Consider the following 70,411-nt stretch of genomic DNA (forward strand, 5'->3'; position numbering starts at 1 on the left):
AATTCCAACTGCCAAGGGTGATCCTCCGGTTTCCTCCCACTGCTAAAGACCCCTACGCGCAAGCGAATTATTGAAATAAAATTAAACCATGTTAGTCTCTCTCTCTCTCTCTCTCTCTCTCTTTTACGTGCACGCCAATGTATTTTCGCCCACCCGATTGAATAGTATGACATGAAATCCCATTTCATTCATTTATAAAAAATATAAACTCAGTTTTGCTTTTGTTTGCTTTTTATAATGAATCAACTTCGCACAAATCTATTTATAACCAGCGCCCTAGGACTTTACCTCTCTGTAACCATGGTTACTAAAACATGCCGGAGCTTACATTTATTGATATGGCTATAATCGTTCAGTTTATGCCCGTCTTTATCACATGCAGTCAGGTAGGACGTATATAACTTCATTTCATATCAATTTATTTGAATGTATGAAAGATAACGGGACGGGCCGGAACGCTGGGTGGGGGCGAGGGGTATATGTTTTAATATTTTAACTTGACACACTGGTAATAGGCTTGAGGGTAGGATAGAACAGTTTATTTTTCCTGATACATTGATCAAGGGGATGACTTAACACCAATTAACAGTCCAATGTACATTGATTATCGAAAATGCTGTGTCATTGTTGGCTTCTGCATAACCACGAGTAGGTTATAGTTATAGCACATGTACGCTATAATGACACGTGGTTGTTAGTTAGTTATTCCGCTTCTCACCAAGCTTGTTATACAACATGTCATTGTAAATACTGATTGAAGGCCTAACCAGAGAGGAAGCCATTGTGTTATATATGTCATTTTTTGATCACAACGATGTAAGTACTAAGGGTAATATATAATATGATTTATTGGGAATACGATTGAATAGAGAGAGAGAGAGAGATGAGGGAGGGAGAGCGAGAGAGAGAGAGAGAGGGGTAACGTCCACTCGACACAAACCAGGTCATTTCGGCACTAACATATGCTTCAACCCTATTTCAATAATTCGCTTGCTCGCAGGGGTCTTTAGCAGTGGGAGGAAACCGGAGGACCCGCAGAAAACCCACAAGATTGGACAGGCGACCCTATTTCTTATCACGTACAACCGGGGAATCGAAACCCCGCCAGTTATCTCAATGACAAACCGTATGATACAGCACGCGCACATGCTATAACCATTCGCCCCCCCCCACCCCCGCGTAATATATAGATATATCCCCCGTGCTAAAAGCACTCTGACACTATCAATATATTACTTATATAATGTCTCGCACTCGACCATTAAACATGCATTATGCAAGAGCAAAATCTGCTTATTACAAGTCTTTCTTTAGGCCTGAAATGTTATCTAAATTATCAATTAGACATTAATTAACTTATCCAGACCATAATAAACTCTCGATGTCAAGGCTAGCCTTCGATGTTGGCTGGATTAGATTCCTATATGCCGCTAACGGCCGTTGATAATTAAATCAGAAAAAGGGGATAATCGAGACTATGCTGTTTATATAAATGATTTTAGTAATGACGACCGAGACTATGCACAAATTTCACCCGCTTCTTTCTCGGCTCATAGTGGATCAATTTGACTGAAATTTTCAGCAAATTACCTTTACACTATATAGTTTTTAACTATTATAGCGAGAATTGCCATCTCTTTCTTATCCCCCATAATGTATCTTTAAACTACACATAAATTCAGCACAATCGAACTTAACCATTGTGCAGAATTTAAAGTCCAGTGGGTGAAAGTGAAAAACTCGATTAAGTTTGTGGGTATATTTATCTTATGATAATACACTAGACCTATTTCGATGATTTTATTGGCGACCGCTGGTGACAATATCATTTCCGCTGATATCTCTGCTGTTGTGTATTCATCTTATCGATCATTCTCAACTCTCTCGATCTCTCTCTCTCTCTCTCCTCTCTCTCAACGGTAAATAATCTCCCGGATTGGGTTCAATCGGATTAAAAAGAGATTGGCATTCCATTTCCTCTTCTCAAAATGGCTAACTATCCGAAACTATACAATGAATATTATTGGCATGTGTAATATAGCTTATACTCTCTACATTGGGAACTAACTGTCTCCAATATTTTAAAACAATTTGATCAAAATCCAGATCCTATTTCGTTCCAATAAGACGTTAAACCCCATTTCATTTTACAAGTGAGTTGGGTGGCTGAATGGTTAGCGCGTGCGCGTTTGATCACAGGGTCTGTCGCAGAGTTAAGTGGCGAGGTTTCGAATCCCCACGTGTACGTGGCAAGGAGTGGGGTCACCTGTCCAACCTTGTGGGTTTTCTCCGGATCCCCGGGTTTCCTCCCACTGCTCAAAACCGTTACACGCTATAGCGAATTAATATTGAAATGACATGGTTTCTGTCGAGTGGACCTTAAACCCAATCTCTTTCTCTCTCTCTCTCTCTCTCTCTCTCTCTCTCTTTCTCTCGTTCTCTCTCTCTATTTTATTTTGTTTCAGTCCATACATATTTGTCTGCCATCCGTCTTCATTAGTCTTGTTGGTGTTTGAAAGTTTTACCCCATTTCATCACATTAAATCCCGCCTTTTAAACACTGACAGAGAGCAGATTATTTCTGAGGAATGTAACCCGTGATCACCAGGATGTACCGTTGATAGTCTGCTATTTTCACACCGAATGCATTCCAGCTGCATGTTTTGACAGACTATTTTTAGTTATGATAAAATTTTCAAAATGTGTGACTTTCCTTCACGTGACTGGGTTTTTTTACATGTTGTTAATATTCCTAGTAAATCTTTCGTATTGCATTTCTACCAAGTATCTCTTAGCTTCTGACATCCATTTAAACCACGGCCTGTGAGTTTTCTGCGTGTCCCCCGGTTTCCTAGCTCCCACCGCTAAAGATCCTTACGCGCAAGCAAATGATTGAAATAAAATTGAACCATATGTTAGTCCCGAAATGTCTTAGTTTGTGTCGAGTGGCCGTTTTTTAAATCCCATTTCTCTCTCTCATTTAAACCACGAGAGTATGTTTACCCTTTCTTAAAAAAAAAACAGCTCATACGAATTCTTTTTTATACGCCCACATTTTCATGTGGACGTATATTGTCGTCGCCCCCTGTCCGTCCGTCCGTCCACAATTGTTTGTGAACAGTCTACAGGTCACAATTTTTTATCCGATTTCAATGAAACTTGAAATATAGGTTTATCACCCTAAGATCTCGGTTCCTTTCGATATTGGCATGTATCGGACTGTAACTTCATGGATTATGGCCCCTGAATGTACGAAAAAATCACGTTTTTAGCTTGTGAACACTGTAGAGGTCACAATTTTTATCCGATTTGGTTTAAACTTGAAATGTATGCTTATAACCCAAAGATCTCGTTTCCTGTCGATATTCGCGCATATCGGAACGTAACTTCCTGAATTATGGCCCCTGATTTACAAAAAATCGTGTTTTTAGCTTGTGGACCTTATAGAGGTCATAATTTTTATCCGATTTCAAAAAAACGTATTATTATATCACCGTTACACCCTAAGGACGGCTGAGTTCGAATTTTGTGAAAATCGGCTCAAAACTGACAGACAAAATGGCCGCCGTTCGTTCTCAAATATGGTATATCAAGGTTGTGGACCCTGTAGAGGTCACAATTTTTATCCGATTTTGTTGAAACTTGAAATGTAAGTTTATAACCCAGAGATCTCGGTTCCTTTCGATATTCGCGCATATCGGACTGTAACTTCATGAATTATGGCCCCTGATTGTACGAAACATCGCGTTTTTAGCTTGTGGACCCTATAGAGGTCATAATTTTTATCCGATTTTAAAAACCGTGTTATTATATCACCGTTACACCCTAAGGACGGCTGAGTTCGAATTTCGTGAAAATCGGCCAAAACTGACAGACAAAATGGCCGCCGTTCGTCATCAAATAGCGTAAAAATGTGGTATGTCAAGGTGGTGGACCCTATAGAGGTTCTAATTTTTATCCGATTTAGTTTAAACTTGAAATGTATGATTATAACCCAAAGATCTCGGTTGCTTTCGATATTCGCGCATATCGGAATGTAACTTCCTGAATTATGGCCCCTGATTCTGCGAAAAATCGCGTTTTTAGCTTGTGGACCCTATAGAGGTTATAATTTTTATACGCCCACATTTTCATGTGGACGTATTATGCCGTCGCCACTGTCCGTCCGGACGTCCGTCCGTCCGTCCAAAATTTGTTTGTGGACACTCTAGAGGTCACCATTCTTATCCGATTTTGACGAAACTTGAAATATAGGTTTATCTCCAAAAGATCTCGGCTGCTTTTGATATTGGCATGTATCGGATTGAAACTTCATGGATTATGGCCCCTGTTTGTACGAATTGTAATTTCCTGAATTATGGCCCTTGATAGTAGGAAAAAACACTTTCTTGTTAGCTTGATCTCTATCCATCTCTCGAAAATGTGGGCGTATCCTACCTGGCAGCCGCTGGTTTTATTATTTGTGGAAGGAGGGTGTGGTCACAAACGAGAATTGACATTTGGGTGTTCCTGGTATAATGGCACCCGTTGGTACCTATTTACCACTCCACGGAAAGTTGGAACAAAAGTTACAGACCCAGAACCGCACTTCACACGAATTATTCATTTCATTCCAATAGGAAACTAAAAAGTAGTGAATATTTTTGTTTTAGTATGTGCTAGGGTCAAGGTTTCACATGGACACCAGATAAGCACAGCTTAATCATCATGTTATCTTAAACTTTAAACTTATCAACCCTGGTAAATAAACACATACGGGATTTGTACTAATAGTCGAGGATAAGGAACATAAAGAATGCCACCTTAATGAGGGAAAATAGACTCATGGGACTAATGCTAGATTCTCACTATCACGATTCGCACTACGATAGAAATCGTGGTTTATAATCGTAGGGAGAGAGAGAGAGAGGGAGAGAGAGAGAGAGATGTAGTTTAACGTCCACTCGGCACAAACTATGTCATTTCGGGACCAACATACGGTTTAATTTTATTTCAACAATTCGCTTGCGCGTAGTGGTCTTTAGCAGTGGTAGGAAACTGAAGGACCCGGAGAAAACCCACGAGGTTGGACAGGTGACCCTACTCCTTGTCACATACAACCGGGGATTCGAAACCACGCCAGTTGACTCAATGACAGGCCTCATGATACAGCGCGCATGTGCTAACCATTCGGTTATCCAACACCCCTTTAATCGAGGAGTAATTGTGGTGACCCTATCAGGTCTTATCATATACATTGAGGTCAGTCTTGGCCATTTGTGGTGATCGTATTGAAACGTTCCCGAGCGTATCTTCACGTACCAGCCAGGTAGGGACAAGCCTATCGTAACGCATCGCACGACAGTGTGGGACTAGCATTACTTAAGGAACTCGTTGGATTTGGCTTGTTTTCATGGAAAAATTCATCGATTAGGAAAATGGAGAAACGGAGAAAGTCATAAAAAGGGCTAGGACAGGGGCCAGACCTTTCGAACTTTTAGTTGCCAGCTTAAAATCTTGCATAGAATTTAATGTGTAAAAGTGTATAAACATACCAAATATTGACTGGATAGTGATCTAGTATCGTATTGTGTTGGTACTGGATGACCTGGCGCCTGGTACGTTCGGGCATTTTACTGGCATGCGCACAGGTACTATTTCTTTTTCTTTTAACAAGTACCCAAATCGGGGATTTCGTGCGGAGGTAGTTCGGAGGTAAACAGTCTGTGAAGTACAACACTTGCCACTGTACCTGTGTATCGCTAATTATAAACCGAATGTGTGAAGACAGTTCATACACATCACTCAAAAATTTTTCAGTACAAACTCAGTTGATTCACGCTCGATTTGCTACTAAACAAACCCATCGGTTTATTTTCTCAACTCCCTCATAGCACACTGTATGGCGTATGCCCGTCTTCATTAGCCCAGTTCGGAGCAAAACAGTAGGACGTTAAACCCCATTTCATTTCATTTCATTTATTTTCTCAACAGTGTGACCCGAAGTGACCGCGGATTTATTGACCTTGTATGAACTTATCCATAGCTATATCCTTACACCGAGAGAAATTATCTAGTCTCGGTGAAAAGAACCATGGTTATCTGGTAGAAAATTACTTTTGTATTTTTTGGAACGGAAAACAGTGTTTTTAGAAGCAAACTAACCTGCCGCACATGAGGAAGTCATTATACTAATAATAAAAGGCGAGACCTCTTTTTGCGGCGCAGGCTTATCACTGAGTAGTAAACCGTCCACAAACAATAATATAGGAAGCCTAGTGACCAGTGTAGTAAGTAGGCTATAGACTATAGGTTTGAGTCGAGATTACTCGCTTTCAGTTTACTCTGTTTTTGCGATAACCAATTATGTGAGAAATACCATACTGACATTCGGTTTTTAAAAGTTGTACGCGAACTAAATGCGTTTGTTAGATACTGACAGAGCAGCCCCGAGTCCAACAATCGCCGCCCGAGCTGTCTTCGTCAGCTAGTTTCACAATATCGTGCAATAGGTGTATTAATGTGATTTTTAGGTTTAACCCCGCAAACAATGCCAAAATAGTGTTTTCACTGCTTACAGAAAACTGAAATTTAAAAAAAAAAATTTTTATGAGGGTGACCCTCCCACACACTCCCTATCGAGCTGCCGCTCGGTCTGCGCAGCCTCATGCCTGGCACATACTGTCAACATTGTATATTTTTCCGTTTCCGCCCTTCCCCCTCACAATATATATTTCACGGCTACGTTGCGACGGTACCAGCATACCCAGTTGTTGACACCCATTACATCACTCCTGTCTAACAAATCATAAAGCTGTGGTGTTACGGTGGCGGCATAGTATTTCACCGTAACACCACAGCCACTCTAACCATTCATAATACATCTAACTATCCCTTTACAGCACTTCACTCCCTACACATTTCCCCTCGTCCTACTTTCCCAAACGTCAACAACACATCTCATACATCCAGTTCGCTGATTAACCCTTGTACCACGTCTACTGGATAATGTTTACATATCTTATCTTATCGTATTTTAGTGGTGTTTGTTTGTCCAGATACATGACACTGAAGATAAGCCTGAATATAAAACATTATGGGATTAATGCACATTAATAGGTCTCCATGTATATTCACATAGGTACATTTTGTGACACGTTCCCACTGATCGCAGGACGCATTCACCCTGGTTTCCTGTTGTAAGCTCCGTATATATCAGGTTGGTTCCGCTCCCGTTTTTGTTTCTCTATTCAGTGTTTGTGACATGTTACCACTGATCGCCGGATACGTTCACCAGGAACAGTATCAAACAGTGTTGATCCTTTTGCATGCTCCGTATATATCCGGTTGGTTCCACTGCCGTTTTTTTTTTCAGTTGGACTTTGGACTTTGGAGTCGAGCATAGTTTTAATATACAGTCATAATCGGAATCAGCTAGAGTGGTCTGGTCTCAAACTTGCGTGCAGAAAAGTAGAACGTTAAGCCCCATTTGATTCATTCATTCTCAAACTTGTCTCGGAATAATTCAAGTATGGTCATGGATTCAATTCCATAAACAAGTGCTTTATTAAAGATACATTATGGGAGATTAGATAAAGAGCTGGAAGTTCGCACTATAATAGTTAAAAACTAGATAATGTAAAGGAATTTGCTGAAATTTTCAGTCAGATTGATCCACTCTAATTCAAGAATTCCGTAAACAAGTGCTTTATTAAAGATACATTATGGGAGATTAGATAAAGAGCTGGCAGTTCGCACTTTTATAGTTAAAAACTAGATAATGTAAAAGGAATTTGCTGAAATTTTCAGTCAAATTGATCCACTTTGAATCGAGAATGTAGCGGTTGAATTTTAGGCCTAGCCTCGATCATTATTACTAAAGTCGGTACGATAAAACTTATCCTTTTTTTTTTATTTAATCATCAATGAGCGTTGAGCAGCAGATCGGATCCCATTCCAGTAAATATTGCAGGCTAGCGATGACACCGAGAGTTGATTATGGTCTGGATAACTTAATTAATGTCTAATTAATAACTTAGATAACATTACAGGCCTAAAGAAAGACCTACAATAGGCAGATTTAACTCTTGCATAATGTATGTTTTATCAAATTTATCAAATGTCTTCAACAACGAGCTATTTCCTTATTCAAAACAAATAAAATCTCGAATATTTTGATAGCGAGGGAGTCATGAACGCCAGAGAGAGAGAGAGAGAGAGGGAGAGAGAGAGAGAGAGATAGAGAGAGAGAGGGTGTTAACGTCCACTCGACACAAACTAGGTCATTTCGGAACTAACATATGGTTCAATTTTATTTCAATTATTCGCTTGCGCGTCGGGGTCTTTAGCAGTGGGACGAATCCGGAGGTCCCGGAGAAAACCCACGAGGACTCGGAGATTATCTACCGTTGATATTTTGATTTGTTTTCTTAATTAGTCAACTTAGGACAGTTTAGCGGGGTTCAATCCTTGAAAAAAATGCAAATGACGACATGCGACTCTAATATTTTTTCTCTTCTTTCTTTTCAGTACAAGAAAGATAAAGTTCCAGTCAAAACATGGTGGCCACGGAAAATACATCAATAACAGTGAAAATGAGTGACGAGGAGAACCCCCTTCCTAAACATCCTTTAAGGGATACATTAGTGATTTCGTTTTCCTTTATGGCTATTTACACGTCGTATTTAGCCATACAGAACTTACAGAGCAGTTTGAATCAAGAAGCAGGATTGGGAGTTACGTCCCTTGCCTGTCTCTACGGGACTATTCTCATATCCGGCACAATGGCGCCATCTTTTATTAGGATCGTTGGCGCAAAACGATCGTTGGTGATAGCCTGGATAATTCACACCATCTACACTGCGAGTAATTTTTATCCAACATGGGCGACATTGATTCCATCGTCCATATTATTAGGAGGCATTGCAGGACCCCAATGGACGTCACAAGGGTTATATCTGTCCAGGAATGGAGATGCCTATTCCCGCATAATAAATGAAAACATCCATTCGGCTTTAAGTAAGCTTAATGGAATATTCTTCACGTGTTATGAAGCTACGCAAATCACTGGAAATTTGATTTCATCCCTTGTACTACAACAAGGCTCCTATGACGAAAGTGAGGACAACGTCACAAAAACGTGTGGTGCTGATAGTTGCCCTATTGCTGCCAACGGCACGCTCATCGAAGAGCCAGACACCCACGTTGTCTATATTTTATTGGGAATATTTCTGGTTTGTGACATTATTGGAATTTGTTTAACGGCTTTTCTCCTGCCGAAATTAATAGCCCCGAAATCTCAGAAACAATCTCTATCAAAATCCGTGGTATCATGTTGTACTACTTTAGTCGATAAAAAGATGACACTTCTAATCCCCCTGTTCATGTCCCAGGCCATGAACCAAGGATTACTTCTATCAGAATATACAAAGGTAAATATATTATTGATGATTTAAGTAGACCCAGTATATATGTCACTTTAGTATCCAATCTTGATCTATATATGAATACGCTACAACCCAGGGGCTCGTTTCACGAAATTTTAGTGATTTGATTGGATAATATTAGATTGATTTTAGTGCTTAGCCAATCAAATTTGAAGTATCTACAAAAATTTGGATTTATCTTTAGTTAAAATTTTGAGAAACAGGGCCCTGGGCATTAAGTAGAACACAACACATAAGGTGAAACATTTCTTGTGAATAACAATACATTCAGTTACTGGAAAAAAGAATAAACCTGATAGTAGTCCCAACTATCCAGTCCACTGTCGTCTGATTATTTGAATAAGAAAACTGAATCAGATATGAACTAATTGTGTTATAACAGTGCATTAACAACTTAGTAGCCCACTGACCTACTGAACACAAATATGAAATGTGTTTAGGGTACCTTGACCACTTGGTTGCTGCAGAAAAAAACCCAACAAAGTCCTAACAGCTCAGTCCACTCACATCTGATATTGAGTAGAAATAATGAATGAAATATGATTGAATTGTGTTTCGAGTGCGTTTGTGAGGGCATCTTACAATGCGGACAATATCGTCAGCTGTCAGCGAATCAAGTCTTCGAGATTTTTATGAATCTGCTAATCATGGTGATTCCCCCGGAATATCAAAAGAGATAGCGGTGATTAACCATGTGTTCCTAATCGCATGAGATTACAATTTCGTTTCGTTAAATTTGTCTGATTTTACATTGTTATATTTATATCAGCTAACCATACTACAAATACGTATGTGTTGTTTAATGGTAGAGAGCGACACATTAAGTGATATATTGAAACAACACGAGTGGCGTTTCAATATATTACACATATCGAGACCATTAAACAACTTAAAATGCAGACACTCGCACATGCACCTGTTACCACTGTTTGTCGTGTATTTTGTACACGAGGAGCAGTCCATTTGCTGATTACACTATTTTGCTTGAATACACTATTTTGCCTATAACGTTTTTTAGGACTTCGAATTCTGTCTTATGGTTTGGATTGTTCGTACTTGGTTTTATTTTATTTGCAATGAAATACGTCACACGGGTCCAAAATTTTAATTGGTATAAATAATGTACGCTTGGCACATTGCCCGTACCATTATTTGAAATAATGATACACCAACATCAAAGGATAACGTCACACCTGTATTTTAAAACCGCATAATATACACCAATTAGAATCTGACAATATTTAACCATACCATATACACACTATTATAACCACACCATATACACAAATCTGAATCATAATGCCCATAATTTACCACAAATTAATGCCCCCGTCAGACCGGAGTCGCGTCTTACTGCGCTGTTCGGACCGTACGGCGACAAGAAACGTGAACACAACGCGAGAAAATGTCCCCAAAAATTACAAATTTGAAAAAAAAGCCGTGTTCTCACAACTTTCCAGGTAGGTTCGCAGAACCTTAGTGTTTGTCTTGAACATGCTCAAAACAAACGGAGTGACTCGGCGATCATTTGCGACCAGGAAGACCACAGCATGATATCTGGCGTTTCCACCAAGCTTTTACCGCACTTATGACGATTTTGACGCGCTCTGAGACCAATTTCCGTCGCCATAGCAGCACAGTAAGGGCTCCACCCCGGTCTGTCTGGGGTATAAGACCAGTACAACTATTAAAATTGCATTGCCCATACGTTCCTGTGACTTGAACTGCGGCTCACTGAATCAAACGGAACTTAATTGGGATTGGTGTAATTTGAGGTTTAATAAATACATGTATATTGTCACCATGTGTAAGTACGCATACCATGTCTCGTACACGACACCTGTCCCTACCTCGTCAGGGGTAACAAAGGGATATAATAAGCTACGAAGTAATAACGTAAGTACAAATAATTTCATTTAGAAAATACTAAACTATGTGATTGTTTTTAATTTCAGGCCTTTATCAGCTGTTCATTGGGTATTTCAATGGTAGGATTTATAATGGCGTGCTTCGGCGGAAGTACAGCCATTTTGGCATTACTAATTGGGCGTCTAGCTAAATATACTGGACGATATGTATTATTTACTATAGCCAGCGCCATAGATATGGGAATGCTACTAACATTATATTTTTGGGAACCGCAGAAAGATCAATTGTATCTGTTTTTCATAATTCCTACTGTCTGGGGCATTTCGGAGGCCATTTTTCAAGCACAGTTTAATTGTAAGTATTAATAAACTTGTATATCTACAAGTACTTTTAGAAATCATAAAATAGTTCGGTGTCAAAAAGAATGAAACTTCTTATGCTGATTTATAAATTTATAATATTAATTATACAAGAAAGAATGTAGAAGATTGGGTCTGTTTGATGTAAATCGTTTTTGTGGTACAGTGCTCTTAATTTCATACGTTTATGATACCATTAAATTTGTTTTTACCTTGATTTTTTTTTTAAAAAAGCAAGCAGAAAGTCCTCTGTATTATTGCAAGCTACAACAATTTTATACTTCATTTACAATAACTAGAGGTGTGAAGTAAAAGACACCGTCAATTTTATTGATTAACTGTAGCTAATCTTGCTAAACTGCGTTTAAACTCAATCTGGGGAAACTTATAATCACAACGATGCTCTATAACGTGTGTATCTCTTAATTTGAAAGATACCACCTAGTTTTTTCATATTATAATGAGATGTTTTTAGTGAAAATCTTATCATTATAAACTTAATTCATTCTATGGAAATGTATAACCAGAGCGGGAGGTTGGATAGCGCGTGTGCGTGTGCGTTGTATCATAACGTCTGTCATTGAGTCAACAGGCGTGGTTTAGATTCCCCGGTTGTACGTGACAAGGAGTAGGGTCGCCTGCCCAACCTTGTGGGTTGTCTCCGGGTTCTCCGGTTTCCACCCACTGCTAAAAACAACTAGCTACGCGCAAGTGAATTATTGAACTAAAATTGAACCATTTGTTAGTCCCGAAATGACCTAGTTCGTGTCGAGTGTACGTTAAACTTAAACCTCTCTCTCTCTCTCTCTCTCTCTCTCTCTCTCTCTCTCTCTCTCTCTCTCTCTCTCTCTCTCTCAGCAAAGCAAAGTAATTTAGAGCGTATATCACTTTATGTTTAAAAACAATCAATCTAGTTTTTGGGGTAGAGATGTTATCAATATACTTTTTGTTTTTCAGCTTTAATAAGTATATTATTCGGAGAAAAGATAGATTCGGCGTTTGCCAACTATCATACTTCCAAGGCCTTTGCATTCACAACAACGTTTGTTTGTGGAGTTTTCTTGTGTTTAAGAACGAGGATTTATATCGCCATTGTACTTCTATCAGTTGGATTTCTAGGCTATATTGGAGCTGAAATTATTTTCTCGAGGACAAAAGTGACCAAAAATAGAAAGGACGGCGTACCGGCAACAACAGATGAAAAGACACATTTATAGAATTAAATATGATAACACACAGGAAATTTGTTCATGCGTCAAATTTAGTACTACTAATCATAATAGTAAGTGAAGGAATAGGGGCTGCGATGGTTCGGTCAGTAAGACGTTGGCTGGATGTTCCGTGGTCGATCCCGGTGTTAGGCGAGAAAGTTCACCAGGATTTTCCGGCGTGGTTCCCCCTTATCAATGATGTACAACGGAGGGCTATGCAATGGACAAAGTATAGTCGTTCAGAAAAGTTTTTCATGCGCCAAATATAGTGCTATCAATCATAATAGTAAGGAAGAGGGGTCGCGATGGCTCGGTGCGTAAGACGTTGGCTGGATGTTCCGTGTTCGACCCCGGTGTTAGCCGAGAAAGTTCACCGCTTTCCTGAACTATACAGATTTATAAGCCAAATAAAAGTAGTTTCAATAATGACGGAGGATTCTAATTGGTCAGTGGTTCTGCAATGGTTAATCACCCACTCCACGGAAACCAAATTGACTAAGTGAAAAGATACGCTTCTGATATCCAATATTTAAGTGACAATCGATATTTTAAAAATTGGCACACGGATCGCGTACCAGAATACCCCCGAGCGCCATGTGTAAAGAGGCGACTCTATGAACGAGGTCCAACATGTCCCACGGGAAATACTGCTGGTGTAAACTGGAATAACCAGACGCCAAAAACTGCCATTTAAACAAATGTTTAAATTTTATTAATCATTTTTGAAAATATTACCCGTAGCCCAGAGGCCGATAAAATCTTAATCCCTGGATTAATGATAGTGGAACGCATTGAAAAGAAATGAAATGGGGTTTAACGTCCTGTCCATTGCCAAGTCCTCTGTTCTGCTGCACTGACAAGGGGGAAGCTACGTCGGTACAAAATCCCGATGGTCTTTATCGGTCAACAACGGGATCGATCAGGGGACATCCAGGTTAGCGAGCCAATGTCTTACTAATGTAGCCACCGCGGCTCACCGATGTGGTTTTTACGTTCTGTCGGAAAAACAGGCCGGACAGGCATCTTCGGAGCTTTCCAGATCAACGAGGCAGCTCCGGGTATTTGGTTTAGGCGGTTATGTTTTTGGTTACCTAGATGCGATTCACTCTGATAAGTGGCAGAAAAAATTAACAAAATATTACTGACAGGCTAACTAGACACAATTTTATGGAACACAGGTACTTTTCACTTCACACATGTTTCCAGGATGATTATCACTGTGTTTTATTTTAGCATTATAAACCATATTGGGATATGTACAGGTTTTATACAGATAGAATCTTAACTAATCCTAATAATTGTTGTAAATAAATAGGAGTTTTGGCCAACTATGTAAATTTTTTGGGGGGTCCAAGTATATTCAGTGGTATACACGGGGCCTTTGCTTTACGTCACATCCGCGGAACTAATTGAAATGGAAAGAAAATGAAATGGGTTTAGACGTCCTGCTTTGCTGCAGCGACTGGGCTAATGGAGATAGGCAATCGCCAGTTTTCTATGAGGGATTTTTTACCCGGGCAGCGCCACTACAGCCTACTCTTAAATCGAATCGCTAAACAGTTGACCTTCTCAGGAATTTGTCTCGGCTAACACATGGAGCGAACCTGATACCTCGAGGCTAGCGAACCAGTGGCATGCTCACTGAGCCAACACGGCTCCCTTGCACCAATGAGTTTTAACGTCTGTTCGTGTTTACTCTCTTATTGATTATCACTGTGGTCTTGATCCACAGTTTATCTCTCTTTTCGCATTACAACTCCAGGTGCGATTTCTAAGAAAACTCCCTCGTGTCAAAATCGTAAACAAACTAAATTAAACAGTAAAGGTGCACTTTGCTACATGAATTCACCGAGAAAAACAAGTAAATAAGGATAATTGTGAGGTGAAGGACACGCAATATGTATTTAAGCAAGTAACAATACCTGCATTATTATGTTCAGTGAATTTCATACCCATAATTACTTTTTTAGTGTAGTTCTCTATATGTGTAAACTGCGTTGTGTAATAATGTAGAACTAATTTAAACAAAATTAAACTATACGTCTTGAAATCTCGCTTTTCTCTCGCAAATAACGTCAATACAAACCAGGCCATTGTGGGACTAACATATGGTATAATTGAATTCAATTCAATAGGTCGTCTGCGCCTATGGGTATTTGATAGAGGAAGGAACCCGGAGGGTATGGAGAGAACCCAGGGGGTAGTGCAGGCGATGCAACACCTCGTCAATGATGGATCTTATGACTTGTCAGACCCCGCGACCCCATCAACCCCGGCCTATAAGATATTACCATAGACATATTACTTATCAATTTGGATCAAATTAATCATCATAACGTTATGAATATTGACTTCTGGAGTTAATAGTAATATTTTAAAAATGATAGATAATTATCCACAATAATAGTAAAAGATGATATAGCTAAATACCATGATTATTTTTGTTTAGCTAAATACAAAAAACACTCGCTAAATACCCCCAAAATAATAGCTAAATACATAACATAATGATTAATTGTATCCATAAATACAAAAACAGTAATAACTGAATACCAATAATAATAGCTAAATACAAAAGAATAATAGCCAAACACCCCGCCCCCCGCCCCGAAACAGCTAACTAACCGCCAAAAATTACAGACCAATACAACATATACATATACTACATACAAACAAATATAAATAATAGCTCAATATAGAAATAAAACTGTCACATGCATTGATATATAATCTTAAAGTGGCATTTAGCGATCGGAAACACATTAACAGAACACAGTTTTTATGGGATACAATCACTAGTTTTTATTCTAAAAGCACGACGTTTCGACAAGTATCCTCTTATCTTTATCAAGCACAATGACATTTAGTAAACTTGAGGTCAATATATACAAAATTCATAGTGAAACCATGAACATGGATTAAAATAACAGTAACAAAAAATAATCCTTGTGGCACAATGTCACTGTCTCTGTATCTTATGAGAAAGGTTAAATTATTACACACTCTTATATATTTGTCTTCAAATGTCATTGTGCTTGATAACGATAAGAGGATACTTGTCGAAACGTCGTGCTTTTAGAATAAAACTAGTGATTGTATTCCATAAAAACTGTGTTGTGTTAATGCATTGATATATTCGCCATTACCTTTAGAATTATGTACACTGCGGAGAAGTGATGACCATCATAAATTATCCTGTGTTTAGTTTACAAAACGTATTCTAAACATGTAGATTAACACCCGGATGTTTTATTTTTAAATCATTTATTTCATAGCTGAATTAAAAATATCATATGCTGTGTGTGTTGTACAACGTGTATCTGAATAAGGGCGAGTCATATGCGGTAGGTTATTGTTCGAAAATTCTTTTCGTCTGAATGTTTTAAAAACTGTCTTAACATATGTCAAAAGTGTTGGGGAATAGAAGGTTTAGAATCAATTTCATTCAAATTATATGAGGATTGTGGATAGCTACGTTCCTGTGTTGAGTGAACACAATATTTTACCGTATCTTATGTTGGTCGTGTTGTCAAAGTTTATGGGAGCTACTGTGGGACACACAGCAAAGTCGCTGGCTCACTGAAGCCATGTATATAAGTTAACAACCCGTCGTGTGTGCTTCTACAGGCAGTCTACTGGGGATTTTGTTTTTAATAACCCATGCATGAGACTTACGCGTCGCTTGCGTGTGTTCCAAACCGTAGAAGATCGCAGCCTGGATGTAGCCCGGTTTCTTGCGTGTCAAAACACGTACTACAGGCTGTGTGCTTGGCTTTACCAGGAAGTCCCGAGATGTTCAGTGTGGTTGCCTCTTGTCAGTGGTGCGGGTCGGAATAAGGTGTAGTAAGGAACATTGTCTAGTCGTTCGGATGGGGCGTGTTCACATAAAGAACCCATGACAATTGGAATTCTGAATAAGAGTAGCCTGTAGCGCCTCTGTCTGTGCAAAATGTCCTGCATGATAACATATCATTAGCCGGAGAAGAGTAGAATAATAGGATGTTTAACGCCATTTCATTTGTTACTCGCTGTTTTTTATCTACAAAAGATAATTTATACGTTGTCATGTAAATCAAACTGTATATGACACGACCCAGTCCGTGACAAGGATTAAACTGGAGGAAATGACCCATATTGTAGGCGGCTGGAAAATATGTATAAAAAAATAGAATTATAACAGGTCTATATTCATTAATCACGTAATTCAATATTAAAAAATCTACTTTTTATATATCGGGGAGTATTCGCCTTTTTTTTTTCTTTTCGGTTTTTGCTCTTTTATTTTAAACATGCATTATGTAGGATTAAGATAAATAGCTGTTTTTTCTTTCTATAATATAAGTTCAAAAATAGATCCATGAAAACGAATATATTGAAAATTTCATTCAAATTAGCCTGCTTTATTTTGGGCGAATTTAAATTTTTAAATCTCGCGCGTGTTCAAATCCATTCGATGGTCTGGAGAGTTGATTACGGGTTTGAGATGTGAATTATAATGTACACACAGTTTGCAGACAGAAAAAAGACCTGCAATAAGCAGATTTAACTTTTACATAATGCGGGGGTTTGGATGGCCGAGTGGTTAGTACGTGCGCGCTGTATCATAAGGTCTGTGATTGAGTCAACTGGCGTGGTTTAGATTCCCCGGTTTACGTGACAAGGAGTAGGGTCGCCTGTCTAATGTCGTGGGTTTTCTCCGGGTACTCCGGTTTCCTCCCACTGCTAAGACCCCTTCGCGCAAGCGAATGCTTGAAATTAAATTGAACCATGTATTAGTCCAGAAATGACCTAGGTTGTGTCGAGTGGACGTTAAACCCCACCTCTCTCTCTCTCTATCTCTCCCCCCCTCTCTCTCTCTCTCTCTCTCATAATGCATCTTTAAAGAAAAGAAAATTACGAGTGTAAACTGATCACAAGAAAGAAACGTATCTTACAGTTAACTGTTTTATTGACATTGTGACAGGAAGTTAGCAAGATCCCGTGTAACGTCTTATACAAACAGATTAGGTGTGGTGTACTTTAGTTTGGACTGATTTCTGGTTCGAAAGGAATATTATATGATTGACTATTTTCTGGTTTGGAAAGGAATGTTATATGATTGACTATTTTCTGGTTTGGAAAGGAATGTTATGTGATTGACCAATTTCTGGTTTGGAAAGGAATGTTATATAATTGACTATTTTCTGGTTTAGAAAGGAATGTTATGGGATTGCACTGACCATCAACACTTATTATTTTTAGAGTAATTCTAAAGACCTTATCGGTATGTATGAAAATTGTCTTTTACGTGTTTTAGTGGTTTTCAAATAGTTTTACGCCAGTGGCAAAAATTACCGTAATCAAAATAAGTCAGTGATTTGTGGCGATAAAAATAATCTAGAGCATGGGTGTCAAACTCATTTCTATCAACTAAAATTTTACATCAAATGACGGGGAAAGTAAGGTTGTCTAGTTTTCGTCAAAGTACAAGGCGGATATGTGAGTCAGCACCATAGATGTACGATTACGAATTGGTGCCACAGAGATCAGTCCCTGGGATTCAGTGTGTGACTTAGGATGCTTGATACAGATAGAATGATGGTATCACAAATTTCCAGTGTGTGCAATGCGGCTTCGTTTGGCTTATGGCGAATAGGGAGAATTCGAAAACCCTTCAATCAGTCTACTACTAAGAAATTGGTTCGTGCTTTCGTGACCTCTAGATTAGATTTATGTAATAGTCTATTATATTGACGTCCTGACACAGCACTAAGGAAAATACAAAGAATTCAAAATTATGCAGCACGCTGAACATATCACAGCGTTCTTCGCGACCTATACTGGCTTCCCATTGCATAAAGATGTTGGTTTAAAATTGTATGTTTAACCTTTCAATGAATTTTCGATCCTTCAGCTCCTGTGTATGCTAACACCGAAACGCTTAACAAGATCATCAGAGGCTGTCAGACCCAACTTTCAATCTATGAAGTCCAACAAAAATGGGGATAGGGGATTTATATACAGCGCACGGAATGCTTGGAATGAATTACCCGCTACAATGAGAAATATTGAAAAATATGAGTTATTTAAAGAGTCATACCATTAATTTTTAAATGTTTAGCAATGAAGAAGTAATTCACTTCAGCTACTACCCACAACATTGTAAAGCGCGTTTAGATATTAGTTATATTTTGTAATGCGCTGTATAAGAATAAATGATGGTTTCGTGGGTATGATACTGGTTCACTGGCCAAGAGGTGTGTTGGCCCTTTTAAACCCTAGTCTGGCTTCCCCTTGTCAGTGGTTCAGAACGGAGGGCCTGACAAGGACAGCTGTCTAGTCCTTCGGATGATACGAAAAACCGAGGTCCCGTGTATACATTGGAATGCACGTAAAAAATCCCTTGGCAGTTGGAATTCGATATAAGAGTAGGCGATAGTGCCGCTGCCCGGGCAAAATTTCCCCTCATAGCACACTGTATGGCGTATGCCCGTCTTCATTAGCCCAGTATAGGAGCAGAACAATAGGACGTTAAACCCCATTTCATTTAAACCCTAGTCGGTGTAGAAACATAGGACGTTAAACGTCATTTAATTTCCGGTACTGTTACTCACGTTGTAGTGTCTAATTTGAAGTTGCCCTTCGACATTTCCGGTATTGTTACTCAAGTTGCAATGTCTAATTTGAAGTTGTCCTTTGTCATTTCACATATGACTGGGTGAATTCGTTGTCTTTTTCTGTGTTTAATAATTATTTTTCAAAATTTTGTTTTTTAGTTGAAACAGTAATACTGAGATTAAAGACGAACATAGACCCCCGTACAGTGGAACCACACTTTCAGATCATCCGTAATCCGGAGAGTTCGTAATTTCGACAGAAATTTTAGGAAAGATTCTGTTACATCCGCCGTTTTTTTTCTTAATTTAATATAATTTACAATGGATGACAAGGAGAACAAACTTCCAGAACGGCCTTTAAGGGATACTTTTGTAATTTCCTTTTCCTTCATGGCTATTTTCACATCGTATATGGCCATACAGAGTCTTCAGAGCAGCTTGAACCAAGAAGCTGGATTGGGCATTATTTCCCTGGCGTGTCTGTATGGCGCTTTTGTCGTGTCCGGAATTTCGGCCGCATCTTATATCAAGATTCTTGGCGCCAAACGTTCTTTGGTTATTGGCTGGATCGTTCATACACTGTATGTAGCAAGCAATTTTTATCCAACTTGGGGGACTTTGATTCCCTCGTCCATGTTGTTAGGAGGAGCTACCGGACCCATATGGACGTCGCAGGGTCTATATTTAGCAGCGAATAGCGATGCATATTCGCGTATAAAAAATGAAGGCATGCATTCTGCTTTAAGTAAGCTTAATGGAATCTTTTTTATGTGTTTAGAATCAACTCATGTGACTGGAAATTTAATTTCGTCATTGGTGTTACGCCAAAGTTCAAATGCCGATAATGCGAACAACGTCACTAGAATTTGTGGTGCTGACGATTGTCCAGTAACAGCAAACGCCACCATTATTGAACAACCTGAAAAAAGCGTAGTGTATATTTTGTTGGGAATCTTTTTGCTTTGTGATATATTTGGACTTTGTTTGACAGTTTTTCTTTTGCCAAACTTAAAACCTCGAAAATCGAATGAACAAACTCTGTCGAAATCACTTGTTTCTTGCTGCACAACTTTAGCGGATAAAAAGATGATGCTTCTCATCCCTTTATTTTTTTCCCAGGCCATGAATCAAGGATTGCTATTGACAGAATATACTAAGGTATGTGACCCTTTTTCAACAGATAATTATATCGGAATATCGCTTTACATTCAATTTTCATTAATGTCATACGGGTTCCGAAATGCTCCAATGATGTTCCATTGAATCATAAAATAATGTTATTTACTCTTCAAAAAAGTAGGGGATATTGAAATGCAAATGCCTATGCAGGTTGTGATATGATAAATAGTCATGGACACTTGACATGCTTTGAGAGTGTGTTCACAGATGAAGAATCTATCGCCCCAACAGAACCACTGAGCTGCATGTGCGACACGCAATAGCGCCATACACGTGGGAGGGGTTCATTGTCAAATTTTACGCTTGAAGGAAGGGTTACTGAAAACTGTCGCTTGTTGGTTTATCCTAGCCATGTATGCTTTCCTATCGGTTCTTGCGTAAGATTTACTGTTTAGTGTATTTTGCTTTAGTGTGTTACTTTTAATTTGATCTAGAGGCGTGTTCGTCGACGCCAACGTCCACCGACAATACTGCAAGAATTGGCCGTGGCACTGCAAGAGGAGTGGGTCAGATTGGACGATTGATTAGGAGCATGCCACGACGTATTTCCGAATGTCTGATGATTGGTGGAGCAATTACTCATTGTTTCTGAATATCCCTACTTTTTTTGAAGAGTATATGTACAAAGACATTTATTATTGTCAATATAATTCCGTTTATGTGCGTGGTCGCAGGATGATTCTAATTTCAATTATTTCGATCAGACTATAAAATACCGCATCTTTATTCTAATAGACCATGGAATAATGGAAGCTATATCATTGGGAGTGTAGAGGTGGTGCTTTAAAAACTTGTTATTTAATGCTGACGATACGTGTGTGGGTGTAAAGTATGTGTGAAATAGCTTTATTTAACGTCCGCTTCCACCGAGGGGATATCGAAGACAAGTGTGGGTGTAAAGGAGCTATTTAGACCTATATCAAACATGTTAGCTCCTGTGGGTGTAAAGGGGCTAACATCCTTGATATAGGTCTAAATAAAGGTTCACATTCTCGTCTGCGATATCATTTTAGGTGGATGCGGGCGCTAAGCCTTAAGAACAAACGGACGTATTCGGTTGATCTGGTGTGTTATTTAAAGTAGAGATGATCCCTTTTAGAAAAAATATTTCTTTACAGGCGTACATCAGCTGCTCATTAGGTGTTTCAATGGTCGGTTTCATAATGGCATGTTACGGCGGAAGTACGGCCATCTTTGCTATACTGATTGGACATCTAGCTCAATATACCGGACGATATTTTTTGTTTATTCTGGCGATGTGTGCAGATATGACAATGTTATTAGTCTTTTATTTTTGGAAACCAAATGAACATCAACTATATCTATTTTTTATAATTCCAAGCATCGGAGCCCTTTCGGAGGCCATTTATCAGGCTCAGTTTAACTGTGAGTATGGATTCAGTTTCATTTAATTGAGCCAAGGGTTTAGAGATTTTGCACCGCTTGAGCTGTTACACCCCTTCTTAAATGACAAAAAAAGAACATTTTAAATTTCATTATTAAAAAATCAATTTGCTAAACCCGTGTCGTACATATAGCCTGGCTCGGATTAGAAATGGTCCAACTACTGATGTCTTCCGCCTTACTCCAGCCACAGTAGTGGCTCGTCCTACGGAGTTCCTTTGCGCAAGTTTTTTAGTCAAATGACTACAAAATGTTTACTGTCCTATAGCCCCCTTAATTTAAACATAAAATGACCCCAAACTGTACTGCGCATAGCTTAACATATAATAAACCAATTCCCAGTGAAATAAAGGTGAAGTCTTACCGCATTGTTATATGATTTGATGAAACCCAACTGTTACGCGAAATTTGGCGAGATTCCATCTGGCTGGTGTCATGGGGGCTTACATTAAAAGAAATGTCGCTTTGAAAATGTAGAACGCATTACCACAAAGAAAAACTGTTCAATAAGTAGTTTAGTGGTCCAGTCTTCACTATTTGTGATAGAATTACCTATGCCAATTCAAACTGTTATGCCATGTGTTGGCAATTGTGCGTTTGAACCTATTTGTACATGCGTAAGGAGTTTTAGACTGCATCATTTGTAGCGTTAAACGCAGTTTAACAGTACGACATTTGTAGCTAGGCAATGATATGCTGCCATATATCGCCACCGGCATCCTATTGTATAAATATACTAATACGATCTTAAATTTAATTACTAAAACATGCACTTTACGACGTGGTTTCCCCTTGTCAGTGGTGCAGAACGGAGGGCCTGACAAGGACAGCTGTCTAGTCCTTCGGATGAGACGAAAAACCGAGGTCCCGTGTATACATTGGAATGCACGTAAAAGATCCCTTGCCCGTCTTCATTAGCCCAGTATAGGAGCAGAACAGTAGAACGTTAAACCCAATTTCATTTTATTTCTAAAACATACACATCAAAATATACCAACGATTTGGTAACATTCTTGTATCTATGCCATGGGAGGTCATGAATTGGTAATGTCTATGATAAAAGTGGTGATAACGACTTGCTATAACAAACTTTTCATTTTTTTATTCATTTCTTTTTATTTATTCATTTCTATTTATTCATTTCTATTTATTCATTTCTATTTATTTATTTATTTATTTATTTCTATTTATTTATTTCTATTTATTCATTTCTATTTATTTATTCATTTATTTCTATTTATTTATTTCTATTTATTTTTTCATATTTATTTATTTCTATTTATTTTTTTATATTTATTTATTTATTTCTATTTATTTATTTCTATCTATGTATTTCTATTTATTTATTCATTTATTTCTATTTATTTATTCATTTATTTCTATTTATTTATTCATCTATTTATTTATTTATTTATTTCTATTTATAAATTTATATTTATTTATTCATTTATTTATTTCTATTTATTTATTCATTTCTGTTTATTTATTTTCAGCTTTGATAAGTATTTTATTTCAAGAAAAGATTGACTCAGCTTTTGCCAACTATTATACATCAAAGGCATTGGGTTTTGCTGCTACTTTTATCACTGGTGTTTTCATGTGCCTGAGAATTAGACTATTTATCGCTGTGGCATTGGTTGTAATTGGTTTCCTTGGTTATGTGGGATCGGAATTTCTTTATTCCAAAACAAAACTTTTACAGAATCGAAAGGATGATAATTATGCTTCTAGGGATGAACAAACACGTTTGTAGATTAGAACTGTGCACATGGTAACAACGATTCACCTATAATTACTGATATTTCAAATTGTATATCAATAATTCCAACCATATTCAAGCTTGAAGTTAAACATTAGATTGACACCCTTGAATGTAAGGACAACAGCAATAAGACATCCAAACTGATATAACGCCACATTGATATAACGGCATATTGATATAACGTCAAAATTGATAGAACCCCAATACTGAAATAATGTCAGAATTGTTATAACGTTAAAATTGATATAATATAACCCACATTGTAGCCCAAAATGGAAATTTCTTGGATTCTGATTGGTCGAAAAGTGGCGTCGAATGAGTATAACAGTCCTCTAAATTTCCTGGGCGACTCACTGCAAATGAATATTTTCTGGGTGCTAGACTCTGTTTGCAGTGGCCAAAAATTCTACACCTCAAAACTTTATTCTAGGAAATCTTCATGAATTTGTTCTTGTATATCATCAACAATGAAATTCAACCATTGGCTTATTGAAACACACACCTGAAACACACAAAACAAAGTTAGGGAGTGTATTTGAAAGATAATAAGTAAATTTAATTTCAAGGCTGGTCTGACAATAATGGTTGCTATGGTCACTCTATCAGTCTATCATAATTAGACTGGTCAAAATCGAAGATTTTCAACAAGTGAATAAAAATACTACAATTTATTGAACTCCGTATGGACCGTAATATATTTTTAATAATATACAAGTCAGGCTGATACTGATATGAATAGGACAGAGACTAATTTTCATACAGATGCACAGGCCAGGGTTTTTTGCGAAGAAAAAACATCACATTCATTCACAGCGTCGAAATGACAACGTAAACAAGCATAGCAACCACATGCGTACAGTACACAGCATATATCTACACGGTCACACGGGTATATGGACATTTATCAAACATGATATGCAATTTATTTCGAACCTAGTCACCGCTGGAGTTTAAAATCATTTAAAAAGTACATAAAATACACTTACGATTTCTGTTTCGATCTTTGAAATTATCGCAGAGTGACCTCCCTTTCCAAATAGACACAATTAACCAGTCGCTGTGTGAACCAAATAGAATGGAAATGAGTGTTTATCTTATTACGTCACGGATATTTTCATTACGTCAAAAAATTTTCCTTGGTATTTACGTCATTAAAACCAAAAAACGACCGTCAACTATCGCGAAAGAAAGAATTCCTAGAAAAATGTTAAATATTTTGGGCTACAATTTCGATAAACACCTCCTGTTTAGAATTTATCGGACTGTTATGATCGAGCGCCTCTAATGAAAAATTTAAGCGGTATCAAATGGACAATAACAGTCCTCTAAATTCTAAACAGTCGGTGTTTATCTCCTAATTGATAGAGCATCACAATTAATAACGCCACATTGATATAACGTCAAAACTGATGCTACGTCAAAAATGATATCACGCCACATTGATATGACGTCAAAATTGATATAACGCCACATTGGTATAACGTCACATTTATATAAGGTCAAAATTAATATAATATCGTCACGTGGATATAACGCCACATTGATATAATGTCAAAATTGATATAATGTCGTCACTTGGATATAACGTCACATTGATATAAAGTCAAAATTGATAAAACGCCACATTGATATAACAAAATATATGGAAGCGTATTTGGGTCACTACTTATTGAGATAATATCGCAACACATCGAACTAAAATATGTCAACTTCATGAGTTATATTACAAAAAATCGACTAAATAAGTCGACTCGACGCATTAAATTCACCTCTAAACGACACAAACTATGTCGATATGTTTACATCATGCCAATAGTCGATTTGACTCTAAATCAACAAGTCATATTTTAATGCAATATATAGACTTAATAATGTCGCCGTTTTCAAGTATGTACCTCGTGCTTAATTTCATTGCCCGAGATTGCTTATTCATGAAAGTGCAGCCAATGATGGGGTTTAACATCCACTCGACACAAACTAGGTCATTTCGGGACTAACATATGGTTTAATTTTAGGGGTCTTTAGCAATCTCGGGCAATGAAATTAAGCACGTGGTACATAACTGAAAACGGCGACATTATTAATTAAGTCTTTATATTGCATTAAAATATGACTTGTTGATTTAGAGTCAAATCGACTATTGGCATGATGTAAACATATCGACATAGTTTTTGTCGTTTAGAGGTGAACTTAACGCGTCGAGTCGACTTATTAAGTCGATTTTTTGTAATATAACTCATGAAGTTGACATATTTTAGTTCGATGTGTTGCGATATTATCTCAATAAGTAGTGACCCAAATACGCTTCCATACAAAATAAGCTTATCAGGGTTCAGTTAAGAACAGAATCTGTTTATACATGTAATGTTTCCTTTGGGATTGACCCAATTTTCGGGTTATTATTATCTGAATATAAAATTATTAATTCATAGTAACGTTTAAAGACGGATTAACCATTAATTATATGGCTGGGTCGGTATTAAGGAAATAAGGAAGAGCCGACTCGGGCTAGTTATCTCCCCTTTTACGTTCATACGTTTGAAATCTTGGCGATGCAATACGAGGTGGACTCTCGAATGACCTGGGTTCGAGGATTCTCAGGATTTTAAAGCTCGGTTGCTACTTGTCTCACTGACCCGTAAGGTCTTTTAGATGACACGAGAATTGACCTATGTATTTTGTTGACGAGTTATATCGTGTCTCTGAAGGTAATATTCACATCTTAATTTATAATCTATTTATAGTTTTCACAAAATGCTCAAATATCACCATTTGATATCGTTTATTTATATACTACACACAATTCTATGGGTTAGAACAGTAGGATGTTAAACCCCATTTCATCCATTCATTTAATGGAAATGAAATGAAAAGAAATGGGGTTTAACGTCCTACTGTTCTCCTCCAAACTGGATTAATGAAAACGGGCATACGCCATACAGTGTGTTATGAGGGAAATTTTGCACGGACAGCGGCACTACGGCCTACTCTTATATCGAATTCCGTCTGCGAAGGGATCTTTTACGTACACGCCAATGTGTACACGGGACCTCGGTTTGTCGTCCCATCCGAACGACTAGACAGCTGTCCTTGTCAGGCTGTCCTTGTCCTGCATCACTGACAAGGGGGAACCACGCCGGAAAATATAGATAAACAATTTCGGCCAATGCAGGGATCGAACACCCGACCTCCAAGCTAGCGAGCCAGAGTCTTACGCACTTAGCCACCGTGACCCCCATTCATTCAATGGAATAGAGTTACTATTTATAACTGAGCGACCTAATACACGGTAAATTTTATTCTATAGAATTCTGCCATGTGTATTCCAAGCTCGATCAAATATTAAAAGACATTGTGTATGATAAGAATTTATTTAACATCCGCGTCCACTGTGAAGTGATATCGCAGACTAATTGCCATTGTTCGTTCGTTCGTCTCTAGAGTTTTACGTCCACTTCCACCATGGGTGATATCGTAGACAAATGTTTCCTAAGACATTTACTAGAGGCTTGATCCAGTTTGATTTTTGTAAGACACAGTGTCTTTGCAGGGAAATGCCCAAGGTAAATCTCATCGAAAGGAGAGCGTGCGATGTCTGTTTATATATAGTAGACTATGAAAAATTATCGTTTTGCTATGACAACAAATAGTTGTAGAGATATTTACTTTGGTTCCTAATTTATCGTTGTGAGAACGTGCGCTGTCATGGTTATATTCTTGACGTATATGGACTTCTTCTGCTGGCGGGGTGTTGGGGGGGGGGGGGGCGGGTTGTAGCACTAACAGGAGCTTTAAACATGCATTATGCAAGAGCTAAATCTGTCTATTGTGGGTCTTGATTAGACATTAATTAACTTATCAAATTCATAACCAACTCTCGTTGCCATCGTTAGCCTGTGATATTTAGTGCGTTTGAATATTTTTTGTGATGGATGATTTAACGTAAAAATGGATAATCGAAACTTGGTTTATTATCGTATCAACGGTAGTTATGACGATTGAGGCTAACAACTTTTACTGAAAGTTTCGGCATATTCTGTTTTCATTATCTATTTTAGTAACTATTATAGCGAGAACTGTCACCCTTTAATCTACAAGAAACATAAGTAATAATTATTTGACGTCGAATTTGGTTTATTAAAGATAATATGGGAGATTAGATAAAGAGCTGGTAGTTCGCACTATAATAGTTAAAAACTAGATAATGTAAGGTCTTTTAGATGACACGAGAATTGACCTATGTATTTTGTTGACGAGTTATATCGTGTCTCTGAAGGTAATATTCACATTGTAATTTATAATCTATTTATAGTTTTCACAAAATGCTCAAATATCACCATTTGATATCGTTTATTTATATACTACACACAATTCTATGGGTTAGAACAGTAGGATGTTAAACCCCATTTCATCCATTCATTCAATGGAAATGAAATGAAAAGAAATGGGGTTTAACGTCCTACTGTTCTCCTCCAAACTGGGTTAATGAAAAAGGGCATACGCCATACAGTGTGTTATGAGGGAAATTTTGCCCGGACAGCGGCACTACGGCCTACTCTTATATCGAATTCCGTCTGCGAAGGGATCTTTTACGTACACGCCAATGTGTACACGGGACCTCGGTTTTTCGTCCCATCCAAACGACTAGACAGCTGTCCTTGTCAGGCTGTCCTTGTCCTGCATCACTGACAAGGGGGAACCACGCCGGAAAATATAGATAAACAATTTCGGCCAATGCAGGGATCGAACACCCGACCTCCAAGCTAGCGAGCCAGAGTCTTATGCACTTAGCCACCTTGACCCCCATTCATTCAATGGAATAGAGTTATTATTTATAACTGAGCGACCTAATACACGGTAAATTTTATTCTATAGAATTCTGCCATGTGTATTCCAAGTTCGATCAAATATTAAAAGACATTGTGTATGATAAGAATTTATTTAACATCCGCGTCCACTGTGAAGTGATATCGCAGACTAATTGCCATTGTTCGTTCGTTCGTCTCTAGAGTTATACGTCCACTTCCACCATGGGTGATATCGTAGACAAATGTTTCCTAAGAAATTTACTAGAGGCTTGATCCAGTTTGATTTTTGTAAGACACAGTGTCTTTGCAGGGAAATGCCCAAGGTAAATCTCATCGAAAGGAGAGCGTGCGATGTCTGTTTATATATAGTAGACTATGAAAAATTATCGTTTTGCTATGACAACAAATAGTTGTAGAGATATTTACTTTGGTTCCTAATTTATCGTTGTGAGAACGTGCGCTGTCATGGTTATATTCTTGACGTATATGGACTTCTTCTGCTGGCGGGGTGTTGGGGGGGGGGGGGTTGTAGCACTAACAGGAGCTTTAAACATGCATTATGCAAGAGCTAAATCTGTCTATTGTGGGTCTTGATTAGACATTAATTAACTTATCAAATTCATAATCAACTCTCGTTGCCATCGTTAGCCTGTGATATTTAGTGCGTTTGAATATTTTTTGTGGTGGATGATTTAACGTAAAAATTGGATAATCGAAACTTGGTTTATTATCGTACCAACGGTAGTTATGACGATTGAGGCTAACAAATTTTACTGAAATTTTCGGCATATTCTGTTTTCATTATCTATTTTAGTAACTATTATAGCGAGAACTGTCACCCTTTAATCTACAAGAAACATAAGTAATAATTATTTGACGTCGAATTTGTTTTATTAAAGATAATATGGGAGATTAGATAAAGAGCTGGTAGTTCGCACTATAATAGTTAAAAACTAGATAATGTAAAGTGAATTTGCTGAAAATTTCAGTCAAAATGATCAACTCTGAACCGAGAATTAAGCGATTGAATTTTAGGCCTAGTCTTGATCATCATTACTAAAGTCGGTACGAAAAAGAAACATAGTCTCGATTATCCAGTTTTTGATATATTCATCAATGAGCGTTGAGCAGCACATCGGATTCCAATCCAGTAAATATCACAGGCTAGCGATGAAGTTGTTTATAGTCTGGATAAGTTAATTAATGTTAACAATTGACTCCAAATGCGTTGACAAGAAAATAAGTAAAACTGTTATTGAATGTGATTGGTTGATAAAATCAACGTACTATAGGCTACATTTTGTCTGCGATATCATCTCGGTGGAAGCGGACATTAAATGAAGTGATTTCACACAATTAATCTTGTGTTTTTTCCATATAATTAACACAAGTAATGTGTACCGTCAACAAATATTTTTTTTTTTAAATTTGAACTCCATACAAAGTCTTAATCCGGGGGTCCACAAGTAAGAGAAAGGTATTTTTTACTCAGACAATATAGCCAGACAGACTTGAATGCTAATTGGTGTTAAGATGTCTGTAGTTAAAATAAAGTTGGGCCCAATAAACTGGTAGATCAAAGGCCCGTTGAGCGCTCATGCCCGGTGTGATTTTAACAATTGACTCCAAATGCGTTGACAAGAAAATAAGTAAAACGGTTATTGAATGTGATTGGTTGATAAAATCAACGTACTATAGGCTACATTTTGTCTGCGATATCATCTCGGTGGAAGCGGACATTAAATGAAGTGATTTCACACAATTAATTAAACATTTAACAACGTGCTGAAATGATTTTGGAGCAGTGATATGTTTGACAAATGTAAGCTAATGGTCACATAGAATACAAGACCGCGGGTTTGTGAATATTTATATAAAAAAAATAATACCATGTATTTCGTTTCCTTAAAAAAAACTCCAACAATTTAAACCGGAAGTTCATGTTTATAATATAAATATGGCGCGGTCAGGAAAAAAATTTCGGCATGTTATTATCAAATCTGTTCAATTTTTCTGAAATCATGCTTAATTAACATTAGTTGTTCGGCGCTACGATGTTGTTCAAATACTTACATTACAGAATCACATTATGATTAAAGCAGAAACGGCTCGACTTGAACCAGCAGGTAAGAATCTGTTTTGAAATTACATCTTGGGAGGTTGGATTGGCGTTGGAGACTCGATTGGCGGCCATTTTGATTCTTGTTTCATGATTTTTTTTTATATTATAACGATTTTGCCAAGAGTAGACATAAACGCGGGCACAGACTAGAAAAAAATCTTTTTACACTTTTGTGTTAGTTGAATTGTAATCTAATTTATGTTTAAAAAAACAACCTTAAATCTAATAAGCAGACGGAAGATATGGACAAACAACAAGAAGAAGTTATGGAGGTCCCAACAACTGAACCTATGGAAGTAGAAGAATCGTTTACAGCCGAAACCCGATACGATGTGCCAGTTCCGGTCATGGAGTCCTTCATCTCAGACGATGCCGACGTTAGTGTCTTCTGCGACGAAGAACCCGTAGTGGTGTATACGCAGGTAGAAGCTGGTACCTCCCGTGGCAAGTCCAAGTTGTTTGACAACCAAGGGTTTAGTTATACAATTAAGGTAGGGTGATTTATTTTACCTAGTTAACTACCTTGTATAGAAATGTATTTCAGCTACAAAATGTAAAGATAATTAACTCTAGTTAACCTAGTTAACTCTATAATAATAAATGAATTTAATATATTTTAGACAGAGAAGAAAACTACGATTTGGAGGTGTTCCAAAAGAAGCGGACCAACATGATGTCCGGCAACAGTAATCCAAGATGGTGATACATACCAACCAGGCTTAAAGAACCATCTTCACCCAGCAGAACCCGGTATACACACGGCTACCAAGATAAAAGTTACAGTAGGTTTAAAAATTATATATCAATTAAATTAAAAATTTATATATGTGTGTAAATAAATAAAATATAAATAAACCAATAATATATTTGTAGTTTAATATGTTTTATCTTATCATTACAGGCAAAGCATGAAGCCAAAGGAAATGTTTTTACCAAGTCATGTTCCTCAATAGCGGAGAGAGTTTTATCCAGTGTCGGTTCTGCAGAAGAACCCATTCATAGCAGACCACCCATGGCAGCACTTGTAAAGTCGCTACAAAGAACCCGACAGACTCTGCGACCAAAAGAACCCACTGACGTGTCGTCAAGCGTAAGTACTCATGCAATTAAATACCCATGTATATAAGAATTTATTAACATGTAATTAAATGTACAATTTTATTTATTTATTAACATGTAATTAAATGTACTTTTTTATTTATTTTTTGTTTTAGCTTGACGAAGATTTCATCGATCATAGTGCACCGGGATTTTATCAAAAAAGAGTAAAAGTTGGGGAAAGGCGCCATCACATTTTTTGTACTGATAGACAGATGCAACTACTCGCACGCGCAAAAACTTGGTATATGGATGCAACCTTTTGGGTGGTGAACAAGCCATGATCTCAGCTGTTTTCCATTCACGCCTTCATTAAGACTGGAGAGACCACCCGACAGTTACCATTGGTGTTTTGTGTAATGTCGGGTAAAAGCCAAGACGACTATTATAAGGTAAATAGCACTTACTGATTGTATTACTATTAATAGTAATAAAGGACTATTATTTGGGACCTTGAAATTGTCACAAATGGGTCGCACTAACAGCGACATTTGTTTCAGGCATATTTATTTCATCGGTGACACGTCTGGTGTCATGTGAATGCAACGACAACAGCCTGGTTGATTGATTTGTTGATTGGAGATCAGATGTCTACATTAAAATCGACCACTTTCAGGTTGCCGTATTCACGGCCAGGCAAGACCGACTTGAAATTTCTAGAAATTTTTCTGGGGGAGACAGGCCCCAACAAATCCCCCGACGGTGCGTTTCACGACTTTGGCGCAAGACGGTGACCTTGAAGAGACGTCGAAAACCATTTAATAGACATAGTAAAAGTCATATCTTACGAGATTATCGCTGGTCTTGTCAGAAAATGCTATTTTATATATGACCAGTTTGTGTTTGAAAAATTTAAAAAGAAATTATTTATTCTCCCACCATTAAAGCACACTAATTACGAAATATCGCTCTCAGAAACTTCATGGTTTCTTTTGCAATTTGTTTGGGGTAAGACGTTATATAAATAATATCAATCTGTCTACCACACAAATTTAACAGATACAAATGCATGTTATTCCACAGGCAGACAGACAGGGCCTCCTTTGAAGGGAGTCAGTGAAGGGAACGCGGTTGGTTTAGAGTTTGTCTGACCCCTTTGAATATTTGCGTCTCATCTCCAATGAAAACAATCATGTTGCTCTCATGCTGTTCTCAACCAGAATCAAACATATGTCGTACCCGAGATTTGTTAGCATGTTCCACACAACCCAACATTTATCGGCACCGGGATTAAGGGTGTATATCTTTGTTTCTAACGCTTATTTGGAATACGCCACGGAAACTACAATAAAAACTTATTTACAAAAACATTCTACAGAGTGAAAACTGACATATTTCAAGCTTTACTGTATTTAAAGAAATAATTTAAATCAGCCGGCTGAAACCCCGTCTTCGCTATTTGTTCAGTCATTCTTTAGGTATAGTGTCAGTTTCCACCGACAATGATATTGCAAACAAGTGTCCAATCTATAAAAGCATACATTCCTACAAAATGTTTCTTTAGTCAAGTGAAACAATAAATTTATAACTATGCGAGGGTGTGGTGAGTAAATTCGTGGTAACAAGTCTGAAAAGGCTAATGTGACATAGAACAAGGTCACATTGATGTTGACAAATACGTAAGACGATATGAACATCAACTAAAAAGATATGTACGTAGTGTGATTCAGCTGCAAGGTGATATATGCATACATGCAGCATAGATAATTAAAACTTCTATTCAAGTTAAACCAACTGTATCTATTTATTTAAGTCTTACGTCGAGCTGAATACATTTTATGATTTATTGTCATCTATTGATGGTTAACAGTGTGTAACTAAAAACTAAAATTGGATCTTATTATTGCCAATGATATAATGTACATGTAATAGCAAGTGTATATATATTTTTTGTTCAGTCTGTACACAGTAACATATCTGAGAACCATATTATTATCATTTCTGCCCAAGGCTCCCTATGCCTTATAGTTAGCAGTGATATAAGGCAAATTTGCGTTATAAATAGTAAACGAGCTTGATTGACCGACCACTGCTAATGTTTTTTTCGTGAAACGGTATAACTGCAATCAACACACGGCCGCCATTCTCGATGATTGACAACTCGCGTTTTTCCTCATCCACCAAAGAACCGTTAGGTTTCTTTGAACATACTGTAATAACATTGGGATTATCAGCTTTAATTATCCCGCTTTGTTCATTGCCATTTCTTATATTTTCCACAAAAAAACTTTGCCTTGTACGCACTAATTTATCAATTGGTATTGCCATCTACGACAAGCATGTCAACGTGCAGCTCGCGGATTATCGTTAACAATTTCTGGGGGCTTGTAAAAAAAGATTGCATGTCGTGTAAATATTTATTTTGTTTTTTGTGTAGGTCATTTTCATATTCATCAGCATATTATTCGTTTTAAATAAATATAAAACTTTTATGAGAAACGATGATTATCAAAGAACCGTAAGTGCAACTAATGTTTTATCGTTTGGTTGAGCCTTTTACTAACCACATGTTTCATGTTAATAAATATTTTCTTTCGTGTTTTGAATTGGCCTATTTCTAATAAATTATCCCGAGTCCCAAATGTCGTGGTCATATTTTTTTGAGTCCCAAATGACATGTAATCCGTTGTTCAACCTCTGTGAGTCTGTGTAATATTTATTACATCCCACTTCTACTCGTTGCCACTGGCAACCTTTGATAAAACTGTCCTGTTTAATTGCAATACATGCTTAAAAGTATCCGTGTATAAGAAATGTACAGAAAGAGTACTGATCATTTCTGATACACGGATACTTTTATACCGTTTTAGATATCTATCAAGCAATAAGTAGCGGACGTTTAGTCCGACCCAGATCGCAATTGATAACGAGGCTCTAACCAATGTACATGAAACAACTATCAAAATCATAGTAACAAAACAAAATGGGGGGAACTACATGGCAGTTCAAAAACATATACAATGACATTAAATTAACATAACAACATATTACAAAAATCAATTATTATACATACCAATTGGCATCTATTTCATAATTTGGTTTGATTTATATTAATATGCAAAATATATAAATTAGAATATTGAATAATTATTTTAATTAATTGTGATGATAGAAGGCGCAGTTCTCTTGCTGGACACTTCACAGGCATTGAAAATAAGCAGGATGAAAAAAAAAACGCCTAGAAAGTCATAAACTTTATTACAAATAAATTTCAACGGAAGAACCATCCGCCGATGCATACTTTCACCAGGAATAGCCCACGTTTCGCATTTCCTTTACACTACATTTAATAATATCGCAGTCCTCTACGCCATAGACATTGTTTTGACGATGTGGTCTAAACAAACACGTGATTGTTTTACGCTCAGAGTATCATAGCAAGACGCACGTGTGAATACTACTCAGGTCGTCTCTCAACTGCGAAATCATTCTACCATGAAATGTAACGTGAGGCTCAGAAAGGGATAAATAATGAAAGAACAGAAAGTATTTGTCACTTTTCGGTTGAAACGACTCGATAATAAATACTATTTTTCACATTTTGCTTCACAATACTCGATAGAAATGTGATGTAAGTAACTTATTAGCACCTTTCCTCGGTGTATCGGTGAATATCAGTGGGCCCCTCTACCAAAACTGTCCTGATATTCACCGATACACCTCGGAAAGTGTGCTTATAACTACTACATATTAGGCCCCATTTTTGCCTGATTCAGTCACAGTTAATAAATAATGGAACTAGAATCAGCCTGTGGAAGTTTCTCTATAGTTTTATTATTTTTTCCAGTCAGTGATGATATGTGACTCTTTCCACCTTCCAGCAATAATTATTGAAATTTACCAAGGACTCCATTGGCATTGAATCGAAGAAAAACAGGTAAAAATTTCAATTAATTTTTATATTTTCTATTTTTTTTTTTACCAATGTCCTACAATGATTAGTGTATTTGAACATACAATCCAAAATAAAGTATTTATATGGCACTTACATGCAAAAGAGAGAGAGAGAGGGAGAGATGACATAAACAAGGCCTTACATGTACTTGTATTTGAAGAATCAAGTAGTCCATGCTGTGCCTATATGCATACCGGTAATCAACTACGACGAGGATTAGCCTACTTCCGTTTCCACCCTTTCCCTGCACACTGTCTCATTCTACATGTATTAAAAATTGGTATGTTACTGTAATATTAATTATGCACGAACCTAATGTATAGCTGTTGCAAGATCGGTCCTTATATCTACTTAGCCTACAGACGCTAGGTCGTTTCGGGAAATAGGACAGGTAACGTTAAATTTAATATGAATAATTCGCTTGCGGGTATGGGTATTTAGCAAAAGGAGGAAACAAAAGGACCCAGAGATTAGAGAAGGTATGCTTCAATTTAATATGAATAATTCGCTTGGCGTAGGGGTATATGTATTTAGAAAACGGAGGAAACCGAATGACCCAGCGAAAAAACTCAAGAGATTGGACAGGCGACTCTACTCCTTGAAATTGAAACCATGCCACTTAACACAATGACAGACCCTGTGATTTCATGCGCATGCATTACCTACTAGACCATTCCCCCCAGCCCCACCCCATATCGAATAAAAGTATGATTTATTTCAAATATGATATTTACATATAAAGAAAGTAGAGAGACTTCAATCTTACTAGAAAAATACTAGATTACCTGAAATGAAATGGGGTTTAAAGACAACGTCCTACTGGTCAGCTCCGACTGGTCTAATGCATTGTGCTAAGTGAAAATGTTTGTCTGGGCAGCGACACTATGGCCTACTCTCATACCGAATTCAAACTGCCAAGAGAACTTTTATGTGTACACCAATGTGTACATTGCATTGGATCTCAGGGGAAACCACTCTGCAAAATCAAGATGAGCTTTCTCGGTCAACCCCAAGAAATAACCTGTGGCCTCCATGCTAGTGTGCCAGCACCTAATTTACTCAGTCACCATGGCCGTCTTCTAATTACTGCGACAGTGAAACCATGTGACAAACAAGGATTATTAAGATAGACTTTTACGGCTTAGGTAGTTCCTTGGGATTAAAACTTTTGATACATATAGATACATTAGTTTCAATTTCATATCACACAGTTTGTATATATGGTAAGGTAGCTTTAATCGTAAATTACATATCATGTATTTATTTTTTCAGTTTCAATATTGGATGTATATGCAAATCACCCAGAAAAAGATCATGTAATAACAAAAGAAATTATAAAAGAAAAAAATGGAAGAAGAAATGGCTGGAAAAAATGATGATAGAGCAGCTTTTTCTTGGTGGGTAACTATTTAATTCTAATAGAAAAGATTGTTATGCTATTTTGAAATCTAAAATTCAGTTTAGTATAGTAAAACTGTACACGTCATGTATGAGCAGAGACAGAATCTTAGTTATATGTAGATATCACTGTCTCATCTGTGGCAAAGCAAACCAACACATAAAACAAAACAAATGTAATTAAATTAACATTTTTTTAATTAATCAAAACTGTCTAGTCAATTTAAGCCAACTAATACATTGACATTTTTTTTTTCAGTTACCCACCTCGGAAGATCAAGTTGGAAAGGGCTATTGATATTGTGGAGACGTTTTCTCACAGATCTTGCTTATCAGACAAAGACTATGTAAGTACCATGCATATTTGCTTTTTAAATTAGGAACTGGTTCTATACACTTGGTGGGGGGGGGGGGTTGGATGGACGTTAAACCCCATTTCTCTCTCTCTCTCTCCTAAATATTGAGATTTTTGTTTACTTTTAAACTGCATATATTCAAGGTATCAGGAGCTTTTTATGGCTCCCGTACAATTCTATAAACATGAAGGACTGTACCTTTTGAATATTAAGCCATCAAATTATTTTATAATTTTGAAAATGAAATGAAATGGGGTTTAACATCCTACTGTTTTGCTCATAAATTGGGCTAATGAAGACGGGCATACGCCATACAGTGTGCTATGAAGGGAATTTTGCCCGGGCAGCGGCGCTACAGCCTACTCTTATATCGAATTCCAATTGCCAAGTAATCTTATACGTGCACGCCAATGTGTACACGGGACCTCGGTTTTTCGTCCCATCCGAACGACTAGACAGCTGTCCTTGTCAGGTCCTCCGTCCTGTATCACTGACAAGGAGAAAACACGCAAAATGTAAGTAACATATATATTTGTATTTTTAATCAGGAAGTACTTCTATACACTTGCTTGGTAATCTAGTTATTCTTCTTGGGGCAATGCCTAGGACTCTGCTGTTTCAAGTACTTGGCATGCTTAATTTTTGCCAATCACATCCATTGATTTCCTTCAAGTTGCGATAGGCCCTACATGTATGTGTATTTTTACAGTAAATAGCAGTAAAATAATGATGGACAGTATTTTACTTTCAAATAGATTTCAATAGATTTTAAAGGGTAATATCCAATTTGTTGTCAAATAAGATAAGAATGGGTCCAAAAATAATTAGACATTGCCAAGTAAATAGGTGCTGCCATGATGTAGTAGGGAATCTGGATTTGCAGTGAATAGTTGACCTATTATGAGACTTCAGTCCCAAATCTCAAGACTTTTTTCTGACTTCTAACTCATTTGATTTGAGCATAATAATCCGCCTGGGTCTGTAACTTGACAAGACACAATAAGCGTTACGCAAAGTTGAAACCAAATAGAGACTCGGTCTCGATGTGGCAAAATGAATTGTTTATTTAAACGTTGTGAACCATAGAAAGTATTCTTATTGCCTACTTTTTATTTTTTAGGCTGGAACACCATTGAAAGAGTATTTGCTGTATGATAACAACAAGAAAACCCAAGCATCAATTTATTTTATACTTCTGGGAAAGAATGCATTTGACCCAATTTTTAAATATTTATTTTTTGTTATTAATGTTAAATTTTCTTCCAAAACACAATTAGATTTTAATTCTCTTCAGAAATGTATGTATAATATAGCAAGTAAAGTGACATATAAATCACTTAGAATTTGGTCAGAAATCATAAAGTATTTAATAGGCATTACTAGAAACCAAATGTAGATCAAATACACCCAGAATTACAAAAAACCTTGACCTACTTAAAGGTGACTTTCCCTTGCTTATGAAATGAAATACGGTTTAGTATCCTACTTTTCTGTGTTCTTAGAGTGATTCTGCCCTACACCCTACTCTTATATCAAATATTTCAACTGTCAATGGTTCTTTAACGGGAACCCGGGGGAGAGGGGGGTCAATGATTAACACGCACACATTTGATCAGGAAGTCTGTCATTGAGTCAAATAATTCAATTGTCAAGGGTTCTTCTAAGTGAACGCAGTGGGGATGGTTTCGATTCCGGGAATGGGGGAGGGGGTGGTGGATGGCCGAATGGTGAGCACGTGCGTGCGGTATCATACGGCCTGTCATTGAGTCAACTGGCATGGTTTCGAATCCCCGGTTGTACGTGACAAGGAGTAGGGTCGCCTGTCCAATCTTGTGGGTTTTCTCCGGGACCTCTGGTTTCCTCCCAATGCTAAAGACCCCTATGCGCAACGAATTATTGAAATAAAATTAAACCATATGTTAATCCCGAAATGACCTAGTTTGTGTCAAGTGGACGTTAAACCCCATTTCTCTCTCTCTCTCTTTCGATTCCGGGCTTGTACCCAATTATCCCTTGCCATATCCAACACTACTGACAAGTGGGAACTATGCCGGAAATGGTTTTACATCATTTTATTACTCCTGCAAAATAGTGCATTTTTCTTTTGTTAGTTTTCTGTGTATATTAGTTATTTCTATATGTCTCACAAATCACTTGTAGTGTGATTTTGTAGCACTTTTCAGTTTTTGAAATTGTTTCAGTTTAGTGCATAATTAATCTTAGTGCTTGGTTTGGATGTTATTAAATTTAGATATTATTTGAATTATATATTTTGGAGTATGGGGTAGGGATACTGTGTACATATCTTTATATTCTCAGTTCTTGTTTTGGGGTAAAGAACAATTTATATAGCTATTTTATATTTTGTGATAGGTAAAGTGTGTGGGGTTAAGAACAATTTAAATAGCTATGTTATATTTTGTGATGGGTAAAGTGGGGTGTGTGTGTGTGTGTGGGAGGGGGGGGGGGTCATTATATATAACACAATATAATTAGTATTAGAATTCTCTGTTTTTCTGTTAACATTTCAAATATCTATTTAGTTTTGATGTATTAATTTACTTTTTCCTATGATTTTATGAATAAATAATAATCTTACAAAAACAAAAACAAATTTTGTTTCCTTCTTTTATCAAACTTTACAGGTCTAACAGAGCAAAGAGATGGGTCCTGCATAAAAAGGTTGCTATACTGTATATAAATTGGGGAAAAACACAACACAAGTTTTTGTGGATGGTTATACACAAGTTTGTATGAAACCACACAAGTTTCAGAAATTTTAACACAAGTTTCAGAAATTTTAACACAAGTTTCAGAAATTTCAACACAAGTTTCAAAAATTTCAACACAAGTTTCAGAAATTTTAACACAAGTTTCAGAAATTTCAACACAAGTTTCAGAAATTTTAACACAAGTTTCAGAAATTTCAACACAAGTTTCAAAAATTTCAACACAAGTTTTTTTTCAGTGTATAAGCTATTTCACATTACAATATTATGACCAAACGGAAACACACATTAAAGGAGCATTATGTAAGGTTTAGGTAAAAAGCTGGCCGTTCTTGCTATAGTATTTCAAAAAATAAATAATGCAAAATGAATATATTGAAAATTTCATTCAAATTAGTTTATCAATGGTTGTGCATTGATCGTAACTACCCTACTGGTCATTTGAGTCTTAGCCTCGCTTCTCCATTTTTAAATTAAATCATTAAATGGCCGAACCATTTTAATGGCGTCGAGAGTTGATTATGGTCTTGTCATGTTAATAAATGTCTAATTGATAATTTAGATAGCATTTAAAGCTCAAAGAAAGATCTGCAATGGGCAGATTTAGCTCTTACATAATGCCTGTTTAAAGGGACAATAACACTCTTGCTGGCTTGACACCTCCAGTAAATAAATATTAGCCTTATTCTAAGTATTAGATGTTTAAGTGTCCTACCTGTTGTGTAAATTATCCATTACATCCTGTTTTACTTGTCCAGAGGGTTCGAAAATATTTTTAAATCCAAGTCACATTTGAAAAGGTTTACGTTAGGCTTTTCAAATCATTTAGTTGAATTTTTCCATTTTTTTAAATTAGGTGTGTTAAGATGAAATTTGTATCATCAATTAATTGGAATACTGTAAAATAGTATAATTTGTTGACCAGAATAAAGATTGGGACATATTATTCAGTTACAACAAGAGTGGTATTGAGCCTTTAATCAATAACTGAATATAAATTATTATCATACTATGAGAATAAGTTTAGTAAACTATTTCACATCATAATATTATGCAAACAAAGAAAAAAATTCTTTAATGAATTATTAGGCGAGACAAATATAAACAAACTCATAAAAAAAACATGAGTAATAATTATTTGACGTCGAACGACGTTTATAAACGAATGAACATAATTGTCCGTATTTCGTCTCTTATATATATTTACATAAGATAAGATAAGATAAGATTTTATTGTATCATTGCATCCACCAAGGACAGCATACACAGTTTAAACAAAAGTTGATCATACCATTGTAACATAACATCTGGGGTGATCCTTTATGGATGTACAATGTGATATAACAAGTCTATAGGCATTAAAAGATGGTCGGTATAATGAGAATCAGTATAGAGCTAAAACGAAAATTATCTAAACTAGCCTGAAAAATAAACAAACTATTTCTACCGTAAGTATTAGTATAATAAACATATTATATTGAACTGGGGTGTTGGTTAACAGGTAACTCTGATGCTCTTTCTTGGAGACACTTATATATATATGAAGCAACCTGACTGGCAATTTCGTTTGGGGGATTTAAAACATTAATCATATTGCACGAGATGTGCGGATTGCTTTTGAAAATTGGCGTAAATTTTGAATTTCTAAGATTGTTATATTTATTACAGTCAAATATGAAATGATATTCGTCTTCTATTTCATTATTATTACATTGATTACATAAACGTGCATGTGGCGGAATATTTTTATACCGACCACGCTCTATCTCGAGATGGTGTGTGCTAAGCCTAATCGAAGTCAACGCAATTATATGGGCCTTCGATTTGACGAAGTGCAGATAGAACGGTATCGCATAAAAATTTGGCTTAATTTTTCCATACGTCCGAAGTTTATGGATCGATTGCGAATTTTCTTGTTGATCAGTAACTATTAGGAAAAGATCGACAAATTTCTTTTCGGTGGCAGATTTTATGTCACTATTTTTTAGGTCATTTTGTTCAAGTTCAAAATATCTGGTTAAAACCCCTATGCTATGACAAAATGATTTTCTTGAACCAGCAGTTTTACAAGAAAGTTCATAATCCGCTACAAATGACGTGTCTAGGAGTTTGTTTTTATTATCCGATAAGAATCTTTTGAAGTAAAGAAGCATACGCTGATATATGTCCAGAGATAGTGGATGGATACCACATTCAGCTAGACATCCCATGTTACTAGCACGCTTAGGCATATTGAGAATGGATTTACAAATGTTGATCGTACTTCTGTTTTCTTCAAATTTATCCCATCTGTCAATCTTAATTATGTTTTTGTTTTTGATAACGTATGAACCCCAAATCTCTGCCCCATAAAGGGCTATCTGCTTAACAATAGAATGATAAAGTTTTATCATTACTGTAGAGGGCAGGGATTCAGTAAAGCATAGTTTCTGTCTTATCGCATACCACGCTCGTCGGGCTTTTTTCATTTGGTCAAAAAATGCGGTTTTAAAGCTAGAATTATTAGTAATCGTTAATCCAAGATAATTGTACGTTTCGGTATTTTGGAGTTCAAATTCTTCAAAATAAAATTTATATATATAATTTTGCTTTTTACTTATTTTAGAATTAAGAAACGTCATTATTTTTGTTTTATTTGGATTAAGTTTCAGTTGCCAATATGAACAGAACTCGGATAAATTATTTAATTGACTCTGTAGATCAGCCTCATTAGAGGACAATAAAACTAAATCATCCGCAAACATAAGATGGGATAACGGTTGACCATTAAGCAGCGGGGTGCTAGCTGATTTTTGAAGGTAGTTTTGTAGATCGTTAACATATATATTAAACAGGGTTGGACTCATGTTACAACCTTGCTTGACACCAACCGTCGAAGAAATTACCTCGGATAATTTATCATTAGATTTTATCTTATAAGTTGTTTTATGATACATCGATTGTATAATATTATATACATTACCGTTTATATTATGTTTAACTAATTTGTAGAGAAGTCCAGCTCGCCATACTGAATCAAATGCTTTTTTGAAATCGACAAAACATAGATACAAATTTTTCTTTTCGTATAATTTTCGGTTAATAATAGTCTTTAATATAAATAAATTATCTATTGTTCTTTTTCCTGGTCTAAATCCTCCTTGTGATTTATCAAGAATGTTATTGTTTTCTAGGTACTCGGAGAGTCGTTGATTAATAATTGCCAAAAACGTTTTGCCTAAACAGCTAGCTAACGCAATTCCTCTGTAATTATTAACATTATTAATGTCTCCCTTCTTATAGACAGGTATTAAATATGACTCTGTCCATTTGTCCGGAAAATGTCCAGAGGAGAGAATGAGATTAAAGAACTTGAGGTAGTGGTCAATAAGAATACTAGAGGAATGTTTAATCATTTCATTAATTATCAAGTCTGGTCCGCTGGATTTGTTGTTCTTTAGATTTCTTACGGTTGTTTTAAATTCAAACGCGGAGATGGGCTTATTTATGTCATGGTTTATATTTTTAGTTTCTAAAAGAGTTTCAGTTCTTATTCTGATCTCCCTGTGGAGTGGTAAACTAGGGTCTTCATCCGTCGCTAATATTTGAGAAAAATGCTGTTCCCATTCACTGCAGGAAATATTTGGATCTTCATTAGACTTTTTATTTTCAAGTATTTTATTCACAAGCTTCCAATATTCCCTTGGGTTGTTGGTTTCTAATGCATTAATTTTATCTAAAATTTTATTTTTTACTTCTCGAGATTTAAATTTGGTTATCTTTTTATAGGCCCTACGTCTGTCCGAATATATTTTCAATAAACTTTTATCATTTGGATATTTTTGAAGTTGCCATTTGGCTTTAATCATATCGGTCTGATGGCGTTTACAATCCTTATCAAACCATTCGTTCTTCTTTTGATTTCTTTTCTTTTTATGTTTTATCAGTTTAAGACTGGTCTTGGCCGCACTTATAAGGATATCACTAAACATTTCCGTAGCATTATTTATCCCGTTTAATGAACTGTCGAAGTTTGAAAGGAGAAAAGCGTTTGAGCGTTTTACCGAGTCTAATTGTTTTAGACAGAATTTAAACGCCTCGTCAGAGCACGGTGCCCAAACAAAGTTAGCAGCATGCAAGTTGTTGTCTTTATTAATTGGCGTTACTGATATGTTATCGCGTGTTGACCTTCTGGATTTATCTCTTTGAGTGTAGTGACTGTTTTGACCTGGACTAAACTCGCAATATATGAGACAGTGATCAGAAAATTCGTTGATCGGAAGTATATTAAATGAAGTTATTTCTTTAAATATGGAATGTTGAACTAAAATATAATCGACGGTACTACAACCGTTATAGTGATAGCATGTCGGAGAACCCAAAACATCACCTAAAGTCCGGCCATTTAAAATATACATGTCCGTATTAGTACACATATTATTTAGATCTTTTCCGAAAGTATTAACAATGGTATCATTGTTGTTTCGTTTGATTGGTATATTATCAATAAATGAATTATGTGAAGTAAAATAGGGGAATTGTTTGTCTCGATCTAATGGTTCTTCGGTATGAAATACATCATCCAGTGATCCAGTTCGAGCATTGAAGTCCCCGCCTATAATTACTTTACCTAGTTTTTGGTAATTCATTATATCGGTTTCAAGGGCTGCGTATGGATCGTAATTCTTTCTATGCCAAATTTTTGAATTTTTAGGTGGTATATAAACAATTCCAATATATACGTCGTCCTTAATACTGAGGATGGATTTGTTTATTTTACACCAAACTATGTCACCGTCAAGGTTGCTTTTAAAAGTTATGGAATTTGAAAGTGCTAATAGATGTGATTTGATGTATATTGCAACTCCGCCTCTTGCATACGTATGGTCGGAGGTGCAGCTATTTCTTGCATATAGAAAACCTGTATAATTTGACAAAGAATATTTATAACAATCTAAATCTACTTGCTCTTGGGTAACCCAAGTCTCCTCAAAACAAACAACATCTAAATTATTTACAATTTGTTCTATTCTACCTCTACTAGCTACATCGTTAAACTTCGTTGGGAGCCCATTGATGTTCCAAAAACCTATTTTCAAGCTTTGTGTCATATTTGATATGCCTGACGAAGTAAAAAGTCGCATACAATACCTATGGATAAAAAGCTAAAGTACAGTTATTGACTATATTTAAGCAGGCGGTGTAATTATATTTTCGACCTTAAATTGCATATTTAGTGTAATTATATTATAAAATAAAGATGAAACAATTCACGTAATACTGAGTTAAATACATAGGGGAACGGCATGACTAGATTAAATAACACTGTATTAATCAAAGGACCTTGACTGTCTATGGTCAACGTCTTGCACAAAACAAACATTACTTTTATCATTATCTATTGAATGTGTTTTAACGTGTCGAATGATGCGGGGTGTCATGTGCACTAATGTCTCTTGGCTCATTTAGATAATTACTTTTCAGCCTGGACTGATAATAATGAAATGTTTCATCTAGGTTTGACACAGAGATATATGGCATTTTATGACACGTACTAAAATAGCTGTACCGTATACGTTTATATGAACTGGATCTTCGTACAATCCCTTTTTAATGTAACATCGGTTATAATCATAGAATTTTTCCCTCACATCTATTAATACGCACGAATACAAATTAGTAACATCCTTCAATATTCTGTTGATGATATTTAATTTACCATTTTCAGCAACACTATCTCTTGGCAGTAGCGTTAAAAACTTGATCTTGGCGTTCGGAAATGTTGCCTTGGTGTCCTGTATCAGTTGAATATAATCATGTCTGCAGTGTTCAACTGTTCTAAGACTAGAATCATTAGATCCAACAAGAAAAACAACATTTAACACATTATCATTATACGCACAGTTATTAATATAGTGTGACACATCACGTATTTTCGCACCTCTTAATGTTTTGGTAAATGTTGATCCCGAGGGATCCAATCTTCTTGGGATGATATATTTAATTATTGAAGATCCAATTACCACATTTCTTTTATTAATTATATGATGAGGTTCCATGGAAGGGTATTTATAGTATTCTGTATGTTTACGGTTGTTTTTATCTGATGGGGTTGCAAATCTGTTTGTTTGGTTTCTGTTGATATCTACATGTACATGTGGTTCTTTGGGTTTGGTAGCAGTAGCTTTATTGTTGAGGTTATCTACTTTTTTACTTTTCCTACATTCTGAAGATTTTGATTCATTTTTGGCGGTCGTGGGTTGTGGTTTTACGTTGGGCTTCATATCTTTTAGTTCATTGCCTTGTTCCTTAATTTTTTGTTTCATATCTTCAAGGGCGCGGTCGTGTTCGGTAATGGTTTGTTTCATGTCATCAATTACTGACAGCAGTTCCCGCTTTTCATTTGATAGAGTTTTCACACTGTCCTGTAATAACTGGATGGCCGTTTTTAGAAAATCATCCCCAGAATTCGTCCCGTGTTGGGAACACGTCTTACTTTCTATTCGAGTAGAGATAATCTTCCTCCTCTTCAGTTTGCGTTTTCCCCTCGGTAGTATAGTTGGGGTTGATATGTCAGAATTATCTGTAGTTGAATTGCATACACCTGTCATATCTATCGTATGCATAGAGGCATCCGAGACCGAGTCATCCTGTACTTGTACATTCGGGCTGCATATTTCAGTCATATCGGGTGTACGGAGTGGAGACATCGGTACATTATCACACGGAATATTAATATCTGGGTGCGAATTGATTTTGGGCGTACTTTCTAATCGCATTGACGCAATACACAAATTATTTTCTATTTTCGAACGTGTGGAAGATACGAGCATTGGTGTAAGTGTCCCAATGTTTGATAGGTCTGAGAAGTCTCCCTCTTTATCAGCCAATAATGGGTTAGAACGTTTTACGTTATTACGCATAATTCGTTTAAATGAATCCCTAACTTTAATATTCAGTTCGTCGGCTTCTTTGTGGTTAATAAGTCCTAGTATAGTCTGTAGATGATCTGATGTAAAAGTGCCATAATTCTGTCCGTTCACAAGTCCACTACATTTAGTATGATATAAATTAATAGTGTAATTATATCTATCCTTTGTTTTCGTTTCACAAACTTTCGTAGAAGATGAAGCTGCTCTCCCCATTTGATCAACGTTATTTACAGTTGATATTGCAATATCGTTTTGTTTTCCAAGATTGCTGTAAAAAACCTCTGCACATCGACGAATAATATGATAAAAGCCAGAACTAAAGTGAAATACTACACCCCCTCTCGTTTCTTTAAAAGTTATATTATTTCGATAAGTAGCTTTTATTTGTTTTTTGAGATATTCGTTGACACTTAAAGTATATTTTGCGTGATTAACCGAGTAATCGTTCACCTCGTTCTCAAAGTGGCAAGACGTAAAAGACTCTCCATCCGTGACTGTGGTAGCGTGAGTTGTGGCCGCTTCCATCTTTGAAATCTCGCAATGCTCCATGTCGAAGATAATATACTGAAAATAATACGTTTTAAAAGTTTCTTACTGTACGTTTGCGTTTCGTCTGATTTCCTTTGAGATTGGTTTATCCTGAGAGTAAAATATATTAAGTTTGTAGAATTTTATCCATAGGTATTGTTGCAATTTTCTTAGCGGATCAATTCACTGCAGCCACTTGCCGCCATCTTGTTTCCTCATATTGTAGGCGTACGGGGAAATTTTTGACTGGGGGGGGGGGCGGTGGTGGTTGGTGCCCAAAAAATGTTGTAAGGTTCTTAGTATGTTACATAATAATAATAAATTCGCTGTTAAATTGGACACCCAGCCCCCCAGCTCGTACGCCTATGTATATTTATACCTAGTCGCTATCGCCAACTTTAACTAGAAATATTTGAACATATACATGATAAACATATAATAAAATATGTGAAATAAATTAACATATTTACATTCCTGAGACGTAACTCAAATATAGGTACCTACTGAATCAATGACTAAGATGCATCTATTTAGAAAAGGTAAATAGATCAGACAGCTCGCTTGGATTAGAAAGCTCAACTTTCGGAGTAAAGATTAACTTATCCACTTTAAATTACATGTACTTTAAAATATATAGCCTACTATATTGTGGTGGTGTGCAACGAGCCCATACTAAATTTAAGCTATCTGTCTACAGTTAGATCCGCTTGAAAACAGACAGTAGGCAAGTTGACAGTCATTTTAAGTCCTAAATCGACAATTTATTGGAATTGAATAGGTTTATTTAGTCTTTGTGTGTATGCCAGATGTGAAACGGAGTAGAACCGCAGTACAAAGCAATATACTAGTTTTTAGGCATGGCGGCCATTTAGGACAGAGATTAATTCTCGAAGGATAGAGTAGATGGATCTCTGTGTGCAACATGTAGTCATATTTACTTTGGGTCGAAAATGCATGTACTAACGGTTTTGCTCTAAACAGGTTAGTGTTTCCATTAACGATACTTAGGGAATGAAATGAAATGTGGTTTAACGGCATATACTCTTCTGTACCGACCGGGGTAATGAAGACGGGCACACGCAATACATCCTGCTCTGAGGGAAATGTTCTCCAATACGGCGCTACCACGTGCACTTGAAGGGATTAAAGGGAACTTCTCACCTTATTTTGACTAATGTTCAAAACAGTAGAAACAAATTTCGCATCTGGATTCAATGAAGTTAGCAAACATAGTGGCAATATATATATCACGATAATAATTGTTACCTTTATAATAGAAAATAACATTTTTAGATATGTTAATGCATAATATATATAATAGACAAAAGAAACACCAATACGCTTACTAAAATATCGCAGAAAAGGGTACGTCCACTTTAAACCAAAATGCATTCAAACCAGCTTTGTTGGCAAAATCTGTTTTTTTATTTATTTATTCCACATAATAACGGTATGAATAAACTACTAGACCGCCAAATTTCACAAGTCTCCTATTGCTGTATTGTCGAGATATATTAGGGTGGGTTCACTGTGTACATAAGATCTTTATATCACCAAATCGACAGATGCATAAGGTATGAACATGCCATAGTGCGGTAATTTTCCATGTTACGTTATCCAGTTATATCACTGCAAAGTTGCTAGCACACGGGGGTGGGGGGATGGCTTAGTGGTTAGCACTTGCGCGCTGTATCATTAAGTCTGTCATTGAGTCAACTGGCGTGGTTTTGAATCCCCGGTTGTACGTGGCAAGGAGTAGGGTCGCATGTCCAACCTCGTGGGTTTTCTCCGGGTCCTCCGGTTTCCTCCCACTGCTAAAGACCCCTACGCGCAAGCGAATTATGGAAATAAAATTGAACCATATGTTAGTCCCGAAATGACCTAGTTTGTGTCGAGTGGACGTTAAACCCCATCTCTTCTCTCTCCCCCTCTCTCTCTCTCTCTCTCTGCTAGCACACGGATTCGAGGGGAATTTCGTAGGTTCAATAAACAAAAGGTACGTCCACTATACATCAAAAAGCACCCAAACTAGTTATGGTGGCAAATTGGTTTTTTTTTTATTTCACGGAATCAATGGATCGTTAATTTATTCAACTGAAAAATATCAGAATCACATTTATTGATGGAGCAGTGGGTGTGGCGGTGACTCACTAGCCAAGAGGTCCTCGCCCCGTGTTGGTCCCTTTTCACCCTTGTCGGTGCAGTCACGTAGGACGTTAAACTTCATAACATATGACATAGGTTGCAGTGTGTAGTTTGAAGTTTTCCTTTGTCATTATGCATATGGCTGGGTGCATTCGTTTTTTTTCTGTATCCAATTATTTTTCAAAATTTCTTATTTTTTAAATAGCTAAAATAACAATATAGAGGTTTGATGGATACCCGTACAGTGGAGCCGCACATTCAGATCACCGTAATCCGGAAAATTTGAAATTTGGAGAGAAATTATTGGAATCCTTTATTCCTCGTGTGGTTTAAACAGCATTCATAATAATGAGAAGACCCATAATACAGAAAGTTTATAATTTGAACGGAAATTAATGTGCTAAACAAAGATCAGTCGTGTTTTAAAATTTAATATAATTTACCATGGATGACAAGAAGAACAGACTTCCGGTTCCAGAAAGGCCTTTAAGAGATACTTTAGTCCTTTCTATTTCCTTCTTGGCTATTTTCACATCGTATATGACCATACAGGGTCTTCAGAGCAGCTTGAACCAAGAAGCCGGATTGGGTATAATTTCCCTCGCGTGTCTGTACGGCGCCTTTGTCGTGTCAGGAATTGGGGCCGCATCTTTTATCAAGATTCTTGGTGCCAAACGCTCTTTGGTCATTGGCTGGGTCGTCCACACACTGTATGTAGCAAGTAATTTTTATCCAACTTGGGGGACTTTGATTCCCTCGTCCTTATTGTTAGGGGGAGTTACCGGACCCATATGGACGTCGCAGGGTCTATATTTAGCAGCGAATAGCGAGGCATATTCGCGTATAAAGAATGAAGGAATGCATTCTGCTTTAAGCAAGCTTAATGGAATCTTTTTTATGTGTTTTGAAATAACCCATGTGATTGGAAATTTAATTTCGTCATTAGTGTTACGCCAGAGTTCAAATGCCGATAATGCGAACAACGTCACTAGAATTTGTGGTGCTGACGATTGTCCAGTAACAGCAAACGACACCATGATCGAACAACCTGATCAAAACGTAGTGTATATTTTGTTGGGGATCTTTTTGCTTTGTGATATATTTGGACTTTGTTTGACAGTTTTTCTTTTGCCAAACTTAAAACCTCGAAAATCGAATGAACAAACTCTGCCGAAATCACTTGTTTCTTGCTGCACAACCTTAGCGGACAAAAAGATGATGCTGCTCATTCCTTTATTTTTTTCCTATGCCATGAATCAAGGATTGCTATTGACAGAATATACTAAGGTAGGTGGTCCTTTCTCAAAAGGTAATTCTATCGAGTTATAGTTTTACAAGCAAATTTCGTTTAATGCCATACGGATTCTATAATGCGACTGTCTTGTTCCACTGAGTCATTAAAATGAAATGGAATGAGGTTTAACGTCCTACTGTTCTGCTCCTACTGGACTAATGAAGACTTGCATACGCCATGTGGTGTGTTATGAGGAAAATTGTGCCCAGAAAGCGGCGCTACAGTTTACTCTTATTTCGAATTCTAACTGCGCAGTTCTTCTATGTACACCTCCAATGTGTACACGGGAACTCGGTTTTTCGTCCAAGCCGAACAACTGGACAGCCGTCGTTGTCAGGGCCTCCCCCTGCATCACTGACAAGGGGAAATTAAGCCGGTAAATCCCGATGAACTCTGTATGTCAACATCGGGATCGAACCCGCAACCTCCAAAGTAGCGGGCCAGCGTCTTACTCAGTACCCACCGCGGCTCCCCATTGAGTCATTAAATTATAGTATATGTACAAAAACATTTATTATTGTCTAGATACTTTCATCTATGTGCGGTATGGGTGGGGCATTTTAAGTTTAGTTATACATTCAGATTGTACAACAAAGCATCTTTTTATATTGTCGTCGCCCCTATTTGTCCGTCCGTCCGTCCACAATTTGTTTATAGACACTCTACAAGTCACAATTTTTATCCGATTTCAATGAAATTTGAAATATAGGTTTATCTCCCTAAGATCTCGGTTCCTTTCGATATTAGCATGTATCGGACCGTTACTTCATGGATTATGGCCCCTGATTGTACGAAAAATCACGTTTTTAGCTTGTGGACACTCTAGAGGTCACAATTTTGGTCTGATTTTCATGAAACTTGACAAGCATGTTTATATCCCAAAGATCTTGGTTCCTTTCGATATTCGCGCATATAGGCTCGTAATGGCCCCTGATTGTACGAAAAATCGCGTTTTTGGTTTGTGGTCTCTCCAGAGGTCACAATTTTTATCCGATTTAAAAAAAAAACACTTGATTATATCACCGTTACACTGTAATGAAGGTTGAGTTCGAATTTCGTGAAAATCGGACCAAAATTGCCAGACAAAATGGCCGCCACTTGTACGCGAATAGTGTAAAAATATGGTATATCAAGGTTATAGACCCTGTTTAGGTCACAATTTTAATTCCATTTTGATGAAACTTGAAATGCATGTTTATAACCTAAAGATTTTGGTTCCTTTCGATATTTGCGCATATCAGGTCGTAACTTCTTGAATTATGGCTCCTGACTCTACGAAAAATCGCCTTTATTATATAGCTTGTGATCCCTCTGGAGGTCACAATTATTACCCGATTTAAAAAAACCGTTTGATTATATCACCGTTACAATGTAATGAAGGTTGAGTTCGAATTTCGCGAACATCGGACCAAAATTGCTGAACAAAACGGCCGCCACTTGTACGCGAATAGTGTAAAACTATGGTATACCAAGGTTGTGGACCCTGATTATAGTAACTTCCTGAATTATGGCCCTGATTATATGAAGAATAGCCTTTTTTAGCTTGTGGTCCCTCTGAAGGTCACAGTTATTATCCAATTTTACAAACCGTTTGAATATATCACCGTTACACCGTAATAAAGGTTGAGTTCAAATTTCGTGAAAATTGGACCAAAACTGTTGGACAAAATGACCGCTGTTGTACGCGAATAGTGTAAAAAATATGGTTATGAAACCTGAAATGCATGTTTATAACCCAAAAATCTTGGTTCCTTTCGATATTTGCGCATATAGAATTGTAACTTCATGAATTATGGCCCTTGATTGTAGAAAAATCACTTTCTTTTTAGCTTGTTCTCTATAATCCATCTCTCGAAAATATGGGCGTATCCTGCCTTGCAGCCGCTGGTTTTCTAATAGACCTGGAATAATTGAGTGTAGATGTGGTGTTACAAAGGCTTGTTATTTGATGTTGACGGTACGTGTGTCGGTATAAAGGGGAGAACATGCTTGATATAGGTCAAAATAAAATTATGAATTAGGTTGGAGTGTTATTTAATTTGAAGATGGGACAAAGTCTATACTATGATGATCCTTTTTTTAAAAAAAACATTTGACGTTTTCATTACAGGCGTACATCAGCTGCTCATTAGGTGTTTCAATGGTCGGTTTTATAATGATGTGTTACGGCGGAAGTACGGCCATCTTTGCCATACTGATTGGACACCTAGCTCAATATACAGGACGATATTTTTTGTTTGTTCTGGCGATGTGTGCAGATATGACAATGTTATTAGTCTTTTATTTTTGGAAACCAAATGAACATCAACTATATTTATTCTTTATAATTCCCAGCCTCGGAGCCCTTTCGGAGGCCATTTATCTGGCTCAGTTTAACTGTAAGTATGGATTCAGTTACGTACAATTGCGTCAAGGGTTTATAGTTTTTGCGCCCCCTGGAGTTGTTAATCCCTTCTCAAATGAAAGAAAAAACGCACATCTGGTTTCAATGTGGTTTTCAACCCTACTTGCGAATTCTGATCTTCGTTACCTCATACATAATCATGTTGCTAAACCAGTGTCGTACAAATACTCTGGCATAGATATGCTACAAATCGACCCTAGCATGTACTATATACCCTTCGTCCGCCCAAACCTTTGACGCGACCTTCCACTACAACCGGTCAGGTTTTCATGTAGTAGAGGCCATCGAAAGTATAGAAAAAATGAAACGAAATATAGATCTGTTTTTTAATCAGATTGCATCAAAATATACCAACGATTTGGTAACAATCTCGTATCTATATGCCATGGGTGGTCATGAATTGTTACAAACTAGTGTCATGTCATGTCTTGTCACGAACTAGTGTCATTCCTATATATTTATTTATTTATTTATTTTCAGCTTTGATAAGTATTTTATTTAAAGAAAAGATCGATTCAGCTTTTGCCAACTATTGTACATCAAGGGCGTTGGGTTATACTGCTACTTTTATCACTGGAGTTTTCATGTGCCTGAGAATTAGACTATTTATCGCTGTGGCATTGGTTGTAATTAGTTTCATTGGTTATGTGGGAGCGGAATTTCTTCATTCCAAAACAAAACTTTTACAGAATCGAAAGGATGATAATTATGCTTCCAGGGATGAACAAACACGTTTGTAGATTAGAACTGTGCACGTGGTAACAACGATTTACCTAAAATTGCTGATATTTCAAATTGTATATCAATAATTAAGATATTTAGAAATCCAACCATATTCTATAACAAAATAAGTTTTATCAGGTTTCAGTAGAGAACAAAATATGTTTATACATGTAATGTTTCCTTTGAAATAGACAAAATTTTCGGGTTATTATTATCGGAATATAAAATGTATAAATAATTTTTAGTAACGTTTAAAGACGGATTAACCATTTATATGACTGGGTCGGTATTAAGGGAATAATTTTGGATTTGATGTGATTTAACTATGCGGATTTTATTAAAAATGTGAGCCATTTGAAATGTCTACGGATAAGTTAAGCAGTTGTTCTACTGGTTATCAAATAGTGTGTCGCAAAAGGCCTCCCCCAGAGCAGGCACGTGCATTGGTTTAGTGTATTAAGAATGATCTAGAGTTATATTAAATATGATATTTTTCAAAATTAATAACATTTATTTTCTTGCCTCTCGGGTCATAGAGGTTAATTATTTGCTATCTTGCCCCGGTTCTAATATGAGCTAACTGGCTAGGGTTAGGGTTGGGATTCTTGGGTTAGCCAACGGATATCGAGGATAATCTTCTAAAATATTTAAAGAGCCCACCTCAGTCTAGTTTGATTCTCACCGTCGATCCAAAAATATTTTGTTTTCAATTTGACCATAATTACAAACAGGCGTGTTCAGATTAGATTTTATTTGTTGTCTTCTGCGTTTGAAGTTAATGGTTCGCCCATCTCACTAAAACGGTACAAACTGCAGTTCTGGTTGCATGTAGTTATCCCCCCTGGTACGTTCAGACGTTTGAAATCATGGTGATGCAATACGAGGTGGACTTTTGAATGACCTGGGTTCGACATACTCCCCACAGTGTTTCGTTTGATTAGAGCTAATCCCACTAAACACTGCTTTAATGGAAGCAAATCTCTGTTCCAAATTATGACTGGTCAATAGTCCGATTATCAACCAACAATTTGATTACGCTTTAAACACCTTGGACCAAATATGTTTACATAACGTTACGTCATGACTCACGATTTTATTATGCCCAATTAACCAGTACATAGCAGAGTATTGCAGAAAAACTAATTGCGTGACAAACGAGGCTATCAACATTGATACAATGTAAACAATACTGTATGGAGACGAACAAGACTTTCACCGTTTTTAATACCTTAAAAAAAGTTTTAGGGAAGACCCAAGATTAAACGAAGGGCTGTCATGTTGCTGTACTTGGGATAGATTTGATTGAACGGGAAGAATAGACATACTCCCTCAAAAGCTGAAGTATCAGAAGCCAATGCTTCAGGAATAGGGGTTCGAGGAATCTCGGGATTTTTAAAGACCCGTAGTCTTTCGGATGGCACGAAGAACTGACCTATGTATTTTGTTGACGAAATGTAAAACACAATTCCTTTCCTTTGTTATCCTAAGTTAATTGATTTATTTTTTTTTTTTAAATTACAATATTTTTTTTTCTAACCATTTCAGTATTTATAATTGCATAGTCTTAGAGGAATATAAACCTGCAAATACTCTGTAGCATATGTCATGGGGTTAAACGTCCATCTTTTCTATATCAACCGAGATAATGTTGTGGGTGACTTCTAATGTCACGGGTTACTGTGGCGTGAATGCCAATACCAGGGCCCGATTCCTAGAAAATTCTTAAGCACGTTCTTGTGCTTAGATTTAAGTAGACTTTGCATTTAAGTAAACTTACCTTATTTTGTGTTCCCAGAAAATTCTTAAGAACGTTCTTGTGCTTAGATTTTAAGTAGACTTCATTGTAAGCACAAGAACGTTATTATGCGTTCCAAGAAAAAACTTAAGCACAACTTCGTTCTTAAACATAGTCAATCTAAGCACATGTCCCTAGCAAGGTATACGGCTTGCTTACCAACCTTAAGTCTGTTTCTGCTTCAAAAAGATGGCTGACCGTAGTTATTCGACGACATTTCCGACACGTTTTGATACCAAAGAGACAATTACAAGAAGGAAAATCCTTCTCCAGAAATTTCAAATTAAGAATGCTATAGAAAATTTCGCACAAGTCCCATGCAAGGTATACGGCTTGCTTACCAACCTTAAGTCTGTTTCTGCTTCAAAAAGATGGCTGACCGTAGTTATTCGACGACATAGAACATAGAAAATTTCGCACAAGTTCCAAGCAAGGTATACGGCTTGCTTACCAACCTTAAGTCTGTTTCTGCTTCAAAAAGATGGCTGACCGTAGTTATTCGACGACATTTCCGACACCTTTTGATACCAAAGAGACAATTACAAGAAGGAAAATCCTTCTCCAGAAATTTCAAATTAAGAATGCTATAAAAAAAATTCGCTTCTAGGCCTACCTTGAAACAATTTTATTTGCCAATCAGTAAACAATAGGCTACAAACACACAGGCTACTTTAAGATCAGGCGCTCTCACAATGATTCAGTTAGTTTGTATGCGTCTGCCATTTTTATCTTGTGGCACATTTTATATGTGAATAGGGGACATGTCAAATGCATCGGAATGAACCATATATATATATATGGCGTCAATGAAGCAGACGACAAATTTAAGACGTAATTCGCATACCAAAGTTGTTTTTATGACGTTAAAGAGCATCGTAGTCTCAGTTTATGGTAAACTTTACCAGTCACAATGTGCTTAGACTTATACTTGACTTGTGCTTTCGTAAGAATGGTCTTGAGAATTTTCTAGGGACGGTATTTTTATAAGTTTCTTACGTAAGAAACAGTGAAGCATGGCTTTGTGCTTACTTTAAGAATTTTCTAGGAACCGGGCCCTGTTTGATGATTACCCGTACAAATGGATAATTGAGACTTTGTTTATTATCGTGACAACGGTAACAATGACAATCGAGGCTACAGTGTTTTGAAATGAGTATTTCTTAGATCATAGTGACGTACGTAATTTGACTGACATTTTCCGCATATTCCCTTTGCATTATCTGTTTATTAAGTATTATAGCGAGAACTGTCAGCTCTTTACCTAATCTTCCATAATACCACTTTAAACTAGAAATATTTGCCCATATACATGATAAGAATTAAACATATAATACAAAATGTGATAAAAATTAACATATTTACAATACTGAGTCGTAACTCAAATATAGGTACCTACTGAATCAATGACTAAGATGCATGTTAAAGTAGCTAAGTCTCTAACTCAATATCATCAAAAATTTTCGACATTGAAAACACGAATTATTTGTCATTTCAAATTAACATTAGTCTTGTGATCTTACAGGGAAAAGATGGGCTTCTGATATCCAAGATACAATAAACATTTTACCATTGGTACACGAATCGTGTACCATGATGCGTTTCAGCGCCATTTAGAACAAGGGACTCAAAGAACGCGGCTAGACATATTCCACAAGTCATGTCAAAATGGTGACGCTATATTCGTATCTGGAGAGAATGCGCAATAAATACCCTCGCTATAGACTGGAATAACCAGACGCCAACGATTGCCATTCAGTTGAAACTTCTGGCGTATTCCGCCGAACATAACTGATTAGAAATTACAGTAAAACAGAAACAATTAAATGTAAATCTGTATATATCCATATTAAATTATTATATTCGTTGCGACCCATTTGTGTCAATTTCTAGATCCCAAATATTAGCGATTTAGCTCCTTTAAGTAATGTTGAATTATTTAAAGATAAGTGTTCAGAAAAGGTAAATAGACAAGACAGTTCCTTCGCTCCCAAGATCAGAAGTAAATTATAACTTATCCACTTTGAATTACATGTACACTAAGATATATACTTAATCTTTTAGTGGCATTTAGCTATCGGGGAACACATTGACAGAACACCGTCAGAATAAACTAGTGATTGTACCCCATAAAAACTGTATTCTGTCAAGATATATACTATAGCATTTTTGGTTGGTTGATTATATTGTGATGTTGTGCAACGAGACAAGACAGAAAGTAGATAGTCTCTTCGTCTTATTTTGTAGTTCGTGATACTGCAGCATACATACTGAGCTATATCGTGTCTCTGAAGGTAATATTCACATTGTAATTTATAATCTATTGATAGTTTTCACAAAATGCACAAATATCACCATTTGATATTGTTTATTTGTATACTTCACACAATTCTATGGGTGAGAACAGTAGGACGTTAAACCTCATTCATTCATTCATTCAATGGAATCGAGTTAATATTTATAACTGAGCGACCATATACACGGTAAATTTTATTCTATAGAATTCTACCCTGTGTATTCCAAGTTCGATCAAATATTAAAAGACATTGTGTATAATAAGAATTTATTTAACATCCGCGTCCACAGTGAAGTGATATCGCAGACTAATTGCCATTGTTCGTTCGTTTCTAGAGTTTTATGTCCCCTTCCACCATGGGTGATATCGTAGACAAGTGTTTCCTAAGAAACTTACTAGAGGAAGCCATTGGAGATAGGCTTGTAAGACGTCTTTGCGGGGAAATGCCCATGGTAAATCTCATCGAAAGGAGAGCTAAATCTGCCTATTGCAGGTCTTTCGTTAGGCCCGAAATGTTTTCTAAATTATCAATCAGACATTAATTAACCTATCAAGGCCATAATCAACTCTCGATGGCATCGGATTTCTCCGATATTAAATAGATTAGAACAGTTCAGCCATATTTTGATTTAAGCTAAAAATGGAGCAGCGAGACTTAGCTTCGAACAACCAGTGCGGTCGTTGATATTATTGCACACGTCTTGTCAAACCTTCAAAGGCTAATATCTTCACTCGCAATAGAGTAATTTGAATGAAATTTTTAATTTATTCATTTATTTTTATTAACTATTTTCGAACTATTATAGCAAGAATGGCTAGCTCTTTATCTAAATCTTCTTTAATGTATCTTTAATCTATTCAACTGAAAAATTTCAGAATCACATATTGATAGAGCCGTGGGTGTGGCGGTGACTCATTAGTCAAGCGGTTCACGTCCCGTGTTGAACCCTTTTCACCCCACTTCATTACATAGGTTGCAGTGTGTAATTTGAAGTTTTCCTACGTCATTACGAATATGGCTAGGTGCATTTGTTTCTTTTCTGTATCCAATTATTTTTCAAAATTTCGTATTTTTTTAATAGCTAAAATAACAATATAGCAGTTTGATGGATACCCGTACAGTGGAGCCGCACATTCAGATCACCGTAATCCGGAAAATTTGAAATTTGGAGAGAAATTATTGGAATCATTTATTCCTCGTGTGGTTTAAACAGTATTCATAATCAGAGGATCCATAATACAGAAAGTTTATAATTTGAACGGAAATTTATGGAATGTCTCTGTTTCCGTGCTAAACAAAGATCAGTCGTGTTTTAAAATTTAATATAATTTACCATGGATGGCAAGGAGAACAGACTTCCGGTTCCAGAAAAGCCTTTAAGAGATACTTTAGTCCTTTCTTTTTCCTTCTTGGCTATTTTCACATCGTATATGACCATACAGGGTCTTCAGAGCAGCTTGAACCAAGAAGCCGGATTGGGTATAATTTCCCTTGCGTGTCTGTATGGCGCTTTTGTCGTGTCAGGAATTTCGACCGCATCTTATATTAAGATTCTTGGCGCCAAACGTTCTTTGGTTATTGGCTGGGTCGTTCATACACTGTATGTAGCAAGCAATTTTTATCCAACTTGGGGGACTTTGATTCCCTCGTCCTTAATGTTAGGGGGAGTTACAGGACCCATATGGACGTCGCAGGGTCTATATTTAGCAGCGAATAGCGAGGCATATTCGCGTATAAAGAATGAAGGAATGCATTCTGCTTTAAGCAAGCTTAATGGAATCTTTTTTATGTGTTTTGAAATAACCCATGTGATTGGAAATTTAATTTCGTCATTAGTGTTACGCCATAGTTCAAATGCCGATAATGCGAACAACGTCACTAGAATTTGTGGTGCTGAAGATTGTCCAGTAACAGCAAACGACACCATGATCGAACAACCTGATAAAAACGTAGTGTATATTTTGTTGGGGATCTTTTTGCTTTGTGATATATTTGGACTTTGTTTGACAGTTTTTCTTTTACCAAACTTAAAACCTCGAAAATCTAATGAACAAACTCTGCCGAAATCACTTGTTTCTTGCTGCACAACTTTAGCAGACAAAAAGATGATACTGCTCATTCCTTTATTTTTTTCCTATGCCATGAATCAAGGATTGCTATTGACAGAATATACTAAGGTAGGTGGTCCTTTCTCAACAGATAATTCTATCGAGTTATAGTTTACATTCAAATTTCGTTCAATGCCATAAGGATTCTATAATGCTACCGACTTCTTCCACGGAGTAATAAAAATGAAATAGAAATGAGGTTTAACGTCCTGCTGTTCTGCTCCTACTGGAATAATGAAGACTTGCATACGCCATGTGGTGTGTTATTAGGGAAACTGTGCCCAGACAGCGGCGCTGTGTTATTTAAAGTACAGGTGGGACAAAATCTGGGGGGTTGGATGGCTAAATGGTTAGCACGTGCGCGCTGTATCATAAAGTCTGTCATTGAGTCAACTGGCCTGGTTTCGAATCCCCGGTTGTATGTGACAGGGAGTAGGGTCGCCTGTTCAACCTCGTGGATTTTCTCCGGGTCCTCCGGTTTCCTCCCACTGCTAAAGACCCCTACGCGCAAGCAAATTATGGAAATAAAATTGAACAATATGTTGGTCCCGAAATGACCTAGTTTGTGTCGAGGGGACGTTAAACTCCATTTCTCTCTCTCTCTCTCTTTCTCTCTCTCTCTCTGGGACAAAATCTATACTAGGATGATCATTTTTAAATACATTTGAGGTTTTCTTTACAGGCGTACATCAGCTGCTCATTAGGTGTTTCAATGGTCGGTTTTATAATGGCGTGTTACGGCGGAAGTACGGCCATCTTTGCCATACTGATTGGACATCTAGCTCAATATACAGGACGATATTTTTTGTTTCTTCTGGCGATGTGTGCAGATATGACAATGCTGTTAGTCTTTTATTTTTGGAAACCAAATGAACATCAACTATATCTATTTTTTATAATTCCAAGCCTCGGAGCCCTTTCGGAGGCCATTTATCTGGCTCAGTTTAACTGTAAGTATTGATTCAGTTACGTACAATTGCGTCAAGGATTTAGAGTTTTTGCGCCTGCTTGAGTTGTTAATCCCTTCTCAAATGAGAGAGAGAGGGAGAAAGAGAGAGAGAGGGAGAGAGAGAGAGAGAGAAATGGGGTTTAACGTCCACTCGTCACAAACTAGGTCATTTCGGGACTAAGATATGGTTTAATTTTATTTCAATAATTCGCTTGCGCGTTGGGTCTTTAGCAGTGGGGGGAAACCAAAGAAAAGCCACGAGGTTGGACAGGCGACCCTACTCCTTCTCGCGTACAAAGGGGATTCGAAACTACGCCAGATGACTCAATGAAATGCCGTATGATACAGCGCGCACGTGCTAACCATTCGGTCATCCCCCCCGCCCCCTTCTCAAATGAAATAATATAACACATCAGGTTCAATGCGGTTTTCAGTCCTATTGGCGATTTCTGATCTTCATAACTTCATAGTCATATTTCTAAACCAGTGTCATACAAAAATACTCTGGTTTAGATGTGCTACAAATCGACTCTAGCCTTACCCCGCATGCCCAAACCAGTCGTCCATGAAATAAATATTGGCATCCCACGAGAACATGCAAAATCAGCGGCCACCACACACCTGTATAACGTCTTAAATTTAATGCCTAAAACAACAAAATCAATCTGATCCTATTTCTTTATAGTTCAAAATTTCGTTTTATTTGTCTTTACTTCATTAGGATCTGAAAGTGTTGTTATATAACCCGCGTTCTGGTTGATGTGAGGGATTAGCCAATGAAAGGGTCTGTTACGGCGAGTTTTTGCGGTGAAGTGCACGGAACTGTGGGTAACCCACTTGAAACATCAACGCAGTTTGGTTAATCATATGTCTGACGTCATAGGGTCAACAGACCCTCGTATGACCTCTGATGCGACCTTCCACTACCACCGGTCAGATCTTCATGTAGTAGAGGCCATCGAAAGTATAGAAAAAACGAAACGAAATATAGATCTGTATTTTAATCAGATTGCATCAAAAGACCAACGATTTGGTAACAATCTCGTATCTATGTCATGGGTGGTCTGTGGTCATGAATTGTTACGAACTAGTGTCATGTCATGTCATGTCACGAACTAGTGCCATTCCTATTTATTTATATATTTATTTATTTATTTATTTATTTATTTTCAGCTTTGATAAGTATTTTGTTTAAAGAAAAGATCGATTCAGCTTTTGCCAACTATTGTACATCAAGGGCGTTGGGTTATACTGCTACTTTCATCTGTGGAGTTTTCATGTGTCTGAGAATTAGACTATTTATCGCTGTGGCATTGGTTGTAATTGGTTTCTTTGGTTATGTGGGAGCGGAAGTTCTTTATTCCAAAACAAAACTTTTACAGAATTAGACTATTTATCGCTTTGGCATTGGTTGTAATTGGTTTTCTTGGTTACGTGGGATCTGAATTGCTTTATTCCAAAACTTTAACAGAATCAAAGATAATAATTATGCTTCTACTAGGGATGAACAAATGGGTTTGTAGAACGGTGACATTATATGTCTATAACAGCCAATATTTCAATTTCGATATCAATAATTCAAATATTACGACGCATTCAAACAATATGTTTCACGCCAGGCATTAGACTGACACCCAGAAGACAAACGAAGGTAACGACAATCGTAATCGCCAGAGACTGTAACGTTTGGTGTCGAAAATTGGATGCATACGTTTGAAATTCCTCTCTCAACTGTACAGAATATTCCACAAATTCCTAAATGTACGAAAAATGAACAATCTTGCATTCTTATGCATCAGCTGTTAAAAGAGGTTAATCTGATTAAAATTAGAACTACAACTAATATTAATGAAACTGTTAAATTTATTACAAGTTTATTGCCACAAAGTAAACATGTACCATTAAGTAGATCTAAAAGATCACTCCTACGGTTTATAGGCGAATTTTCAAAATCACTTTTCGGTACAGCAACTCAAGATGATATAAAGTTGTTGTCTGAACACACCAATGTGCTTACTAAACACGATTATCAAATTACTAAGTAACTTACTCAACATGCTAAACATTTTTCATCTTTTATAACTAAGGATAATACCAGATTTGATAAAGCTATGGAGGGTATCCAACAAAATCATGAAGCAATTGTTTTCGCTACCAAAAACAATGAGTCCACGTATAATGATTTAAGAGAAGCTATGGCAGCTATGTCTCACATTATCTCCGATCAAATTCAACAAGCAATAACTGTTGAACATCAATTAGCGGAATTAAAGGTTGGAATTCAAACATTAATGGAGAATAAACTATTTTCTTTAATTATTATTTCGGAAACTCTTTCACTTACTCTTCATCATTTAAATAAATTGTTAAAATCCAATTATCCTAATTATGAAATATAACATAGAGATGTCCAATATTATTATTCTAGTTCAAAATTTATAGTTACTAGACATAAGTCAAACATTTATTTATCAAAGAAAATTCCTATTGTAGCTGTTGTTAAGAAACTAAATTTATATAAAATCATGACTATGCCTGTACCCATAAACCAATCTTCACCCCACACCTCCCAACTTCTTGGTTTAAAAGAATATATCGCTGTAACTAACGATCAACAACATTATGTTACGTTTAATTCGGAAACCATTAAACATTGTATAGATGAAGATCATCTCACGTGTTTCTTTAAAAGTAATTTATACGCAAGCATGGTCGCTTCGTGTGAACATGCGCTGTTTCTTGACAACAAGGAAAATATTAAATTACAATGTGACTTTAGATTTCACCAAAATAATAACCTTAAAACTATTAAGCAATTATCTTCTACGTCAATTTTAGTGTACAATATCCATGCTCTGGCTTTTATATGTCATGATAGGCAAAAGATGGTTCAAGGGTGTAATTTTTGTATTATGTCCATTCCTTGTAGATGTAGTATCTACCCAAGAACTAATAATTACCGAATGTGTCAATAAGTCGGATACTATTTCTAAGTTGCATCCAATTAATCACGCATTATTGCAACATTTCTTTAGCGATTCAGATTAAATGGCTTATTGCAAGCAGTACCATATATCCGAAGCCATTAAATATAAGTAATATACCACAATTTAAGTTATATTTTCATGCAATGAATAATGTGATTGCTAATGATAAATCAAGCCATTTAAGTTTGGAACGCATGGTCAAAAGCCCCCAAAAATGTAGAATTAATATATAAGTCTTGGTCAGAATCTATGTTAGATAGTCATATTCAAATGAAGTCATATTCAAATGACTACATCTTATTTTGACACTAAAACAATGCTAGCAATAGGATCGCTAATTGTATCTGTGTTTACCCTTATAATTTTTTTTTGGCTATTTTACAAATTGAGAACAATTAATACAGCTATGTGGTTATTGAAAAAGGCTCAAGCAGCATCTTTGGATAATTTACCGTCGTTGGTCTATCACTCGGAAGTAAAATCACAAGACGAGATTGCCTCTACGGTATACACACAATATATTAGCATTCTAGCTGTTAGTTTTTGTATATTTACAACTTTCATTATCTTGTATAAATTTTGGCAAGCAAGAAAAATACAAGCTACTATTTTAGAAGTAACTTCCGGCTATTCGTGTGTGCATTTACCCGTTTTATATTTACCTTTATGCTCAAATTATTGGAACATTATCCACCCGGAATACATTGGTAATTTTCAAATAAAATATTCTTGGTTTCCATATCTCACTTTAGATATGCCAAAATTTACTGTCACAAATAGAATTACCAACCAAACTCTTATTGTTAAAAAAAAAATAAAATGGACCTGGTTACAAGCCTTTAAACTTAAAAATATACTTAGCCATTCATTTACAACCCATTTATTATTTGAACATGGTTATACATCGGTTTTGACACCAGCACATTTTCATTAATTAATTTCCCATTATATTTTCTAGAGCAATAATAAGCTCAGTAATGTTCTACACCTGTGTTATATTTTTGTATATAAACTTGTATTATATTATCTTATATCATATTATATATCATAGTTTAAATGGTTACCATATTTGATATTATTAATTTCGGGGGCAAAATTTTAAATACGCAGTGGGGGTATTGTAGTAGTGTATATTCTCATATATAATTTGCATACGTATTTAATTAATAAGATTTAAATTGCGTATTTTATTTTAAAACTAAAGTAACATTTCCTTGTTGACGTTGATAGATAACAGCTTAACTCTGCTATATAAGAATATTGACGGATTAAAGAGACACTATAAGAGTCCTTTATTGTGTATCATTTTAGATTGGTTTTAAGTATAATTAATTGTGACACGTTTATAATTGGGGGAATGTTTTAAAGTCCCATCTGATGTCTGATAAAGGAGTGAATCCAGATAATTTTCCGAAATTACGCAGCCACGTAGTGAAAGAAACAGGTCGGAAAGAAACGGAAATTACCGAAGCTGAAACTTCAAATCCGGAAGCAACCGAACAAATAACCGTTAGTAACAATTTGCCGGAAGTGACACAACCGGAACTTCAATCGGTAATTATCCATACGGCAGAAAACGATAGACACGCATACACGATGAGTTCTATTCATTTGGCAAAATTTAGTGGATCTGGCCACAAAACAGCTTCATCTTTTATAGTGGATTTTGAAAATCTGATCGCAATTCACAAAGTGAACGATGATAAATTAAAATTATCAAATTTATCTTTTTATCTTAGTGGTGAAGCTAAATTGTTGTTCAAAAAACTTTCAGCTACACAAATGGTGAATTTGATAATGTAAAACAATTATTTTTGAACGAATAACATCCACCAATCAAATTACTAGAAAATATTCGGACATTCGAGCCTTTAAATTCGCGGAGAATCGTTTAGTGGCCACTTGAATAAATTATACTTTTAACTACAATATTGGAACTCTGATTTCTATTCTAAGGTATGTCTCTTTATTCATTGTATGTAAAATGTTTTAAGTTTATTTCTATGTTTTTGTATTGTATGAATTATGTATTCGTAAGAATAAGATTTGATATTGATTCAATTAGTTATTTTATAGCATCGGTGAACTGAATTAATAAAAGATATATTTCATACTTCTAGTTTATACCAGCTAATTTAAATAAAATAACCTCTGTTATTCATTGATTTATATAACGTTTTTACGAAGTCGAAAAGTATGATATAACAAATCTAGTGAATATTTGTTTAGTAAAATAAACTTGATTTAAAATACTCGTCGATTTATCTCAAATATCAAATTATGATATCATGATTATATAAACGGAAAAGTACGTTTCTTTATACAAAAACGAATTAATACTTGTTTATATTTAGATTTCGATGATTTAATAATGTATTGCGGTTGCTTTAAGTATATAATAATAATACATAAATTAGTAAACGGAAAAGTACGATTTTATTATAATCGAGTATACTTGTTTTACTTTAGTTTATAGTTAACATTTAAATGATTTCAGACATCAGATATCTCTCACAAAGCGAGTTATATTTAGTTTATATTTTCATATTTACACCACCCATAATTGTTTATATTTGTTTATATATTCGTATTTTTATTTCATATATTTTGATATTGACTTGAATAAATTATACTTTTAACTACAATATTGGAACTCTGATTTCTATTCGCTGGGTACGGAAACGCACGTTTATAGTATTATCTAAGCCAACACGTCTCATAGGACTAACACTGATTGATTTTACTCATTTAAAAAAATGAACAAAAGAAAATTAACTAAGATCTTTAAGTTATTTTTATCAACCAGATTGTATACGTTGACTGTAAGAAATCACGGTCTCAAATTGCACCAAATCACATTTGTGTGGTTTTGTCTTATATTTCTCTGTATATATAGAGAATCTCCTACGAGTCTTTTTTGATATCAAAAACTATCAACACAAGTCGATAAAGTAAAAAGAAAACCGAGGCTCTGCCGAGTTTGTTTTTTGTTTTATGATCTACACATACTTCTTCAACTGCCAGGGGGTCCTTGACGTGTCAGTTGTATATACGAGACCTCGATGTTTCGTTCATCCGTGGATGCCCTGTGGACAGCACCACTGACAAGGGTGGCAAATCCCTAAAGACGTTGTCGGTCAACACCAGGATCGAAACCAGGGCTTTCTGATTAGTGAGCTAGTACCATTCTCACTGAGCCATGGTCGGTAGACGCAGTATTGCAGTGCTCAAACTGATTAAAACACAGATCCTATTTCGTTTTTTATAGTTCCAAATTTCGTTTTATTTGTACTACACTAGGATCCGGAAGAGTTGTACCTGCGTTCTGGATGGCGTGAGGGATTAGCCAATGAAACCATCTGTTACGGCGACATCTTAACGTGCGATGCACGGAACTGTGGCTAAATCACTAGAAACGTCAACGCTGATTGATTAATCAATGTCTGACGTCATAGGATCAAAGGCAGCTCGTACGACTCTTGACGCGACCTCCCAATACAATTGGCCAGATCTTCGTGTAGAGTAGGCCATCGAAAGTATAAAAAAAAAACGAAACTAAATGTAGATCTGTTTTTATTAGATTGTGTAGTGCTATTATCAGCGGAGGGTTAATGAATTATCTATAGTATTTTGTGTAACGCGAAAAGAGGTTTGACCATCCTGTATGTAGTTCATGAACCGTAATTTAAATATGTGGGTAAAGACCTAGATGTTTCATTTTTAAATCTTTATCTAGTCTTAAACTACATAATTTGAATTTTGTTTTATTACACAACATGTACAATTATATTTTGGATAAGGACGATTCATGTACGGCAGGTTGTTGTTCCAAATACAAGCTGTTTTCAGCTGTATGTTTTAATTGTAACATAGGTTATTAAGCCTTGGGGACAGGAAAATATATAATATGGTGTTAACAGTATTTTTTGTTGTGTGGTGTAAACAGTATTTATTTTATTGGTATGGTTTAAACAGTATTCATATCTCGTTTCATATCAGTATTCATAATCAGAAGATCCATAATACAGAAAGTTTATAATTTGAACGGAAATTAATGGAGTGTCTCTGTTTCTGTGCTAAACCAGGATCAGTCGTTTTTAAAATTTAATATAATTTACCATGGATGACGAGGAGAACGGACTTCCAGGACGCCCTTTAAGGAATACTTTAGTAATTTCGCTTTCCTTCATGGCTATTTATACATCGTATCTGGCCATACAGGGTCTTCAAAGCAGCTTGAATCAAGAAGCCGGATTGGGTATTATTTCCCTCGCGTGTCTGTATTGCACTTTTGTCGTGTCAGGAATTTCGGCCTCGTCGTATATCAAGAGTCTTGGCGCCAAACGTTCTTTGGTTATTGGCTGGGTCGTTCACACGCTGTATGTAGCAAGCAATTTTTATCCAACTTGGGGGACTTTGATTCCCTCGTCCTTATTGTTAGGGGGGGGGGGGGTACCGGGCCCATATGGACGTCACAGGGGCTATATTTAGCAGCGAATAGCGATGCATATTCTCGTCTAAAGAATGAAGGCATGCATTCTGCTTTAAGCAAGCTAAATGGAATATTTTTTATGTGTTTGGAATCAAGCCATGTCACTGGAAATTTAATCTCGTCATTAGTATTACATCAGAGTTCAAATGCCGATACTGCGAAAAATGTAACCAGAATTTGTGGTGCTGAGGATTGTCCAGTAGCAGCAAACGCCACCATTATCGAACAACCTGATAAAAACGTAGTGTATATTTTGTTGGGGATCTTTTTGCTTTGTGGTATTTTTGGACTTTGTTTGACAGTTTTTCTGTTACCAAACTAAAAAAACCTCGAAAATCTAATGAACAAACTCTGTCGAAATCTATCGTTTCTTGTTGCACAACTTTGGCGGATAAAAAGATGACGCTTCTGATTCCTTTATTTGTTTCCCAGGCCATGAATCAAGGATTGCTATTGACAGAATATACTAAGGTAGGCTATGTAGACCTTTCTCACAGATAATTCTTTAAGTTACTATAACATTAGAACTTTACATTCAAATTACATTAAGCATGTCACTTATAGACAGGGCTGGATTAAGACCCACAGAGGCCCTAAGCACTTAAAAGATTTTGGCGTATATATGTAATTCAAAATATAAACTATAATAAACCATATGTTTTATATAAGTCATTTTTACTTGCGACAAACAGATAACCGTATGAAAAGCAAAAACAATGAAAACTGATTGAAAGGTCTTAAATTAAATATTTTAGATCGGGCATCTTAACAAAGCAGACATTCTGTGGTGCCCCCATTACCATGATGCCCTAAGCGCGTGCTTATTTTGCTAAATGGTTAGGTGTGGTATTCCATCCTAACGCCTGCATGTAGATTTAAATGGGCTAAGCATATTTGATTTAGATAAATATAAAGAGCTGAAATGGTTTATAATCTGACATGTTATTTCAAGTATACTGGTGGGACAACGTCTATGCAATCCAATTTTGTTTTTGAAATAGGCCTATTATGCAGAGCTCAGTGTTGCTGTTGCATTTTAAAAACATTTGGGGTTTTCTTTTCAGGCGTATATCAGCTGCTCGTTAGGTGTTTCAATGGTCGGTTTTATAATGGCGTGCTACGGCGGAAGTACGGCCATCTTTGCCATACTGATAGGACATCTAGCCAAGTATACAGGGAGACATTTTCTATTTGTTGTGGCGATGTGTGTAGATATGACAATGTTATTAGTCTTGTATTTTTGGAAACCAAATGGACAACTGTACCAATTTTTTATAATTCCAAACATTGGAGCTCTTTCCGGGGCCATTTATCAGGCTCAGTTTAACTGTAAGTATTGAGCCTGGGGCCTGTTTCACGAAATTTTATCTAAGATTAAATCCAAATTTTAGTAATTTGATGGGATAATATCAGATTGATTTTAGTGCTTAGCCAATCAAAATTGAAGTATCTGTTAAAATTTGGATTTTATCTTTAGTTAAGATTTTGAGAAACAGGGCCCAGTTCCTTTCGTGGATTTTAAAGATGATCTGTGTAATCAATACGGGTATACTCCTTGAAGTGAGGAATT

The 70,411-nt window shown here is 36.5% G+C and overlaps 3 protein-coding genes and 1 long non-coding RNA gene across 20 annotated transcripts; all 4 read left to right on the forward strand.

Annotated features, from left to right (window-relative positions):
• The first annotated feature begins 299 nt into the window (after nt 1–299).
• Nucleotides 300–14,461, forward strand: LOC126825674 (protein unc-93 homolog A). 2 transcript variants are annotated; one of them, XM_050555431.2, is made up of 4 exons: nt 300–386; nt 8,509–9,410; nt 11,381–11,648; nt 12,611–14,461. In XM_050555431.2, exons 2-4 carry the CDS (start codon nt 8,538–8,540, stop codon nt 12,868–12,870), a joined length of 1,401 nt encoding a protein of 466 aa, XP_050411388.1. In that variant the 5' UTR covers nt 300–386; nt 8,509–8,537; the 3' UTR covers nt 12,871–14,461. The 2 variants fall into 2 exon arrangements, with proteins under 2 accessions (XP_050411388.1, XP_050411387.1); XM_050555430.2 differs by lacking the exon at nt 300–386 and adding an exon at nt 671–816.
• A 1,686-nt stretch (nt 14,462–16,147) lies between these two features.
• On the forward strand, nt 16,148–25,493 carry LOC126825677 (protein unc-93 homolog A). 4 transcript variants are annotated; one of them, XM_050555436.2, is made up of 5 exons: nt 16,218–16,702; nt 17,828–18,127; nt 19,620–20,618; nt 21,758–22,025; nt 23,537–25,493. In XM_050555436.2, exons 3-5 carry the CDS (start codon nt 19,782–19,784, stop codon nt 23,794–23,796), a joined length of 1,365 nt encoding a protein of 454 aa, XP_050411393.1. In that variant the 5' UTR covers nt 16,218–16,702; nt 17,828–18,127; nt 19,620–19,781; the 3' UTR covers nt 23,797–25,493. The 4 variants fall into 4 exon arrangements, with proteins under 4 accessions (XP_050411395.1, XP_050411393.1, XP_050411394.1 ...); XM_050555438.2 differs by lacking the exons at nt 16,218–16,702; nt 17,828–18,127 and adding an exon at nt 16,148–16,208; XM_050555437.2 differs by lacking the exon at nt 17,828–18,127 and having other exon boundaries at nt 16,218–17,044.
• A 518-nt stretch (nt 25,494–26,011) lies between these two features.
• LOC126825675 (protein unc-93 homolog A) lies at nt 26,012–54,749 on the forward strand. Of its 13 annotated transcripts, none has more exons than XR_007682098.2 (10): nt 26,012–26,513; nt 30,694–30,739; nt 30,966–31,226; nt 31,356–31,517; nt 31,637–31,825; nt 31,950–32,225; nt 35,621–35,710; nt 37,001–37,125; nt 37,386–37,473; nt 38,603–39,954. XR_007682098.2 is itself a non-coding variant. In XM_056101643.1 (4 exons), the coding sequence occupies exons 2-4, from the start codon at nt 50,240–50,242 to the stop codon at nt 54,231–54,233; spliced, it is 1,371 nt and encodes a 456-aa protein (XP_055957618.1). In that variant the 5' UTR covers nt 27,573–28,081; nt 50,001–50,239; the 3' UTR covers nt 54,234–54,749. The 13 variants fall into 13 exon arrangements, 2 of the variants coding, with proteins under 2 accessions (XP_055957618.1, XP_050411390.1); XR_007682095.2 differs by having other exon boundaries at nt 26,014–26,513; nt 30,969–31,226; XR_007682100.2 differs by lacking the exon at nt 26,012–26,513 and adding an exon at nt 28,010–28,081 and having other exon boundaries at nt 30,969–31,226.
• Nucleotides 54,750–60,145: 5,396 nt separating this feature from the next.
• On the forward strand, nt 60,146–62,807 carry LOC130013109 (uncharacterized). Its single transcript, XR_008788474.1, has 3 exons — nt 60,146–60,482; nt 61,096–61,363; nt 62,536–62,807. It is a non-coding gene; the product is annotated as an uncharacterized LOC130013109 (long non-coding RNA).
• The last annotated feature ends 7,604 nt before the right edge of the window (nt 62,808–70,411 follow it).

The sequence above is a fragment of the Patella vulgata genome, chromosome 6, assembly GCF_932274485.2.
Source record: "Patella vulgata chromosome 6, xgPatVulg1.2, whole genome shotgun sequence".
NCBI classification, from domain to species: Eukaryota; Metazoa; Mollusca; class Gastropoda; family Patellidae; genus Patella; species Patella vulgata.

Excerpts from the sequence above, each read along its gene's own strand:
- LOC126825674 (XM_050555431.2), top strand. The coding sequence starts at position 8,538 with ATGGTGGCCACGGAAAATACATCAATAACAGTGAAAATGAGTGACGAG. Across the intron at positions 9,411-11,380 it reads TTCTATCAGAATATACAAAG|GCCTTTATCAGCTGTTCATT; the intron begins GTAAATATATTA and ends TTTTAATTTCAG. Across the intron at positions 11,649-12,610 it reads TTTTCAAGCACAGTTTAATT|CTTTAATAAGTATATTATTC; the intron begins GTAAGTATTAAT and ends TTTGTTTTTCAG.
- LOC126825677 (XM_050555438.2), top strand. The coding sequence starts at position 19,782 with ATGGATGACAAGGAGAACAAACTTCCAGAACGGCCTTTAAGGGATACT. Across the intron at positions 20,619-21,757 it reads TATTGACAGAATATACTAAG|GCGTACATCAGCTGCTCATT; the intron begins GTATGTGACCCT and ends ATTTCTTTACAG. Across the intron at positions 22,026-23,536 it reads TTATCAGGCTCAGTTTAACT|CTTTGATAAGTATTTTATTT; the intron begins GTGAGTATGGAT and ends ATTTATTTTCAG.
- LOC126825675 (XM_056101643.1), top strand. The coding sequence starts at position 50,240 with ATGGATGACAAGAAGAACAGACTTCCGGTTCCAGAAAGGCCTTTAAGA. Across the intron at positions 51,083-53,199 it reads TATTGACAGAATATACTAAG|GCGTACATCAGCTGCTCATT; the intron begins GTAGGTGGTCCT and ends TTTTCATTACAG. Across the intron at positions 53,468-53,973 it reads TTATCTGGCTCAGTTTAACT|CTTTGATAAGTATTTTATTT; the intron begins GTAAGTATGGAT and ends ATTTATTTTCAG.